General features: G+C 44.2%; 1 protein-coding gene across 2 annotated transcripts; it reads left to right on the top strand.

Annotated features, from left to right (window-relative positions):
* Window positions 1–19816: 19816 nt before the first annotated feature.
* On the top strand, window positions 19817–58373 carry LOC137524113 (sarcoplasmic/endoplasmic reticulum calcium ATPase 1). Of its 2 annotated transcripts, XM_068243625.1 has the most exons (23): window positions 19817–20187; window positions 23918–23935; window positions 24044–24126; window positions 30411–30515; window positions 32632–32770; window positions 35047–35127; window positions 35213–35298; window positions 36623–36920; window positions 37010–37176; window positions 39421–39509; window positions 40037–40139; window positions 42927–43058; window positions 47173–47298; window positions 47380–47598; window positions 48317–48652; window positions 48777–48997; window positions 50585–50787; window positions 50894–50979; window positions 51158–51291; window positions 51378–51495; window positions 52508–52625; window positions 53116–53156; window positions 57791–58373. In XM_068243625.1, the coding sequence occupies exons 1-22, from the start codon at window positions 20070–20072 to the stop codon at window positions 53118–53120; spliced, it is 2985 nt and encodes a 994-aa protein (XP_068099726.1). In that variant the 5' UTR covers window positions 19817–20069; the 3' UTR covers window positions 53121–53156; window positions 57791–58373. The 2 variants fall into 2 exon arrangements, with proteins under 2 accessions (XP_068099726.1, XP_068099725.1); XM_068243624.1 differs by lacking the exon at window positions 53116–53156.
* The last annotated feature ends 13716 nt before the right edge of the window (window positions 58374–72089 follow it).

Here is a 72089-nt window from a genome sequence, read left to right as displayed (position 1 = left end):
AGACACAGCCCAGCAGACAAGCAGTAGAGGTGTTATATATGAGTCTGCCCATCACAGACACAGCCCAGCAGACAAGCAGTAGAGGTGTTATAAATGAGGCTGCACATCACAGACACAGCCCAGCAGACAGGCAGTAGAGGCGTTATATATGAGGCTGTCCATCGTAGACACAGCCCAGCAGACAGGCAGTAGAGGCGTTATATATGAGGCTGTCAGTGTTGCCAACTCATCCCTTTAATTACTGACACATATGAATTATACAGGTTTCGTGGCTAGGTAGATTCAGGTAAGGCACTGATTATGTGTAAGTAGTCCCAGAACCTGTATAACTTAGATGTGTCAGTAATTAAAGGGATGAGTTGGCAACACTGGAGGCTGTCCATCGTAGACACAGCCCAGCAGACTGGGCTGCCCATCACAGACACAGCCCAGCAGACAAGCAGTAGAGGTGTTATATATGAGGCTGCCCATCGTAGACACAGCCCAGCAGACAGGCAGTAGAGGTGTTATACAATAAATGAGGCTGCACATAAAAGGTTTTGGTTGTGGTTTGTTATTGCATTAGCATAGGTATCACACATACATTACTTATTGAGAATTTAACTATTAGAATTTTTTCTTAACCTGGAATTAAATTCTCTAAACTAAAACATAAGTACCTACTAAGTACCTACTCTTAAAGAGACGCTGAAGCGAAAAAAAAAATTATGATATATTGGGCTCGATTCACAAAGTGGTGATAACCCAGTTAAAGACTTTAGGGGCTTGATTCACAAAGCGGTGCAAACAGTTAGCACCGTGGTGAAAAGCCCTTTATCACGCCTAAACTCTGTTTAGGCATGATAAGTTTAGGTGTGATAAGTTTAGGCGTGATAAGTTTAGATAAGTTTAGATCGCAAGGTCCCGCGCGCAAAGCAACGCCATTAAACTCTATGCGACGTTTCGCGCACCAGACTTTGCTAGCGCAAAACTTTTGATCAGCTGTGCACTGCGGTGCTAACCCAGTTGGTGCTATAGTTATCATGCCTAAACTTATCATGCCTAAATTTATCACACCTGGGGCTCGATTCACCAAGCGGTGCAAAGTGTTAGCACCATGGTGAAAAGGCCCTTATCACGCCTAAAGTCACTTTAGGCATGATAAGAAGAAACTCGCGCGAAGCTCCCATTAAGCCCTATGGGACTTTGCGCGCGCTCTCACGCGCGTACGCGCGAACGCGCTTACGCGCGGTAACTTCGCGCGAAGAGCAGGAAAAATCGGTGATAACTCAGTGGTGAAAAGGTCATCACGCCTAAAGTCTTTTAGGCGTGATAACTGGGTTATCACCGCTTTGTGAATCGAGCCCCTAGGGCTCGATTCACAAAGCGGTGCTAACCCAGTTAGAGACTTTAGGCGTGATAACCATTGCACCACGCTGGTGAAAAGCCAAATTAGGCGTGATAAGTTTAGGCATGATAAGTTTAGGTGTGATAAGTTTAGGCATGCTAAGTTTAGATAAGTGTAGATAGCATGCAAAGTCCCGCACGCAAAGCAGCGCCATTAAACTCTATGCAAAGTGCACCAGACTTTGCTAGCGCAAAACTTTTAATCAGCTGTGCACTACGGTGCTAACGCAGTTGTGCTTAAACTTATCATGCCTAAACTTATCACACCTAAACTAATCATGCCTAAACTTATCACACCTAAACTTATCACACCTAAACTTATCATGCCTAAACTGAGTTTAGGCATGATAAAGGGCTTTTCACCAGCGTGCTAACTGTTAGCACCGCTTTGTGAATCAGGCCCCTAGGGCTCGATTCACAAAGCGGTGCTAACCCAGTTAGAGACTTTAGGCATGATAACCTTTGCACCACGCTGGTGAAAAGCCAGTTTAGGTGTGATAAGTTTAGGCGTGATAAGTTTAGGTGTGATAAGTTTAGGCATGATAAGTTTAGATAAGTTTAGATCGCTTGCAAAGTCCCGCACGCAAAGCAGCGCCATTAAATTTTATACGAAGTGCACCAGACTTTGCTAGCGTAAAACTTTTGTTCAGCTGTGCACTGCGGTGCTAACGCAGTTGGCGCTTAAACTTATCATGCCTAAACTTATCACACCTAAACTTATCACGCCAAAACTTATCACACCTAGGGCTCGATTCACAAAGCGGTGCTAACTCAGTTAGAGACTTTAGGCATGATAACCATTGCACCACTCTGGTGAAAAGCCAGTTTAGGGCCTCGATTCACAAAGCGGTGATAACCCAGTTATCACGCCTAAAAGACTTTAGGCGTGATGACCTTTTCACCACTGAGTTATCACCGATTTTTCCTGCTCTTCGCGCGAAGTTATGCGTACGCGCATAAGAGCGCGCGCAAAGTCCCATAGGGCTTAATGGGAGCTTCGCGCGAAGCGGCGGGTGTTGCGCGCGCACTTACGCGCGTACGTGCGTACGCGCGTACGCGCGGCAACTTCGCGCGAGTTTCTTCTTATCATGCCTAAAGTGACTTTAGGCGTGATAAGGGCCTTTTCACCATGGTGCTAACACTTTGCACCGCTTTGTGAATCGAGCCCTAGGTGTGATAAGTTTAGGCATGATAAGTTTAGGTGTGATAAGTTTAGGCATGCTAAGTTTAGATAAGTTTAGATCGCTTGCAAAGTCCCGCACACAAAGCAGCGCCATTAAACTTTATACGAAGTGCACCAGTCTTTGCTAGCGTAAAACTTTTGTGAATCAGGCCCCTAAACTTATCACACCTAAACTTATCATGCCTAAAGTTATCACACCTAAACTTATCACACCTAAACTTATCATGCCTAAACTGAGTTTAGGCATGATAAAGGGCTTTTCACCAGCGTGCTAACTGTTAGCACCGCTTTGTGAATCAGGCCCTAGGTGTGATAAGTTTAGGCATGATAAGTTTAGGTGTGATAAGTTTAGGCATGATAAGTTTAAGCACCAACTGCGTTAGCACCGTAGTGCACAGCTGATCAAAAGTTTTGCGCTAGCAAAGTCTGGTGCACTTCGCATAGAGTTTAATGGCGCTGCTTTGCGTGCGGGACTTTGCACGCTTTCTACACTTATCTAAACTTAGCATGCCTAAACTTATCACACCTAAACCTATCACACCTAAACTTATCACGCCTAAACTGGCTTTTCACCAGCGTGGTGCAATGGTTATCATGCCTAAAGTCTCTAACTGGGTTAGCACCGCTTTGTGAATCGAGCCCTAGGCGTGATAACCATTGCACCACGCTGGTGAAAAGCCAGTTTAGGGGCCTGATTCACAAAGCAGTGCTAACAGTTAGCACCCTGGTGAAAAGCCCTTTATCACGCCTAAACTCAGTTTAGGCATGATAAGTTTAGGTGTGATAGGTTTAGGTGTGATAAGTTTAGGCGTGATAAGTTTAGGCATGCTAAGTTTAGATAAGTGTAGATCGCTTGCAAAGTCCCGCACGCAAAGCAGCGCCATTAAACTTTATGCGAAGTGCACCAGACTTTCCTAGCGCAAAACTTTTGATCAGCTGTGCACTGCGGTGCTAACCCAGTTGGCACTTAAACTTATCACGCCTAAAAACTTATCATGCCTAAACTTATCACACCTAAACTTATCATGCCTAAACTGAGTTTAGGCATGATAAAGGGCTTTTCACCAGCGTGCTAACTGTTAGCACCGCTTTGTGAATCAGGCCCCTAAACTTATCGGGCTTGATTCACAAAGCGGTGCAAAGTGTTTGCACGCTAGTGAAAAGCCCTTTATCACGCCTAAACTCAGTTTAGGCATGATAAGTTTAGGGGCTCGATTCACCAAGCGGTGCAAAGTGTTAGCACCATGGTGAAAAGGCCCTTATCACGCCTAAAGTCACTTTAGGCATGATAAGAAGAAACTCGCGCGAAGTTGCCGCGCGTACGCGCGTAAGTGCGCGCGCAACACCCGACGCTTCGCGCGAAGCTCCTATTAAGCCCTATGGGACTTTGCGCGCGCTCTCACGCGCATACGCGCGAACGCGCTTACGCGCGGTAACTTCACGCGAAGAGCAGGAAAAATCGGTGATAACTCAGTGGTGAAAAGGTCATCACGCCTAAAGTCTTTTAGGCGTGATAACTGGGTTATCACCGCTTTGTGAATCGAGGCCAAGGTGTGATAAGTTTAGGGGCCTGATTCACAAAGCGGTGCTAACAGTTAGCACCCTGGTGAAAAGCCCTTTATCATGCCTAAACTCAGTTTAGGCATGATAAGTTTAGGTGTGATAAGTTTAGGTGTGATAAGTTTAAGCGCCAACTGCGTTAGCACCGCAGTGCACAGCTGATCAAAAGTTTTACGCTAGCAAAGACTGGTGCACTTCGTATAAAGTTTAATGGCGCTGCTTTGCGTGCGGGACTTTGCAAGTGATCTAAACTTATCTAAACTTAGCATGCCTAAACTTATCACACCTAAACTTATCATGCCTAAACTGATCACACCTAAACTGGCTTTTCACCAGAGTGGTGCAATAATTATCATGCCTAAAGTCTCTAACTGGGTTAGCACCGCTTTGTGAATCGAGCCCCAGGTGTGATAAGTTTAGGTGTGATAAGTTTAAGCGCCAACTGCGTTAGCACCGCAGTGCACAGCTGATCAAAAGTTTTACGCTAGCAAAGACTGGTGCACTTCTTATAAGGTTTAATGGCGCTGCTTTGCATGCGGGACTTTGCACGTTATCTACACTTATCTAAACTTAGCATGCCTAAACTTATCACACCTAAACTTATCACACCTAAACTTATCACGCCTAAACTGGCTTTTCACCAGCGTGGTGCAATGGTTATCATGCCTAAAGTCTCTAACTGAGTTAGCACCGCTTTGTGAATCGAGCCCCTAGGGCTCGATTCACAAAGCGGTGATAACCCAGTTAAAGGGCCTGATTCACAAAGCGGTGATAACTCAGTTATCACGCCTAAAAGACTTTAGGCATGATAACCTTTGCACCACACTGGTGAAAAGCCAGTTTAGGCGTGATAAGTTTAGGTGTGATAAGTTTAGGAATGCTAAGTTTAGACAAGTGTAGATAGCGTGCAAAGTCCCGCACGCTAAGCAGCGCCATTAAACTCTATGCGAAATGCACCAGACTTTGCTAGCGCAAAACTTTTGATCAGCTGTGCACTGCGGTGCTAATGCAGTTGGTGCTTAAACTTATAGGGCCTGATTCACAAAGCGGTGCTAACAGTTAGCACCCTGCTGAAAAGCCCTTTATCACGCCTAAACTCAGTTTAGGCATGATAAGTTTAGGTGTGATAAGTTTAGGCATGATAAGTTTAAGCACCAACTGCGTTAGCACCGCAGTGCACAGCTGATCAAAAGTTTTGCGCTAGCAAAGTCTGGTGCACTTCGCATAAAGTTTAATGGCGCTGCTTTGCGTGCGGGACTTTGCACGCTATCTACACTTATCTAAACTTAGCATGCCTAAACTTATCACACCTAAACTTATCACACCTAAACTTATCACGCCTAAACTGGCTTTTCACCAGTGTGGTGCAAAGGTTATCATGCCTAAAGTCTTTTAGGCGTGATAACTGAGTTATCACCGCTTTGTGAATCAGGCCCCTAAACTTATTACGCCAAAACTTATCATGCCTGAGTTTAGGCGTGATAAGGGACTTTTCACCAGCGTGCTAACTGTTTGCACCGCTTTGTGAATCAAGCCCATTGAATTTGTTGTGTAGTACAGCTAAGAAATAAAGCATTAAGAGCAGAGACATAAGTCTAATATTTGTTTCCAGTACAGGAAGAGTACAGGAAGAGTTAAGAAACTCCAGTTGTTATCTATGCAAATAGCCATTGAGCTATTTGGGCTTGATTCCCAAAGCCGTGCTAACTGTTTGCACGGGTGTGCTAAACAGTTAGCACGTGAAGTGCCGTTTGCGCAAAAGTCCGCGAACGGCACTTCACGTGCTAACTGTTTAGCACACCCCGTGCAGACAGTTAGCACGGCTTTGTGAATCAAGCCCTGTGACTTTGAAAGTCTCAGAAAACTCTGACTACTGCTTAGGTTATCTCAGCTGTATTGTGTTTTTCTTTTGCAGAGAACAGTTCAGGACAGGTCAAAAGTTCACTAGCCTGTTCTGTAAAACCTTTTAAGGTGCGTACACACGTCAGATTTGCGCAAACGACCCATCGTTTGGACGTCCAAACGACCGGTCGTTTAGACGTCAAATCAGGCGTGTGCACAGTCCGTCGTTTAGCTAATAACAACGGACGTGAGCGACCCGCCAAGCGGATCGCTCAAGTCCGGTCTTATCAGCTGAACGACGGACTGTACAAATGCCCGATTTGACGTCCGAACGACTGGTCGTTTGGACGGGTCGTTTGCGCAAATCCGCAGTGTGTATGTACCTTTAGGGCCTGTAGAATGCTGAGTAATGTGTAAACTGCAAATATTAGAGAATGATGCAATGTTATTTTAAAAAAAGCTGTATAACTGAAAATAAAAATATGAGAATATTTTTTTTGCTACCAATGTTCTAGTAATTACCCCTACTACACAACCAATTCATGATATCATAATTTTTTTTCGCTTCAGTGTCTCTTTAAGTACATAAAAGAACAATTGAAAGCTTTCCCTGTGTGTAGAAAATGTTTACTTTCAATGCAGAGAGCAGTATAAGTTTTTACTGCTCCGGTAAACTCTGCCAATGGGCAGATGTAATAATTGTCAGCCAGGGTAAGCTCTCTGCCTAGTCTCTTCACTCTGTTCCCCCTCCCTCCTCCAGATGAATAGACACATTGCCGTGGCAATGGCTGAGTCAAGTTAGCAGATGAGGGAGGGGGAGCAGAGTGAAGAGACCAGGCAGAGAGCTTCTAGCTGGTCTATTAGCAGAGCAGTATAAACTTTTACTACTATTTGCATTCAAATTTAAAAAAAAATTCCACACAGAATGCTTTTTAATGTTATTTTATGCACCTAAGAGTAGGTACTTTTAGCTTGGGAAGTTAAATGCCACTTGTAACCAGTCATGTCAAGTTACCCTGTCACATATTACTGTACACCCACAATAATAATTACATTTACAGGTTTATTTTATACAACAGTGACATACTCTACATACTATTTCATTTCCTAGCAGACTGCCTTATTTGTTCAAGGTCATGAAGCCACAACAAGGTCGCAGGCAAATGACATTGAGAAATGAATCTCCACTGAACCCAACGCACAGGTGCAATGTCCTTAGTTACCACCAAGTAAATAAATCAGGACGACAACACAGGGTTTCTCAGCATTATCATTCAATTAACACCAGACAGAGTGGAACTGCAATGTCATGTGGTCACAAGATTCTCAGGGGATGTGAACATTACCAAGAAGTAGCTTCAGAAAATAAAGTGCTGCAAATAAAGCTTCGATTTCAGGAGGAGTCTTCATTTATATCCCTTAAAGAGACACTGAAGCGAGACTAAATCTCGCTTCAGGTCTTATATATAGCAGGGGCACGTGTGCCCCTGCTAAAACGCCGCTATCCCGCGGCTTAACGGGGGTCCCTTCACCCCCAACCCACCCCCCGCAAACCTGGGTCGGAAAAAGGTCGCTGGAGCTGATCTTCCTGGAGGCAGGGCTAACGGCTGCAGCCCTGCCTCCAGTCGCGTCTATCAGACGCGCATCGCCGCCTCTCCCCCGCCCCTCTCAGTGAAGGAAGACTGAGAGGGGCGGGGGAGAGGCGGAGGTACGCGTCTGACAGACGCGCATGGGGCAGGGCTGCGGCGGTTAGCCCTGCCCCAACCAGGAAGCGCTCCCCCGCTGCTCGGAGGGGGTTTGGGGGGACAGGGACCCCCGTTAAGCCGCGCTATAGCGGCGTTTTAGCAGGGGCACGCATGCCCCTGCTAGCTATGAGGTCTGAAGCGAGATCTATTCTGGCTTCAGACTCTCTTTAAGGCTTCTTGCACACCAAGACGTTGTGTTAGGTGCCACGTTAAGGTCGCATAACGTGCACCTAACACAACGTATGGTGCTGCAAAAGCCGACGGTAGAGTGAGCCGCGTTCAGCGGCTCGATTCCTATAATGTCTCCCAGAGTGGCGCTGATTGGCCAGCGGGACCACGTGATGCGGAGCGAGACACTCCGCATCACGTGGTCCCGCCGGCCAATCAGCTGCCGCCAGTGCAGTGAATATTAAGTAGCCATGTGCGTGGCTACTGTAGCTGGCTCTCCCCGCCTCCTCTCCGCCCCCCACTGCGCATGTGCAAACAGTCTAACGCGGCTATAGCCGCTCCAACGCCGTAGCATGCTGCACTTTGCACCGAACGTGCAGCATTACATGTAACGCAACGTGGGCTGTGTGAACAGCCCACTTGTGTTACATTGCTGTGCGTTGGGGGAGCGTTACAGGCGCACTAACGTGCGCCTGTAACGTCTTGGTGTGTAAGCAGCCTAAAGGGAACCTAAATTGAGAAGGATATGGATTTTTCCTTTTAAAATAATACCTGTTGCCTGACTCTCCTGCTGATCCTGTGTCTCTAATACTCTTAGGGTACGTACAGACATACGATAACGATCGTTCGTTCTGAACGACGAACGATGTTAAAGGAGGTATCGGCTGATGATCGTTTGAAGAAAGGCTACTTTGAACATCGTTCGTGTACGAACGATCTTGGAACGAGCGTTGCGTGCGCAACATGATGTATAAACTGATTTCAAACACAAGTGTCAAAAAGAACTGTTTGAGCATGTGCAAAGCTTTGAGAACGAACGATCAACGACCGATCGTTGTACAGACATTACTTTTTGAACGATGGTCGTTGGAAAAGATCTGGCAGAATGGATCGTTCTTTACCAACGACATATCTCGTTGGTCGGTCGTTTTAATGATCGTTTGTGCACTTTTTACGAACGATCGTCGGGCAATGCCGTCGGTAACGATCGTTTCAAACGACTATAGTCGCATGTCTGTACGCACCCTTAGCCACAGCCCCTTAACAAGCATGCAGATCAGGTGCTCTGACTGAAGTCACCTGGATTAGTTGCATGCTTGTTTCCGGTGTGTGATTCAGCCACTACTGCAGCCAAAGAGATCAGCAGGACTGACAAGCAACTGGTATTGTTTAAAAGGAAACATCCATATTTCTCTCAGTTTAGGTTCCCTTTAAAAACAAAACATCTGATATTTGCAAAGCTACAGACTACCCAGCAAACTCATGGCAAACCAAAACTCCCAAGAGTGTGTAAGGGGCTACAATGGACCAAAAAGCCCTCTTGCTAAAATGTTAAAGGGACACTATGGCGAAAAATTGTAAAATGTAAAATATGTGTAAACTCATACAAATAAGAAGTAAATTTTTCCAGAGTAAAATGAGCCATAAATTACTTTTCTCCTATGTTGCTGTCACTTACAGTAGGTAGCAGAAACCTGACAGAAGTGACAGGTTTTGGACTAGTCCGTCTCTTCAGAGGGGATTCTCAGGGATTTATTTATTTTCAAAAGCACTTATGCTACGTACACACATGCGACAATGATCGTCGTTGAGAACGACGAACGAACTTTTAATTGATGAAAGAACGACCTAAGTAAAGTTAGTTTTAAAAGGTGTGTAACGATCTGATCGTTAGAACGAACGTTACATCACGTAAAGCAACTATTGCGCCTGCGCATAAAAATGAGAAGTTCCATGGAGAAATTGTGAAATGCGCATGTCAAGCCTAGTACGAACGACCGTTTCCAACGATGTACTACTTTTGCAAACGATCGTCGTTGGTTAAAATCCGCCGAGACAGAACTTTCTTTTGTAGCGATTTGGCTCGTTCGTCGTTTGCCTTAATAGTCGGTGGTTCATTTTTTGTAACGATCGTCGTTGGTAAAGATCGGGAAACGATTGTTACAAACGACTATAGTCGCATGTGTGTACGCACCTTTAGTGAATGGCAGTTGCTCTGTCCAACTGCCAAAAAAACTGTGCAGCGAGCAGGGAAGCCGGCCAGCATCATTGATTAAATCCTTTATAGGGAATATCTTTATAAAGAATAAAAGCCTTGCAGAGAATCCGCTATGAAGAGATGGACTAGTCCAAAACCTGTCACTTCTGTCAGATTTGTACTACCTACCGTGACACAACATAGGAGAAAAGTAATTTATGGCTCATTTTACTCTGAAAAAAAGTACTTATTTTTGCACATATTTTAAATTTTACAGTTTTTCGCCATAGTGCCCCTTTAAGCAACACACAAGTTTGCCTTCTTAAAACAGAAGGTATTTGTAATAATTCAGGTTGTGATATTCAGCAGTGATGCATTGTAGGAGATCTTATATGCTCACTCCAACCTGAATTACTGCAGATACCTTCTGCTTTAAAAAGGCAATTTTTTGATTTGCATAACATTTTAGTAAGAGGGCGTTTTGGTCCTTCTCAGCCCCTTACGAGGGATGATGACAAATATGCAATTTATTCCGAGTTGATGCAAATTTATGCAAATATATGCAGTTTGAAAATGGACCAATCAATTGAAATCTGGGATTAAATTGATTGGTCTATTTTCAAACTGCATACATTTGCATAAAAATGTGCATAATTTTGGAACAATTTGCGTCTCATTGATCATCTTTACTCCTTACACACTCCTAGGAGTTCTGGTTCACCATGTGCTTGCTGGTTAGTCTGTACCTCTGGGTGCTTCAAGTCCCACCCTATAGAGCCACATTAAAGAGAACCCGAGGTGGGATTTAATCATGTTAGTGGGGCACAGAGGCTGGTTGTGTACACTAACACCAGCCTCTGTTGCCCCATGGTGTGCCTCCAGGACCCCCCTGCGCGCCTCTATACCCCCCGCAGTGCTAGCGACACACAGCGTGTCGCCAGCACAATGTTTACCTATGCCTGTCTGTTAGCGCCGCTCCCCCGCCTCCTCCATATCAGCGCTACCCGCCCGCGTCCCTTCCCTCCAATCTGCGGGAGGGAAGGGACGCAGACGGGTAGCACCGATACGGAGGAGGCGGGGGAGCGGCGCAAACAGACAGGCATAGGTAAACATTGTGCTGGAGATATGCTGCATGTCGCTAGCACTGCGGGAGGTATAGCGGCGCGCAGGGGGGTCCTGGAGGCACACCATGGGGCAACAGAGGCTGGTGTTAGTGTGCACAACCGAGTACATTTGAAAACGGCGCCGGTAGACTTGGGCGCAGGACACAGCGTTATATGGCTGGTCCTGCTTCTGCACAAGTCCGGGCCGATTTAATTACTATTCCCCCTCCAGGCCGCCATGGATAGTGGGGGAATGAAATAATTCGGCTTCCAGCGATTGCTGGAGGCCGAATTATTATGTTTTTTAAGCAACCTCGGGTCCGTCTTCTGACGGAGCCGACGTTACTCACAGAGCGCTGCAATAGGACTGATTCCTATTGAAGTCTATGGAGGAGCCGGCTGCGCCCAAATCTAGCAGCGTTGAAAAGCACTGCTCCGTGCACAACCAGCCTCTGTGCCCCACTAGCATAATTAAATCCCACCTCGGGTTCTCTTTAATCCATGCCATGCACCGATGAGGACCAACCAATCCGAAACAATCTGTATGCATGTTGGAATATTGTGGCTCTGTAATATTAACAAGTTGACACAGCATTGTGGATATGGAGGTGTGTTTAGCTTGCAGCGATAACAAATGATTATTTGCATGTTTCAGCAGTGATACATTGTGAGAGTCACCTCAGAGCTCACTCCAACCTGAATGATCACAAATACCTTCTGTTTTAAGAAGGCAAACTTCTGTTTAACTACTTTTATGAAAGTCTAAAAACATCTGAGATTGCCATTGATTCACAAAAGTCCAATAATGATGTGATACCCTGCACATTATTCAGGAGTGTTTTCTATAAAGTAAAACACTTACAGTAAATGTATTTTACTTTAAGTGAATATAAAATAAAAATATTAAAGGAAAAAAGAAGAAAAAAAACAGCATGCAGATACCCTTCCTGTCCTCTATTAGCTCCTATCAACCAGGCATAGGTAATGCAAAGCAGACATTTGCCTTCTTAAAACAGAAGGTAATTGCAAATATTTAGGTTGAAGTGAGCATATGATATCTCCCACAATGCATCACTGCTGAATATGCAAATTGCCCATGTGTTGTCCATGTAAGCTAAAACACACCTCCAGAACAACTGGAATGCAATGATGTGTCAGCTTGTTATTATGGCTCTGTACAATTAACAAGCTGACATATCATTGCATTCCAGCGGTTCTGCAGGTGTGTTTAGCTGAGGCTGGGGGCACACTTAGCCGTGCAGGAAACGTCGTGTTTTTATGTATATGCGTTTGTATTGCATTTTCCATGCATTTTGTATGCGTTTATGTTTTGCATTTTTTCTTCCCCACATGCTTTTATAGTGTTTTGCGTGCGTTTTAATGCGTTTGCGGTTCGCATATTTTCCATTGCGTTTTATGCAAATCACTAGGAAGTCAACAGGAAGCAGAAATACGTCAGAAAACATAGTTTATTTTACATTGCATCACCATTGACTTTCATTATGTGCGTTTTTGAAAAATATGCAACAAAACCAGTGTTTTTAAAAACACGTATTTTAAAACGCATACAAAATGCATATGCGTGTTTTTATGTGACCCATTGACTAACATACGCATAAACTCTGCGTTTTACGCAACGCTAGCGTTTCTGCCTAGTGTGTTCCCAGCCTGACAGGGACAATAAAGGGACTGTTTGCATATTCAGCAGTGATGCATCGTGGGAGACATCATATGCTCGCTCCAACCTGAATATTCACAAATACCTTCTGTTTTAAGAGGGGAAATTTCTGTTTTCCATAGAGTTGTAAGAGAGCTTTTTGGTCCTTCTCAGCCCCTTACACACTCCCAGGAGTTCTGGTTCACTATGAGCTTGCTGGGAAATCAGTAAGAAGAAACAGAAAGTAGACAGAAAATATGAAGCGAGGATATGGGGCTCCCCATCAGTGGTGTAGCTAAGGAGCAATTGGCCCCGGTGCAAGTTTTACATTGCCCCCCCCCCCCAGCACTCTATACATAAAAATTGATACGGCACACCAAAAACTGCCAAGGACAACCACAGAGTCAGAGGTACAAAAAGGGGATGGGGAGCAGCTTGTTAATGATCACCACAATTCAAAGCATCTGTAGAAGTGATTATCACCATCACAAGACCATTAAAGAACTAATACTGCGGTTGAGGGAGGGCCCCTCTTGCCCAAGGCCCCGATGCAGTGGCTACCTCTGCACCCCCTATTGCTACGCCACTGCTTGCCATCTGTATTTACCAATTTCCTATTGCTATCAGCAATGGAGGTGTGTCTTATGAGTGCTGTGTCTCTGCTGACACAGCACTGTTCCCCCTGCTGATGGGTGCCCCTTGCCCTCTGGGAGTGCCTGTTAATGAAGGGGTTCATGGTGCTATCTAGTTACTTCAATAATTAACCGACTGAACAGCACCCCTGCTGCAGCCAAAAAGTTACAGTTGTTTCTATCAAACCTACTAACTAGTGATCATACTGGAAAAAGGTATTTAACAGACATTGAATATTGTAAAACCTAATTTTCCTTTTTATGTTGATTAAAGATTTTGGGTTTGCTCTGGCAACATAACTATTTTCAGCCAACTTAATTGAAGCCTCTTTTCTTGATTTAAGTGTTTTCCAATATTCATTGAATAATTTTGTCAGCTTGAGTGCAATCAGCACCCTGCAGACTTTTGAACTCTTTTGCTGTCTTCTTCAGGCCCATTCACACGGTATACAAATGTCTCTCAAAACAGGCGATGGAGCACGGTTTGTGCAATATAGATTGTCTGCCGTCAAGCCCTAGAACGAGGGATCAAACCATCTGATCAAGCACAACTTTTGTAGTGCAAACGGTCGTGCAACATTGACTGAAAATATTTGGGTACTTCCCAGAATCTTCTTAGAGTTACAGATTACCCAGCAAGCTCATGGTGAACCTGAACTCATTTGAGTGTGTAAGTGGCTACAATGGACCAAAAAGCCCTCTTACTAAACTGCTATGCAAAACAAAAGTTTGCCTTCTTAAAACAGAAAATATTTGCAATTATTCAGGTTGGAGCGAGTTCTGAGGCGACTCCCATGATGCATCACAGCTGAATATGCAAATCACCCATTGTTGTCCCTGTAAGCTAACCACACCTCCAGATCCGCTGGAATGCAACGCTGTGTAAGCTTGTTAATATTACAGAGCCACAATAATCCAACATACATACAGACTGTTTTGGATTGGTTGATCCTCATCAGTGCATGGCATGGATTAATGTGGCTCTATGGGGTATGACTTGAAACACTCAGAGGTACAGAGTTAGAATTCTAATTCTCAACTGATATAAATAAACAGACAGTAGTTTAGTAAAAAGCTTGAAAAAAATAAGTTTCTGGGAGCCAGATCTTTTCAGTTAACATTGAGAAACGCTGTCAGGAAGTCCAGAAGACCTACGAACGAAGCTCATAAAAGGTAAACAATATGGTACCATCACACCTACATTCATTTCATTTACACTCATCTCTTAGGCTCCTTCCGCACTATGTGGAATCCGTTGCAGTGTGAATGCTCATCAATCGCAACATAAGAGAAAAGCCACGTTGCACCTTGACAGTGTGGGGCCCAATACAGCGGGGCACACAGTACCATGAAAGTATGCTTCACTGCCAATGTAAATATGCATGTGATCATGAAATGCAAGAGTATCCACTGTGTCATTCTGATGGAACCAGTCACATCGACCCATAGGACTAGCATTACATTTGTGTTGCGATGCACTGATTTTTTTTGCTGCGACTCAACGGATTAGGAAAGTTCCCAAGAAGGATAGACCTACATAAATGTTTTCCACCCGATCCTGAGTATACAGTATATGAATGCCACCAATGATGTCAATACATCTACACATAGATTGCCCGTTTAGACAGACTCAACCACAGGGCTATGTGTTCCACTGTTCCACTTGACTAAGTTCCAGACAGAACTCAAGGTGGAACTCAGTACTGGAACCCTTGTGCCATATTGTGTTGTAAACTTAAAGGACAACTGACATGTGAGGGATATAGAGGCTGTCACGTGTATTTCCTTATAAGCAATACCAGTTGCCTGGCTGTCCTGCTGATCCATCTTTTGCTCCAGAGCCCCGGCCTCTTCCCTCCCTACTGGATTCTTATTGTAGCTATTTCCGGGTTGCAATGGTGTACCGCCGGAGTCGGAAGCAGTAGATTTGGGCGCATGAGACAAGTGGACAAAAAGGGCGCCCCATTCACTTTCATTATAAATATCGTTTAATGGGCGCTGAACGGGGAAAATAAGGCGCCGGAGATTTTTAAGGATTTATAACGGCGCCCGGAGATTTTTAAGGATTTATAACTATGTTTGTGATGATTTAAGTTTACAAAATGAGCCCGTGACGAATAACGTTTATGAAGATAATAAATCACTATTTCTAAAACATTTCTAACACATTATTATCCACCCAAAAAAATAATTTACATTTTTTTTCTTTACATTCTTTATTTATTCATGTCTGTAAAACATTATTATCCATAGGGGGTTTTAGGTTTAGGCACCAACAGGGGGGTCTTAGGTTTAGGCACCTACAGGGGGGTCTTAGGTTTAGGCACTAACAGGGGGGTCTTAGGTTTAGGCACCAACAGGGGGGTCTTAGGTTTAGGCACCAACAGGGGGGTCTTAGGGTTAGGCACCTACAGGGGGGTCTTAGGGTTAGGCACCTACAGGGGGGTCTTAGGTTTAGGCACTAACAGGGGGGTCTTAGGTTTAGGCACTAACAGGGGGGTCTTAGGGTTAGGCACCAACAGGGGGGTCTTAGGGTTAGGCACCAACAGGGGGGTCTTAGGTTTAGGCACCAACAGGGGGTCTAGGGGTTAGGGATAGGTACAGGGAGGGTTTTTAATAAACGAAAATATAAGTTTCACTTTACAAACAGGGAAGATTAACGTTTTAAGAATTGCCGATCTCATACACATTATTTAGTGATTTATACATTTTTAAATCACTATTTATAAACGAAATTCTACACAATAATTTCTATAAACGATATTTCCATTTATCGTTTATACCACGCGCCCTTTTTTCCCGACGCCCTTTTCGTACGTACGCGCCGGAGTCACCATGCTCCGTAGGTAAGTAGGCAAGACTAATGCGTTTCAAAGGTCTCAGCTGCCTTCGTTAATCACAGTGTACACCATTACCTTTAACATACTTTATTTAAGGGATTGCATCTCCAAAAGGATTTTCCCATTTTCCACCCTAACTTAAAGAGAATCTGTATTGTTAAAATCAAACAAAAGTAAACATACCAGTGCGTTAGGGGACACCTCCTATTTCCCTCTGTCACAATTTCGCCGCTCCCCGCCGCATTAAAAGTAGCCAAAACCAGTTTTAAGAAGTTTGTTTATAAACAAACAAAATGGCCACCAAAACAGGAAGTAGGTTGATGTACAGTATGTCCACACATAGAAAATACATCCATACACAATCAGGCTGTATACAGCATTCCTTTTGAATCTCAAGAGATCTTTTGTGTGTTTACCTTCTTCCCCCTGCAGCTCTCATCCACTGAAGAGTGACAGGCTGATTGTTTCTTCCTGCAGACAGCTCTGCCCGGTATCTGTAATTCCTCAGCATGTGACAGCCCAGCTAGGTCCTTTCACAGTCTAACAGAGGACGATTTATCCAACTTGTGAAGCTCTCTTCTCTCACTGAGAGAGCAAAGAGGCTGCCTAATCTAAATAACACACACGGGAGTGTGCATAGAGGGGGCCTGGAGGGGGGCGTGCATAACAGATCAACAACACTGAAGAGTTGGCAGCCTTCCAGACACAGGGCGACAAATCCGACAGGGGAAAGATAAGTTGATTTATTACAGAGACGGTGATAGTAGAAAGTGCTGCAGTAAGCCAGAGCACATTTGAATAGGTTTAGAAACATGTAGGATAGTAGAAAAATAGGATGACATTTTTGTTACAGAGTCTCTTTAACTGACCAAAGCTTTAACTCCCTTCACAGATTGTCTACAGGAATGAGGTCTGGAATCTGGATAGGCAACTCCGTGACCCTAAAAGGAACCTGAAGTCAGAGGCAAATAAAAGCCACCACATTTATTTATTTTACACAAAACCATTTGTCTGGTCAGACTTGTGACTGAAGCATGCTTTATTTATTTCTTTATTGTATTTATAAAGCGCCAACATACTACGCAGCACTGGACAGTAGTTAAAGTTACAGACCATATTTAGGGGTGACATACAGCAATACAGGAATATAAGAAAAACAGATCACGCAGCACAGTATGAGGTAATGCTTAGTCAGTCACTGGATTGAGCATGGGGATTAGGCAAGCTGAGTTCACTCAGATGCATAGCATGGGTGCACAGTAATGGAGGTGCATGATCAGGTAGGAGACACAAGGAGGAGGACCCTGCCCAAAGGCTTACAATCTAGAGGGAGAGGTAGGGACACGAAAGGTAGGGGACCAGAGTTCAGCTGAGGGTTGATAGGCCAGAGTGAAAAGGTGAGTTTTGAGGGTGTGTGGTTATTGTCATGCTGGAAGACTTATCCACGATACATCTCCAGTGTTCTAACTGATGGAAGGAAGTTCAAAATTCAAAATATAATGGTACATGGTTCTGTCCATTGCGCCCACAATGTGGTGATGTCATCTTATACCCTTCACAGAAAAAAAGCCCCAAAGAAAAATGTTTCCACCTCTGTGCGTGACTGTGGGGATGGAGTCCTTTGCCGAATCAGGTCATTTCAGCGCCGAAGCTGGGCAAAGCCATTACACTAGTGTTATGCTTTGCGGGGCACGTAAGAGTAAGTAAGGGATCTGGAAATCGCCAGACCCCAAATTACATATCCCTTTGAGTTGCTACGACTCGGAGGGGTATTAGTATTTAACGCCACCGGGGAGTTTAGTGGTAGCAGGGAGCAGTCATTCGACCCTTTTAACACGCTTCTTTGGGTCTTACTCAGAATGTCACTTCTTCCAAACATGACAGTTTGTGTTAATGCCAAAAAATTCGACCACAGCACTTTCTTCGAAGACTACTCTGAATTATTTAGGTGTTCACTTGCAAGCTTAAGATGGGCCTTTACATGTGCGTTTTTGAGCAGGGGGAGTATGCGGACGCTGCAAGATTTTGAACCATTATTACAGTGGTGTTCAACCTCCCCCCCCCCCCCCCCCCCCCTGCAGCTGCCACCCCTTCCTGTACATGCCTAAGTCTACTGTAATGAAACTTAATCACTGACTGGTTGTAATGTGTTACTGCACTTTAAACTAAACCTGAGATGCCTAAATAAAAATATTTTATACTAACCTGGGGCTTTTTGAAGCCCAATGAGAACCGATGCATACCTCACCGTCCTCCCGAGTGCCTCCGTTAGCGTGGTATCGGTCCCGGTAATCTAGCTCAGTCGCTCCCTGACGGGGAATGGAATAAGGGCTCTCACACACGGATCACAATGAAGGTTGGCAAGTCCCGGTGAGGAATGGCATAAGGGCTCTCCGACACCCGATTGGGTTGTACTGCAGGCCTCACTCCTGTCACAGGTGGGTCACGTGCTATCAGGCGAAGCAGGTTGTTTTGGCACACAGCATTCAGAACAGAAACTAGGCGCAGCTATTGCAGCAATGCTATAGCTATAGTGCCTGGGGAGCGTAAGAGTAATTCGGGGTTCCCGCGATCTCTGGACCCCAAGTCGCATCTTCTCCTGAGATGCGTTGACTCGGAGAGGGTATAGTATTTACCGCCGTTGGGGATTTGAGCAGCAGCAGGGTGAGCTGTCACTTGGCTCACCCTGCGCCCAGCTCACCGGTGGCATACGAACGGCGGCAGGTGAGTATATTGCGAAATGCACGCAACAAGCAGCCTAGTGAAAACAAACACTGTCCGTTCTCATAGGCTAGTATTAATTCCGTTGCCCTTTGTCATCACCCGTCGCCTCCAGTCGATTTCGGAAAAAAACGTGCATGACCCATAATGAACGGACTGATGAGAACAGATCCCATTGCTTAATAGTATCCTTTTGCATCCGTTCTGATCCGGTCCGTTGCATTACACTAAGCGGAACGATTTTTATGCCAGTGTGAATGGAGCCTAAAGCCTTGTGGAAATGCCAGCGCTATATAAATGCATAATAAGAATAATAATGAATATAAACAGCAAGAATTTTCACACTACAGTAACATTCATAAACAAACAGTAGATGAGCATGGGTTTATTTTATTACTGACCACATTTGAAGCAGCAAAACTGCTGGACAACGTATGCACAGTGACAGAGAGGCAGCAGATAAAAAGCAGCCGAGTTTAACGCATAAACATTTTTCGTGAAGGGCAGGCCAGCTGGAACAATTAATGGTATTTACAAGAGTGATAAAAGAAAGATAAAAGGAAGGTAATTATGTAAGTGACAAGCAGCTAGTGTGTGGCAGAGGAGACCCTGTCGGAATATATATATATACATATAACAATTATGGACAGGTGACAGAAATAACTTGAATGGACTGAGAGGGAGAGAGACAGCCCAGAGTCTGCCAGGATGGGATCTGGGGGAGGGACGCCCACAGACTCCTCTTACAAGCTAGTCCTGGGCTTTGACTGACAGGCTAGTGTGTGTATGTGTGTGTGCGTATGTGCGTGTGTGCCTCTGTGTCCCGCCTACAAAGCTCATATCAAGTCAGCAAAAACAAAAAACCAAAGAGGGTCTCCTTGCTCTAAAGGACTGGGCTTAGTGTCAATGTATGAGCTGACTCTGACCCTCCCCTTGACCAATTACAACGCACGGCTGGGGTGTGGCTTCCCCAACCCTCTTATAAGCACCTCTCCAGGAAAGGTTTTCTCTGACAGCTTCTGTGTGGGGTCCGGGGTTACAGGTGTACCGACCTCCTGCTAAGGACAGAGAGCAGGAGATGAGCTGTTGAGCCACGGGACGGCTCGTGAGGGAGAATACGCTGCAATATTCAGCTGCAGGGGAAAGGGGATCTGCCCATCAAAGACTCTGTCGACCACAAGAGGTGGGGAGGAGAAGAAACTTCTTGAATATAAGGACACGGTGAGCCCTTTTCGGCAGGGCTGAAGAGCAAGGATGGAGAACGCACACACCAAAACCACAGAGGAATGCTTGGCCTATTTTGGGGTCAATGAAAATACGGGTCTGGCTCTTGATCAGGTCAAGAAGAACTTTGATAAGTTTGGACCCAATGGTATGTTGCAATCTCATCTGATGGCCTTTTGCATGCCTACTCTGTCAATGGAAAACTAAAACAGTGGGGAAGATTCATCAAAAAGCAATGCAAAGAAAATTTGGGGCAAAACTGGTGCAAAAGTCGGGCAGGTAGTGAAATCAAGGCTTCCGATGGGTCAGTCTAAAGAAAAAACAACTCCACTTTTGTACCAATTTTATCCCCAGTTCTTTGAATTGATAAATCTGTCCCTGTGTACCTCTATAAAGCAAAAGAGAAAAATTGTGTCGGCTTCAATGTTTGTAATTGGTTTTACATTGTAGAATAATGCTGATATAACTAATTTGCAAACGTCGCCTTAAAGTATTTTACTTAGTACCGTTAGCTCATAATGCTAGACTGGTTGTACGAACATTGCCAAATACTGCATTCGCTTTAATATTTGTGAAAGCAGTCATTTGTAGGCATAAAACAGGTATTATGGGTGGTGGGAAAGCTATACTTGCTTAAAAACCTTCATCCCCGGCCCCAGTAGACGTATGCACCTCATGAGATAAGCAACGAGTCAATCGGGCACTAATAAAGTGACTAGCATTTTTAAAATCTATTGTTTTCCTTTTAAGGAACTTTTGCTAGAATACCATCAGGTTTCTGTGTTTTGTCCAAGTTATTTGAAAGATGGGCTAGCAGTTTATCCTTTGTAATCACTATGTGAACAACCCCGATTATACTCAGGTTAATGCTGAGATAAAATGATTTAGCCACAAACTATAAATCACACCGATTTGACAGTAATTAAAGTTAACCCTGCTTGAGAATTTCCTGCTCATAATGCAAAAATTTGAACGCAGGAGAATTCATAGTATCTAGCAGAGAGAATGACTGTGCAATATAGTGAAAACTGTAACACGAAAAATAACCTCAGCTGGTGAGGCTAAAAGAGTTTTGAAACATGGAAAATGTCTCAGAAAATCCAAAGCTTGACTCACAGAATGTATGCCGGTAGTTAGCAGGAGATAAATAATGGCTGTAGTAATGGCAGTACTGGAACTCTTGGATCTGACAAAGCCAGACCCCTCTATCTAGTCCCTCTGCATGTTTGGCCATGTAAGTGATGCACTTTGCACTGAAGGGCTGGCGGAGTGCAAGACATCTGCACAGTGCCACTTGTCACCCTGCTGTTAGTGATTATAGTGCTGTCTGTAAAGGGATGAGCTCTGCTGTGTCTGTCCTGACAAGAGGGAGACCTTGATATCTCGTGATGGAGTTGTTGTCCTGCAGTGCTCTTAGAGGCGTATTTTGTTGGGTTTGTGCTGTAAAGTTGTCCATACTTCATACAGGCGTAGGACGGATATATTTCTCAGCGGCATAACTTAGGAGTTCCCTGGCTATAGCTGTTACTGGAGTTGCTATCATTGTCTTTTTACTAGTCCCGAGGGGAGAAGACAGGATCTCTGTAAATGTCACATTCCTGAAGCAGAAGCCACACATCTAGGAGCTGGCAGAGCAGACTGCAGCATGGGGGTCTAGGTTTGTTGGCCTATAGAGGCTGGGATAAACTAATTGATATATGGATGGATGCATTCGTGTGAAATATGTACTTGTTTAGTGATTATCTGCAAAAGAAAGTCTTTCTTGTCTAGTATTTTTTAATACATCTGAATAATAAGAGCATATAGGATACAAGATAGTGATATGAAAATGTATAGGTGCCATAGAGGGGGTGCGTATTGGTCATGGCCAGAGTTATGTATAGATTTGCTCTGTGTGCATCCTGTACATATCAGGGCACTTCTACATGAGCTATATGTGCCGCCTGGTCAAAGATCTGCAGGAGGCCGCGCAGGTATTGAAATACAGCCGCCCCTATACGTTGGAGCCTAGCTGGCTCCTCACATGGCAGTGAGAGGTATTTTAGTGTTGGGGGTATTAGATCCAGCCCATGATGTCACTCGCCTTATACAGCCATCTCCGCTGTGTCCTTCAAGAGAGTCCCAGTCTGCAAAGTGCTGAGAGAAGTGATCCTTGCTATGGTCTTCCCAAAGGCTCAATGTCAGCCAGTGTTCCCCAAAATACATTCATAATAAGCATTCATCTCTATATATAGACATATCGATTCCCAGGCTTACTGCCGCGGAAGGGCTAAATTTAGCAGATCTACAATTTACACCGTTAAGCTCAATTTGAAGGGTAGAAGACCAACCAATCACTCGGATGCAATTAAAGAAAACAAGGACTAACGTTATCAGTGATTACTAAGGCTTGCTAGTAAAGGGCCTAGTTTTTAAATTCTACGGTTTTTACAAGCCTGAAATAATTTCCAGTGTAAGACACCACAACTAATGCAATCGTTTCCCATCGGCAGAAAGAACCGTGTAATACAGGCAACAATCTGCATAATTAACCACAAGACAACTAAAGCATGACATCTACGTGTTTTAGATGTAAAAATGCACGTCATTAGCCTAATTCTTTTTTCCTAATTAAAAAACACGGCTGCTCCACAGACTTATTAGTAGCTTTCAAGTAACTCGCTGCTAGCAAAGAATCTCCATTAATGTATTAGTACGCTTACCTAAGCTATATATAAGGGTAATAAGTAAAAAAGGTTAAAGGGCAAAAGAGGGCTTCATTTGGCCAGTACAACGCAGTGTGGTGTAAGATCCAGAAATTCATGTCTGGGAGCATTCTGTTCCCTTAGCATGAGGCACATACATAGTATCTGCGTGACATAAACTGACAGCAGGATTTACAGAGCTGTCACATAACCCTCCAGGCCAGCTTCTCACATACACACCACCAGCGTGGTCACTCAATTACACATTCAGTGCCATCAGTGGTTCCCCTTTTTATAGTCCAATGCCCCTGCAGTTGTTATTATAATTCATAGTATGATTAACTATTTTCTTACTTTATTCAGGAAAACATTAAAAAAAAAAAAAAACCTTGCAGTGACAAAAGACACAGATAGGCAGAGAAAACGATATCAACATCCAATCAGGCTCCAGCATTCATTCATTGGGAAAATGAAAGGAGGACTCTAGTTGGTTCTAAAACCACTGGCACCATTTTTCACTCATGTTTTCACAAAGTGGTATCTGTAGCAAATTCATTGTATCCATGATAAAGAATAGGGTTTAGTTCAGGCATGGGCAAACTTGGCCCTCCAGCTGTTAAGGAACTACAAATAATCCCACAATGCATTTGCCTTTATGAGTCATGACTGTGGCTGTCAGACTCCTGCAATGCATTGTGGGACTTGTAGTTCCTCAACAGCTAGAGGGACAAGCTTGCCCAGGCCTGGTTTAGATAGCAACCAGGGAGTTAAGGCAATACAAAAGACTCATTTGTTGACAAATACAAGATTGTATGACTAAACGTGAGTGTCATTGCAACCGCACTCTGATTACTTAACCCCTTGTTGCAGGAAACAAGACGCAAAATGAATGCCTTAAGTTAAATATTCTATAGCAGAGACGTGCACAGTAAAAATGGCTTTCATAACAAAGATTTGAATAATAATGCCGACCAGTGTTAGCCAGATTTATCTAAACTACCACTGACAGCAGAGGGCCTTCAAACTGCTCAGGCCTCATACTGTTGCCTTGTGGAACAAGGCTTCAAATACCATCACAACACCCAAACACAAAACCACATTCCATCGTACAAGATAGTTTATTTTATGCTTCTGTTAAGACTATAAACTGACTTATTTTTTTGTTCTTTTATTCCCCTCTCCTCATCTGAACAGAGCTCCCAGCAGAGGAGGGTAAGTGTCACCTTTTCAGATTACTTTACTTTAATAGACATTCTAGGTGTTTACTAATCAGACAGTGGCTTTTCACAGACAACTGATAGCCTCTTGTACTCTCCACAGGAAAGTCATTGTGGGAACTGGTCGCTGAACAGTTTGAGGATTTGCTTGTCCGAATTCTGCTTCTGGCTGCCATCATTTCATTCGTAAGTACTTCACAGGCAACTCACATCACACAGTTGTGGTAACCTATTAATGAGGTGGCACCTCATACCAACCAATCACATGACATCTTTCAAACCTAGACCCAATCATGGACTGGTTGCTATGAGTTTCTGTACATCAGCTGTACGTAAACCTCTGTTGGCCCCAAACATTGAAAGCAGCTGGTTTTGGCGCACGGCACCATTATAGCATTAATGCCATAGTATGCGGGGCGCATAAGGGCAATTCGGGGTTCCAGCAAATTACTTCTCCCTCCAAGTGGCTACATCTCGCAGGGGGAATAGTATTTAACGTCACTGGGGATTTGAGCGGCAGCAGGGAAAGCCATCATTCACCTCTACCTGCACCCAGTTTACCAGCGGTGTACTAATACCTACGCCCAAAAAATCATAATACTGTAACGAGACAGAGATGATTAAGCAACAGGTCCTCTTATATTAACCTGTGATTGTGATATTGTGAATTCAATATTTTATGTACCTATTTCTGAGACCCTTTTTTAGGAATATATAGGAAAATGGCACCAATGTTAAATAAACAGTTTGAGACGGACATGAGAGTTTGAACGTTATCCCACAAAGATGTCCTCGCTATACAGAATCCTATCAGTTTTAAAGAATGCCAGTGGGCATTTGTAGAACTTTAGAACTTGATTGACAATCCTGCCATAATATTTTGTCAGGTTTTTTTTGCAACGCCATCAAGTGCCATGTCACACTCTTCTGAAAGTGCCCATCATTGACACATCCTTGATTGAACACTTTTACAGAAGAATATACTTTGATTGTATATAATAGTCCTCGTGCTACATGAGTTGTAAGATTATACAATTAAGATTGTGTCACTGAAGGGCACCTTTGGACATGATGAAAAATCAAGGTTGAAAACTGAGCAGTACTGAACCCACTAAATGAAACATGGAAGACAGAATACTGAGGGGTCATTAAGAATACTGACAGGTTGTTAATAAGAACAATTTTCAAGTTGTTAATTTTCACGCTGAAGCTATAAAAGGAACAGAAATACCTAACTAGCGGACGGGAACTTGTTGCTATGTAATTCTTCTCGAAAAAAGCAGCGTTGGTGCATTCAGCATTAGCAGACAGCAGCACCTATTAGTCTCCACAACCTTCAAACAAATGTGGGGTCCATGTCCATCAAACACACGCTTGTTGAAGCCTGTCAAACTCAAAGCTATAACTTTCCATTGTTAGTTATGAGGCAGTCTCCCGCCGTGTTTGTGTCCTTGCTTTGCGTTGTGTCACATCAACTATGTTGGATGCAAATTGATGCAACCCAATGCAAAGCTATGTAAACATTGAACTGGTTATGGACAAAGCATGTCCAGGATGCAGTAAAAGCCTTTAGCTCACGTCTCATCATTATTTATATAGTGCCACCATCTTCCAAAGGGTCTGATGTCAGGAGAGACATGTTGTTTTCCCTTCAAATACTGAATTATATTAAAATGTTTAATAGAAGAGAAAAGAAATAAAGTGGAACGTATTTTCTATGCAGCCTCAAAGTCAAAATAAGGTATTTTTTACGTTAAAGTGAACCTCCAGACTATAAATCTACTCAGCAGCACTAAAAAGGCTTGGTGTTTCTTTAACAGTTTCACAGCATCAGAACTTTGTTTTTCTTACATAAGCCTTGTTTTTAGCTGCACAAAAGCTCAAGCTCCGCCCCATCAAAGAAAACTGCGGCTTTTTTCCCTGATGCTGTGCAAAGCATGATGGGATTTCCTATGTTGTTATTCACGTTGCCTAGCAACTGGGAGGGGTAATCGGCACACAGGACAGTTGGAACTGTGTCTCATGCTCCCTGTCACCTCCTTTCAACCAAAAAGGTGGCTGCCCTCATGAAATCAAACATTTGCCTGTTCTTTTAAAACAGGGTGGGTAAGAGATTATATTACTTATCTATTCTAATTAACATAACTAATGTAACTTAATGACAGTATGTTTGTGTAGACTGAAGTTCCTCTTTAAATGTAAAAAATATATATATAAATACTTGCATGAATGTGATTGGGTATTTGTAGCATTAACGGATTTCGGCTAGGAGAGGTGGAGGGAAGCGCCCCTAAACAATTGCAAACAGCTGGGAAGCTCTATGAGATAGACACTCTTACCTTGGTAGAGGAAGGCGGCCAATAATAATACAATTTCCCGAGCAATTGACTGTTCCGATCCAATCATTGGGATCAATCGGAAACAATTGTTGGGAAAATAATAAGCAATCAAATCACACTGAAAGAATCATTTCAAATTCAGATCGACAAAACGATTGTTCGTCAATCAGTACCACTGTACCCAATCCAATAGATCGTAGGGTTATTTAGGAGATTGTACCATTAATGGGCAGCTTTAGAATTATTCAATTTACTGGACACTAAAGGACCACTTGTTTCGTAGGCCTTACCCACTTCTTCATGTCACAAAATACAGGCCCTTGGCCAGTTCACTTTTGATCTTGACTTTTCTCCTAGGAAATACTTTTCAGCTTATCTAAATCAAAAGGACACTGAAAAGTAATAGCAAACTTATCTTGAGTATTTTCATGCATGGTGGGAGCTTTTAAGGTATGTTATTGGTAAGGTTTAAAAATATCTCCTTGGAGAAAATTCAGGAGAAAAGTTAATAAGACATGGGCCACAGTGTCTGTAACTTGAGCAACTCAGAATTGGAGCGCTTAAAATAGATTTAGACTAGGTTTACACTACGATGGGTTGATGCCATTGGATCCATTGTCACTGTCCATGACATGACCACATTATTTACAGTGTCTCTGCATTAGACATGTCATATATAGCATTGTTATTATGACATGTCCGACTTCTGTCCACTGTCTGAAAAAATCATGCAGGTCAGGGCTCGAAGTCTCACTGGAGGACAGTAACCTCACCACAGGATATATCCCTTCTGTATATGGCAACCCTGTGGACAGGACACACACATCCTACCCAAATGTGTCACTGGAATAAGTCCCCAGACTTGTGACACTGTCAGATGACACCACTGGCTACTGGCAGGCTTTTCTTTACCATACACAAAACATAAACACGCCTATCTTGGCTGTGTGCGAACCACATTATTGCATGAATGACAGGCGGTCAGCACCCAATAAAGTACCAACAGGCCCATCAAAATTAAGTAGACTCTTCTCAGCGATATTTACAGTCAGCATTTTTTTTTTCATCAAACTTATACAAAATATTCCTGCTTTTTTTGTTTAGATGTACGGACAGGTCTCCATTTTTTTTTTAATGCAATACTGAAGTAAGCTGCAAAAAATAAGTTAGATAATCGCCTAGGAAGGCTCTGGATCGCGTCAAGCCTTCCCGGTCCTCTCTTCCTGTCCTTGTTCCACTGCTGTCACCCATTGGGCCTTTGGGACTTCGCGGCAGGCTTCACGCCACCAAGTGCTTCCAAAGACAGGTGTACCCACGCTGCGCATACTCAAGCCCGGACTCATGCGGGTGCAGTACTCATGCATTTGTCTTCGGAAGTACTTGGGGACCAAAGACTGCTGGAGGAGGGCTGAAGAGGTATTTGACCAAGCTGTTCAAAGAACTTCACCAGGGCCCAGTGGTGGAACGAGGACACAGAGGGAGCACGGGAAGGCTCTATGGCTCCAAAGCCTTCTCTCTCCATAGGATAATATCTAATGTTTTCCATATTGCTTTAGTATTTAACAACTTTAACATACAAAAGTTTTTATTTGTCTATTTGCACTTAGCATACATATCTCCAAGGTTTCTCTGAAATGCGTCCACGTAGCTATTTATACAAAATCTGAGATGCTGTCATGTTTCTAACATTTTAATTTAACTTAAAAAGCCCTAAGTAAAAAGGACACAGAACTGCAGCATATTGGTGATGACTGGTCGCTATTTGCTATAGGGTAGTTCCACCATGTGCCCTTGTTTGGCTGGGAGTCTGCATTATCTTTCCATGAGATGCAGTTTCTGCAAGGCCACACACTGCAAGAGCGGAACGCTGTGCTCACACACACGTGATGCTAAAAGTGTGAAAGAGTTAACTCGGTTCTAACCCTGACCTTTTCTTTTCCCAATGAGCTGCACATTCTGCAGGTTAAATTTGTCTTGAAGATAACCTGATAGGGCCAGTGGCCAGCTCAAGTATCAGACAGCTGCTGGGAGACTGCAAGAGGAGGCCCAGTGAGAGAGAGGGAGAGGGGAGGTCAGGGAGACAGTGGGTGTTCCTTGCCGATTGTGAGTGACAGCCCCGCATGGCTGTGTGTTTTCTGAGGGCAACAGCTGCACGAAGCATGAGAGGCCCCCATAAAATAGCTGTAAATCTACTCCACTGTAACCCAAGAGCCTGTTTATAATGACAGGGGTTCTGCGGTGACACTGTGCCGTGCAGGACCCCAGGATAGCGGCCTAAGCAACTCAGATTTTACAGTAAAACGCCCCAGAGCGCAACCAATAGAATTTATTCTACGGAATCCTAACTAGCTCTTTATGATCTCTCTGTCAGCAGATCGCTGGAGCCACATCACTATCAGCAATGCTTACCAGCAACGTTAACAGATAGGCTCAGTGTTAATCTGCAGCCGTGGCCATTAACATTTCTAAATCAGGCACACGGCCCTGGGTTTCACAGCAAAAACATAGCAATTGACTTCTGATTTTAAAGGGGTTTCCAAGTTTAAAGGCAGAAAAAGTGTATACACATAGCTGGAGGGCTCTGCTTAAAGTACAACTGAAGCAAGAGGGATATGGAGGCTGCCATATTTATTTTCTTTTAAACAATACCAGTTGCCTGGCAGTCCTGCTAATCCTTTGCCTCTAATACTTTTAGCCACAGCCACTGAACAAGCATGCAGCAGATCAGGTGTTTCTGATATTATTGTCGGATCTGACAAGATTAGCAGCATGCTTGTTTCTGGTGTGATTCAAACACTGCTGTAGCCAAATAGATCAGCAGGGCTGCCAGGCAACTGGTATTGCTTAAAAGGAAATATAAATGACAGCCTCTATATCACACTCACTTCAGTTCTCCTTTAAAGAGGAGCTGTCAGCCATACTATCTCAGAAAAAACACACATATATCAGTAGATAAATACTTGCTCTACTTACATAACATATGTATTGCACTGTCCATGTTTTGATTTTAGGGATTTTTCTACAGTAAAAAAAGAGAAAATCCTTCTTAGCAGTTCCTATTCTAACTGTAGTTATCTTGCAGCCAATCCTGGTGTCATTTCCTCCCTTACTCTCCTCTGCCTAATTGTGTATATATTGCCCGCCATTCACTATAGAAAGTCACTGTCTGCTTGAGAAATATTGGCCAATCAGAGAGGAGCTGTAGGAGGGGAAAACAGGAGGAAAGAGGCTTCAGCCAATAAGACTGCATTAGTTAAATCTGAGGGGAAGTAGAGAAGCAAAAAAGGACAACCCAGCATGCCCTGCAACTTCCTTTTTGTTTACCAAAGTTTGTGTGTACTAAATAAGAGTCAGGTAAACTGGGGAATGATAATTTATCAACAAGAAACGTAATAGTGATTTTAACTTTTGGATTGCCTGATTAGCATCCCTATTAGTTGTTTACCAGATAAAAATAAATAATTGCTTTTTTTATTTTATGCCCGACAGTTACACTTAAAAGAAAATAAATATGGCGCCTTCATATCCCTCCCACTTCAGATGCCCTTGAAGCTATTTGATATCATTTCCAGCTGCGGGACAAAATATCAGATTCACAACTAATTACGCAATGAATGAGCAAATAAAGGAGAGAAAGTTAAAGGACAACTGAAGCAAGAGAGATATGGAGGCTGCCATATTTATTTACTTTTAAGCAATACCAGTTGCCTGGCTGTCCTGCTGATCTTCTACCTCAAGTCCTTTAGCCATAGACCCTGAACAAGCATATGCAGATCAGATGTTTCTGACACTATTGTCAGATCTGACTGCATGCTTCTTTCAGGTGTGTGATTCAGGCAATACTGCAGGCAAATAGATCAGCAGGATAGCCAGGCAACTGATATAGTCTAAAAGGAATAAATATGGCACCGCACCATATCTCTCTCACATCTGTTGTCCTTTAATGCTTAGTTTAGACCATAGATAACAATTGAGTATAATACCACTTTGTGATGTTAACCTGTTTTCAGCAGTTCTCCCCCTACTGACCAAATTCTGTACATGAGAGGCTTGTGAATTGTGGCATGCTGTATGTCAGTGTAGACCTCAATGTTATGTGTGACGTTTCTGATGACTGCTGTTGCTTTGCAGGTGTTGGCCTGGTTTGAGGAAGGTGAGGAGACCATCACAGCCTTTGTGGAACCCTTTGTCATCCTCCTGATCCTGATCGCTAATGCAGTCGTAGGAGTCTGGCAAGTAAGTACAGCGCTTCTATTGCTAGAGTCATTATAGATTGGATGACAGGTGCTTCTTCAGCCCAAATAGAACTGTCAATTTCTACTACCGCTCCTGCTAAAATCCAGGCAGAACAAAACTCATTCATTCTATCCATCTATCCATTTCGAGCACGTGATAAAATAATTGGCAAAACGATCGATTCCTCTCTGAAAGGGATCGATTCCTACCACAAACTGCACAAATAGATTCCAGCAGGGGATGTATTGAAAACAGATCGCACTACATAATTGCACCGCTCAATTCAGTGCAACACTATAGCCTGTCGATCTATTGCCAATCCTGCCCTGCCCCCGATCAAAGTAGATTTTCCGTCCTGTCCAATCTATACTGTCCATTGATTTTTTGTCAAAATCAACCGCAATCCTTGCTAATGGCTCCATCTTTCCTCCCCGATTCTGGCAGCAAAATGAAATGTTTACCCAATGCCCACAAACCATATATATTTTCTTTGTGAATTCAGTTTTTTTTGCAGAAATATTGCTTATTTATCAAAAATTTACCGAAAAATAATACCTCTGTAATTCTTAATGAAATTCAAATGACATTTTCTGCATTCATAATATTGCTGATCGTTAATAAGACGATTGGTAATGCTTAGTGGATTGAAGCTCTTGGCTGGTTTGCTGGGTGGGGTGTATTGTTCAGTAACACACCCAAAAGATAGGCGGCACAACTTATACATCATCCTCAGTGAGCATGTGTATATCCCGGGTGCAATAACGATCTGAAAACAAGGGGCTGAGATAAGCAACTTCTGGCCAAACGAAACAGTCTCGCTAGAATTCATGCGGCAACACGCTACTATGCACACATGCTTTGTATAGTATGAATGAACCCTCTCCCCACCTTTTCTATGTACATCTGTAACATAAGGAACGTAACAGCACAAAGCAGAATGTAATAAACTATTCAGGAAACCCACGCTTACGCTAATTATATTGGTGTATATTGGTATGTAGGCCCACCCTCCCAGTGATGTGTAGCCTAGGCTATGCTGCCTGTCACACAGCCCTCTTTCCCAGTGCCCTCCGGGAAACCAAGTATTGTTTCTGCTAAATTCGGGAACAAACAACAAACATTCCGCAGTAATGCACCTGCCAACAGTAAAGATGGCGCACCTGTGATAAATTTAAGAATGTAAATCATGGTGAGGAAAGATTTTACAATGGTCAAACACTGAATAAATGTACACATGAATATTGAAAAAATTTAAGCAATTTTATTCATAAGCTCATATTAGTTTGTCTTTAACTTCCTATTTTGGGGTCAGCTGTTACAGGAAATCTCCAAAACAAAGATGGTGACAGAACTAAATATCTAAAAGAGTTTACGTCCCCCATCTCTTTATTCACAACTTTATTCACAAGAATACTATCCTAAAGGGGTCCATACACTGAGCCGATTAGCGGCCATCGCAAATCGATTGAAAGATCGATCGCTTTGCAGCCGATGGATTTCAATCGATCCGGCAGGCTGAAAAATCTAGGTCGATCTGAGGAGATTGCTTATCATTTTGCATTGGACCTAATGGAAATCTGATGGCAAAAAAATGCCATCAGATCGATTTTCAATAGATTTCATACTGAAATCTATTGGAAATCTGTTCCTAGTAAAAGATGTTCCTAGACACATCAGATAGATCAGAAATCTATCTGATGATCTATCTGCTGCTAATCTAACGAGTGTATGGCCACCTTTAGTGTTACTCACAATATTAGAAGCACGGAGTCCAGTCAAGTACTCTGATACTTTGAGTGGGGCTGCTGTTGCTGCCTTGATTGCATCATCCCCACTGTACAGACTGCAAGGGGGCTGGCACAGACCGAACCTGTATGAAAAGATTGCCGTAAATACCCACAGTCTGTCTCTGGGCTCCTAACCAGGTATTTTACAAGGGATTTATCTGACATCAGTCTGTCACAGACTGCCGTGCTGATCTAGGAAAACATTTTTGCATGGTGTGGGGCTTTAGAAGATTCTACTTGTAAAATGACTGAAGACAAAAGGAGAAAAAAACGTCCTGTAAAACCTGATGAAAACATTTGTGTCTAAAAAGTCCCCTCTTGTAACTTAGGAAAGAAATGCTGAAGATGCCATTGAAGCGCTTAAGGAATATGAGCCCGAGATGGGAAAAGTCTACCGTAGTGACAGAAAATCGGTACAAAGAATCAAGGCCAGAGAGATCGTGCCAGGAGATATTGTGGAAGTGGCAGGTGAGATGGAAAATGTATTAATCAGCAGTCTTCCCATTCCTCCTAGACTCACAGTTATCAGACAATGAGTGCGTTCATTAATATGACTTTATAAAGTGCTATGTTTGTAAACACAATTAGAGGGAGGTCACAACAAATGCATATTTTTCTTTCAGATTTACATCACCTAAACTATAGCTGGAGGCTTTTCTTTAAGTGTCCTATGTTCTAAGACTAGTATGTGAGTCTATGGCAGATGCTGCAGGGATAAAGCCTTAGCCACACCAGCAGCTTGGCAGCAGCAGTTTGTAGCTGGCCACCAGTCTAGACAGATAGCACTTTCCGCTAGAGCGGGGGTGTCAAACTCAAATACAAAGTGGGCCGAAACACTGGAACCAAGTTGCGGGCCAACATCACTGTCTAGTGGCCACCTCCCACCCTTATAAAGTTCCCTGGTGTTTAATGACCCCCCCCCCCACCTTTCCTATACAATTTCCTGGTGTCTAGTGCCCCCCTCCCTCTGCTACAGAGTTCCCTGGTGTTTAATGACCCCCCCCCCCCTTTCCTATACAATTTCCTGGTGTCTAGTGCCCCCCCTCCCTCTGCTACAGAGTTCCCTGGTGTTTAGTGGACCCCTCCCATTACAGTTCCCTGGCATTTAGTGGTTCCCCTCCCACTCATAAATAGTTCCCTGGTGATCTAGAGCAGCACCCCCAATATAGATTCCCTGGTGGTCTAGAATGCAAAGTTGGTAAAGCACTTGCCAGCTAAATTTGATGGCTCTGGAGGCCAGATTTGACCCAAGAGCCTGGGTTTGACATGTGTGCACTAGGGCGATGTAGTTAACAGCAACTCCAGCTTACCAGCTAATTGTATTTTATTCAAGACTCTGTTGTAGATATTTGTGTATTTAAATAAACATAGTGCACAGCATGGGGATCACCATGTGGGATAAGGAATACCCCACTATGCAAAGTGGAGAGGAACACAGTCATAAAGATTAGGGAAAGAAACACAAAACAACAGGAACGCCAGGAGGCCAATATTGTGCAGTATGTTAGTGAAATTGTTGGACTAGTGTAGTTCAATTGGTGGATACTCACAAATCCAGGTTGCTTAAGCCAGCAACCACCAATACAGCATGTAAGGAAGTACCGTCCCCACTCAGCCTTGATGTTGAGGTTATATGCCAAAAACATAAAAATCAACCATCTAATAGGAATGGCTAAACGTAAAATAAACAACAAACGGAGGCAGCAAAAAATAAATAAAATTATTATCTCGTAGGGTCGAGTTAATTTTATTTCCTCAGTCAAAGAACGGCACAAAGTACCCGTCCTTTGTTTTATGGGGTACGAGTGTAAGAACTTTGAATTGAAAGCCTTATAAAGAAGTTGTGAAGCTAAAACGTAACTTTTATTAGCCATTAAACATTAAAAACGTTGTATTCTAAACTTGGGTAACTATTTTTACATAGCCGAGACTAGGGACACATTTGTAAGCAGGATGGTTCTTGTATTGAATCTCACACCCATCCCAACTATTGGCTAGTAGGCTGTGATATCCAGCTCCTGCCTACAGACAGCTAGCATAAATTACCTACATGTTCCACCCCCTCACCTGGGGGCTTCGTCAAGGGTACAAAGTATAAACAATGCTTAGAGTGTAAGTTACATTGCAAATAAACATACATTTCATTCACAAGCCTTTCAGATCTATAGTAGTCAGATATGTATGCAATGTAAGAACCAACAGTCAGAGGAGCAAGAAGATGGGTGGATACATAGAGCTGCAGTTGGGTCCAGGATGGAGTGGCACCAAACATGTCTCTGGTAAACCCCAGAGGAGATCGATAAAGTGACCTGGGTGGACAGGAAAGAGTACACATTTTAGTGACTATATCTGTATATCTTCATTGGTCATAACAATGGCATTCCCTGTGATACATACTTTATAAGACAGAAAAGACGTGAGGGGCAGGGAATACATAAGGTGGTAAGAATACCAAACCACCATGGTAGGCTTGGCAAATCAGGGAATCTTGTCTTACTGCTTTAGTCTTCACTAGACTAAAATGTGAAGTGATAACTGCCCAACATATTTCTGTAGTAACTGAAATTACATTTGTGTGTGGAAAAAGCTTTCTTCTTGCCCAAGTTTATAGAGACTGAAAAGTAAAATGCTTTTCTTGTTTTTGCTTACATCAAAAAGTAAGGGCACATTTGGAGTACAAAAAGGATATTTTGGTGGAGTTACAACTCCTTGGTTTTCACAAACAATCTGTCTTTCCTTTCTAGTTGGTGACAAAGTCCCCGCTGACATTAGGCTAATTAGCATCAAATCCACAACACTGCGTATTGACCAGTCCATCCTGACAGGTAAGGCCACGCTTTCCATCTAAAAGCCTATAAGCGTATAGCAAATCCGCTACGTTTGTATCTCATCTTGTTTTTCCTTCTGCAGGAGAGTCTGTCTCTGTCATCAAACACACAGATGCCGTACCCGACCCCAGAGCTGTCAACCAGGACAAAAAGAACATGCTGTTCTCCGTAAGTGCTCTTCTATTTACCTGCCGTTCTACAGGACTTTCTTTGAGGTTGAGGCTAAGATAGCACCACGCTTGTGCAGTGCCTTAGCATGTCCATTGGATATCTCATAACAGCAACGCTGTTATGACATGTCCGTCTTCCACCCATAAAATCGATACATGCTTTGGAATGAAGCCAATCGATACGTTTGAAATGGACCTGCGTCAATGGGCTTAATTAATAACACTGAATGCGTTCAACGTGACTGTTTGCCCACTGGCCTCCTGTCCGGAAAACAGTATGCTTTTCTTTATGTGTGAACGTAGCCTGATGACATAAAACATATTATTATTCATGTTCCCTTGTAGGGAGCTAATATGATATACGAAAGTTTAACAAGTCGGCACAGCTTTCACTTATAAAGAAGCAGATATATCCAGGGCTGTGGAGTTGAAGAGAAGGAGCAATTTTGAGTACCTGGAGTCAGAGTTGGTGGTTTCATAAACTGAGGAGTCGGATGATTTTTGTACCAACTCCATAGGCCTAGAAATTTCACTGCTGGCAAGCACGTTAAAAGAAAGATTATGGCAGAGTTTTCCTTAGTTTCCTGATTTGAAAGAATGCAAGATACCATATATAAACCGCATGTTAATTCCATATACTGTATGTTAATTCCAACCATAACCAAAGAATAAAGATGATCATCAAGATCCTAATTTTCCAAGTTGATGCACATTTTATGTATGAAGCTTGGAATTGCTGCCAATTTTGACTAAGTTCTGCACAGGCTGCACACAAATTGACACTACATTTGCACTTTATTGGTAACCCATCTAAGAAAAAAAAATAATGGTTAAGATCCTTTGAGGTGTAAGATCTACATACATACCAGCAGTTGGGCTCTCTGCCAGACAACCTGTTCTGCTCTGAAAAGAGGGGGTAGGAATGAGCTGCAGTAAGAAATGACATTGGTTGTAGGCCATTGTCTTGCCGCACATCTGATTGGCAACAGCTAGTCTGGGGATGTCAGGAGACACCTGTACACAATCGCGTGTCCACAGTTGGGACAAGTCAGTTTTGGATGATGTAAGTTGCAGGGGTGTGCAAGCCAGTTCACCATATCACAGATCAGTTAATGAAGATACTGTTTTATAATGGATTTTCCTTAACTTTGGAATATGTGTGAGAACTTGTTTTTCCCAACAAATTCCAACACATTTGTGATGCAAATTGTCTTTGTGCTCAAAGTAAAGTCAGTTATTTAAAATGTATGAACGTTGAAGTAAAGAAAAACGTGGGTGTTTTTTGTACAAAATTTGGTAATCTTCTTCTCCCCCTTCTTTAGGGTACCAATGTAGGAGCTGGCAAGGCTATTGGTGTTGTCATTGCCACTGGCCCCAACACTGAGATTGGTAAGATCCGTGATGAGATGGCAGCCACTGAACAGGAGAAGACCCCACTGCAGCAGAAACTTGATGAGTTCGGAGAGCAGCTGTCCAAAGTCATTTCCCTCATCTGTGTTGCTGTATGGCTCATCAACATTGGACACTTCAATGACCCCATCCATGGTGGCTCTTGGATCAAAGGAGCTATCTACTATTTCAAGATTGCCGTGGCTCTGGCTGTAGCTGCCATCCCTGAAGGTGAGTCCACTGCTATATCTAACGAATTCTGTAGCGTATGTCTATTTTCCCCAGAGCAATACATGACTTTACTCCGTCTTTACATACAGGTCTCCCTGCTGTAATCACCACTTGTCTGGCCCTGGGTACAAGACGTATGGCCAAGAAGAACGCCATTGTGAGGAGCTTGCCCTCTGTGGAAACTCTCGGTTGCACCTCAGTCATCTGCTCCGATAAGACCGGTACTCTGACCACCAACCAGATGTCTGTCTGCAGGGTATGCATTTCTTACTCACACCTATCACATAGCTGGTGACTGTTTTGAAATCAATTTTTTTTTTTACGGTTTCACTATTTTCTCTATAACAATTCCAAAAGACATGATACAGAGATAGCACTTATCACAGTAGTAAGGATAAAGGTCATTGTCGCTCATTTTACCTTGCAGTAAGACATTGGATATAGACAACAGCTTGTTAAAATATCACAACACTTGTCATCCTCTCTACCTGTCATCCTCTGGGAATTAAGAAACAGATTTTGCTAACAAACCCAAGAATCCTTCCCCCTTCCTCTATCTCTCTGTGCTGCTGTTCATCCCTGTTGGCCCACCATGACTATCCGAAGTTAACTAGTCCTCAAGTTAAGTCCACCTAACAGGATATTCCTTAAGACCCTTCAGGAAAGCCCCATATAAGATAATGGCTACATTGCATCATGATGGTAGCTCTAAAGCTCCCAAGGTCCCCTCTAACTGCTCCATGATGTTCCATGTAGTGAATTTAAAATACCCCATTAATAGAGTTATTTCTGTAGCAGACAGCTGGCTGGACACCTACATTCCCCAGACTTTCAAGAAGGACTTGGCTCTTTCCCCTTTGCTTGCATGGTATTAAGTTTCTCTAATATAAATAATTTGTGAAGCTCATGTTTTACCATGGCGAGATTGGGAAGGTTATGTACCGACCTCCTCATAAATATTGTTCTTCTCGCTACTATGAATATTCTGTGGAACAATGTGGACTTTGATAAAAACCCATAGATTCTGGCACAGCGCCTCAAGTTAAGACATTTAAATAAGTTATAAGGAAGGTGCTAAAGGGGGTGTGGTCAACAAAACAGCAAAGTCAGTTAAGCCTTTGCACTGTCACATGCAAATGCTTTCACAGGAATCAGTTATCCAGGAAACACTGCTAACCCTACAGTTAAAGAGAAACTCTGACCAAGAATTGAACTTTATCCCAATCAGTAGCTGATACCCCCTTTTACATGGGAAATCTATTCCTTTTCACAAACAGACCATCAGGGGGCGCTGTATGGCTGATATTGCGGTGAAACCCCTCCCACAAGAAACTCTGAGGACCGTGGTACTCTTGGCAGTTTCCTGTCTGTGAACCTTGTTGCATTGTGGGAAATAGCTGTTTACAGCTGTTTCCAACAGCCAAAAAAGCATGCAGCAGCTACATCACCTGCCAGCGTAAAAATGTCACCATGTGATAAATGTCAGAATGTAAATCAGGGCAAACACTGACTAAATCATTTATACTGCATCTAAGCCCAATTTTTGGCATGTGATTTTAATTACGTGTCTGAATAAAGAGCTATTACTTCAAGAGTGGTGCTGCTGATCATGGTTTCTTAAATCATTTATACATAATTATTGTAAAAATGAAGCACTTTTTTTATTACATTATTTTCACTGGAGTTCCTCTTTAAGTTAAAAGCCGGGGTCTTCATTCGACACAACACATTCTCTTGCTTAGTCACCGACACCCCGCAGAGGTACCCCAGTATACGTATGTGTCCTAACTCTGGCCCTGTAACATGCATAGTGCAAACATGCAAACATTAATTGCATCAAACCTACCTAACGATTAGGAGCACATCGTCTCCTGGGACAGACAGTGCATCGGACTAATCCCACAAGAGAGCTAACAAAATACATCCGTGTGCACCATGCACACACCGCTGCACCGCCGCATAAGCTGTGTGCATGCTGACAATGGTCAGACAGGGGAAGAAGGAAGAGCACCGGATTAAACCCTGGCCACAAGGGTAAGGGCTCATTTCCACTACCCGCCGCACGGCTGAGAGACACGCGACGGCACTTCCTTGTTCAGCAAGTATGCAGCCAAATCCCGGAAGCCACGCCGTGCGCGGCTATGGGATTCGCTGCCCCCCGCAGGGAAAAATGCTGCAATGTCGGCCAAATCTCTATGGCAAGCAATTCGGAGCATTATCCCCTATGGCAGAGTTTCCCAGCGCGACTTGCCTGCGGGGAAACTCTGCGGATTCGGCCCGCTTTCCGCTGTAGTGGAAACGGGCCCTTAGTTACAAGAAAAGCACACAGATCACATCGCCTCAAGTTAGGACATTTAAGTTATATGGCAGGTGCTAAAGGGGGTGTGGCTCACAAAATAGCGAAGTCATTTAACCCTTCGCACACTCGCATGCAAATGTTGATGCGCATGTTTTCACAGAATATAGTACAAACTGAAAGTCTATCCTTTTGCTTCTGCAGATGTTTGTGCTTGACAAAGTTGATGGTGACGTCGCCACCCTGAATGAATTCACCATTACTGGATCCACCTATGCCCCCGAAGGAGAAGTGTAAGTTTTATTCTTTTAAAGTCGTTGTTACTGAGCAGCGCAATCCACCCCTCTACCCAAAAGGGTTTTTGCTGCACTTCAACAGGATAAAGAACACATGAATTTTTGCAATGCACTAATTAAGCTAATGGACAGCATAGAACCTACACACTTACTCATTGGTTATGATTCTGACCTCACTTTCACTCTCCACCAATCATTATTCCATCCACCCTTGTCTCCTTTCAAACCTCCTCATATCGCCTTTTACTCAGTAAATCATTATGCTGTATCTCTATTTTTATCTCCCTCCCGCCCCCCTTTGTACCATCTCTTTCCATTCCCGTCTTCCATCTCATTTATTTCACTGTGCGATGACATCTGTTACTTTATTCCTTTCATCCATTGCCATTTTCTCTCCCTATTTCTGCATGTCTGGATGCCTCTCCGGCCTTCCCCAAATCTGTCTTCCCACTTTACCCCCCGTCTCTGCTTTCCTGTCACCCCCTTTCCCGGCTCCCCTCTGTTTCTTTGTGATGTCCTCCCAGTCAGAAGAATGATAAGACTGTGAAGGCCGGCCAATATGATGGGCTGGTGGAGCTGGCCACAATCTGTGCACTTTGCAATGACTCTTCTCTCGACTTTAACGAGGTAAAAACTCAAACAATCAACACCACCCCATTTCCACCCCAACCCTGTTTGAACTGTTCATCTAACACGGCATGCACTAATGGTTTTGTGAGCTATGTTCTAAATCAGAGTACTAAAAACTTAGCGTAACCTGCCACGACTATTAACGTGAGGCCATCACAGTTAGAATATTGGTTCCAGATAGGGGTCAATTAGCTGAGACATCCCCCGAGATCTCCAAGCATCTCCAGTGAGGACTTCAACCGTGATCCATCAACACCTGAGAACCTTTTCTTGTAAAGGATACCCGAAGTGACATGTGACATGATGAGCTAGACATGTGTATGTACAGTGCCTAGCTCACTAATAACTATGCTGTGTTCCTTGTTTTCTTTCTCTGCCTGAAAGAGTTAAATATCAGGTATGTAGGTGGCTGACTCAGTCCTGACTCAGACAGGAAGTGACTACAGTGTGAAGCTCACTGATAAGAAATTCCAACTATAAAACACTTTCCTCGCTGAAAATGGCTTCTGAGAGCAAGAAATAGATAAAAAGGGGAATTTCTGATCAGTGAGGGTCACACTGTAGTCACTTCCTGTTTGAGTCAGGACTGAGTCAGCCACTTTCATACCTGATATTTAACTCTTTCAGGCAGAGAAAGAAAATAAAAGGAACACAGCATAGTTATTTGTGTGCTAGGCACTGTACATTCACATGTCTATCTCATCATGTCACTTCGGGTATCCTTTAACTTTCAATGTATGTGATAAAATATTGCAGTCATTTCCTGGGGCAAAATGAAACACCATAAGGGTTGCTAAATGTTCAGTAATTTAAAGAGGCCCTTTAGTGACAGTAAATTATTCAGGATACTCACTTTTACAGTAATGATCCCAATTTCAGCATCAAAAACACTTCCTATAGCTATATATTGCCGTATAAATTGGTATGTAACACCACCCTCCCAGTGATGCTTAGCCTAGGCTAATGTGGAATTATCCCTCTGAGCATTCTGAGAGAGCAGTTATATTTTCTACTGGCTTCAGAACTCTCATTATACAAGCATTCCACAGAGCTGTACCTGCCAGGACTAAAGATGTCCCCACCAGTGATACATTTCAGAATGTAAATCTGGGAGAGGGAAGATTTTACAATGGGCAAACACTGACTAAATCATTTATACAGGAGTATTGTAAAATAAAACAAATAGGCAATTTAATTCATGACGGTATTTTCACTAAAGTTCCTCTTTAAATGTTGTGTGACTGAAGTCTCATACAGGCACATCGCTAAGTCTGCCGGATCACTTATGATAGCCTCTCTGAAGGTGTGTTAGGATCTCTGAAGGATACTTTATTAAATTAGTCCAGGGGTATTTTTAAAATCCATCTACAGTAAAAGAAACAAAAATGAAATGTACAGGATGTGAGGCTTAAAGTGTACCAGAGCTCAGGGAAGTAAAAATATTTATGCATACCTAGGGCTTCCTCCAGCCCCATACGCTCCGATCGCTCCCACGCCGCCGTCCACAGCCTTCTCCTGCTCCGGTACCGGGTCCCGTAACTTCAGCCTGTCGCGACCAGTCTGACGCAAGAGAAGTGCGCTCTTTATGTATCATTCCAGCAGCAGCTGGAGAGATACGCAAAGAGCGCACTTCTCCTGCGTAGACTGGAGCCAACTGACGGAAGTGCGGTACCAGTACTTCTACAGCGCCGGTACCGGGTCCCCGCACTTCAGTTGGCTCCAGTCTACGCAGGAGAAGTGCGCTCTTTGCGTATCTCCCCAGCAGCTGCTGGAGAGATATGTAGAGGGCGCGGTTCTCTTACGTCAGACTGGCTATGACTGACGGAAGTGCGGGGACCCAGTATCGGAGCTGCAGAAGACTGATGACGGGAGCGTATGGGGCTGGAGGAAGCCCCAGGTATGTATCTTTTTATTTAAACGAGCTTTGAGTCCCTTTAAGCCTACACCATAATGTACTTATGCTACTAGCTTGCAGTAGTTAGTTAAATATCAACTACATTCCCCCTTATTCTCCCTTTTCCCCCCTTGTCCCAATGATCAGGGACTTTTTGGACAGCACTGAAATGTCTTAATATCCTAGCAAAAAAACAAAAACAAAAAACAGTAGGTTAAAAATCTAATTATGCTTGAAGAAAAAAAACAGTTGCTGAGTGGTATGAGCACATAAACATAAAATGTGGATGTAAGATATAATTTTTCTCTTGGTGATAATTTCACATTGTATCGATAAAATGCCTTTTAGGCCTCTTGCACACTACATGCAAATCCGATTTTTTTTTTATACAATCCGATTTTTGATTCCGATTTTAAAAAAAAGTACTGCATGCTGCTACGTTTTTAACGGAATTAAAAATCAGATCTTACAAAAAATCGGGGTCACAGGTAGTGTGCAAGAGGCCTTACAGGAACCCTGAGCAGTGGACGAAAATCAAAATCGGGACTTACCTGGGGCTTTCTCCAGGCCCCATGTAGCCCACGAGGCCCTCCGCCATCTTCCTGGCCCCAGGTAAGTTTTGATTTTCTTCCACTGCTCAAGGTCCCTTTAAATGTCCCAATAATGTCAGTGGCCTGGGTACTTGGGTGCCCCTCAGAAACAACTTACTGAAATCTGCTGCATTACAGTGTACTACAGAAAGCATGAAAAGTTTTTGCAGTCATTAACCTGTAAGTAATTTCATACAGAGGGTCAGTGAGGGGCGCACTAATGTGTTTTGTGTGGCTGTGTGATACGGGTTCACTATGGCTCAGTCAGAACTTACTCTCTGAATCTTTTTTATCCACCAGTCTAAGGGCGTGTTTGAGAAGGTCGGTGAGGCCACTGAGACTGCACTGACAACTCTGGTTGAGAAGATGAATGTATTTAATACCGAGGTCAAGAGTCTGTCTAAAGTGGAGCGTGCCAACGCCTGCAACTCTGTGAGTACCAGCAAATTACAGCTTCATTCTTTATTACTGGCCAAGCTTAAACAATTTATCCACCACTACAGTATATCTATGTCCTCTGTGACTTCAGCTAAGCCATGAGGATATATATATTACCATATACACTCGCATATAAGCCGACCCGCATATAAGCCGAGGTACCCACTTTTCTCTCAGAAACCAGGAAAATGTGATTGACTCGCATATAAGCCCCCTCCCCAATACAGTCCCCTCCATGGTAGCCAGATGTGTCCCCAGTATATGTCAGCCCCCCTCCCCATAGCCAGATGTGCCCCAAGGATGATACAGCTGTGTCTCAAGATGCCACTAGATGGTGTCATAGATATGAGACACAGAGATTTCCACAAAGGAAGAATCCACAATCATTGCACCGCTGACACGTTGCTGGCACACTCTGATCCACAAGCCAGGGGACACTGGTAGTCTTGAGCAGCGCACTCTGCACACCATGTTGCAGAGGATGGAGGGCACGGACACAGCAAGGAACCAGCTGGCAAGAGCAGGATCATTTGTGTACTCCTCTGCCAGTAACAAAACCTGCTCCACCATCTGTTCTGCTCCACTGACTCGCATGTAAGCCGAGGGGGTAACTTTTCAGCACATTTTTAGCGCTGAAAAATTAGGCTTATACGCGAGTATATAAGGTATATATACACACGTCTTGTAGCTGAAGCACAGCTGTGCACGGTTAGGCATCTCTCCTGTGCAAACCTCCAGCTACAAACTACTGCAACACTAACTAGTGAAAGGGAACATATGTTCACTGAGCCATTAAGATTGATTTTCACCCTTAAAAATACTTTAATTTTCTCAGTTTATAGTGAAAAATACACACTGCAGCATTATTTCATAGCCAAATATCTTCACCATGAATTGTGACAGGAACATAATCCAAATTGTGTGATAAACAGTAGAAATAGCCAAACAAATTCTGTGGTATTTATATACAGTAGTATTTTTAAACTGGGCTTAAAGAGACACTGAAGCGAAAAAAAAATATGATATAGTGAATTGGTTGTGTACTATGAATAATTATTAGCACATTAGCAGCAAAGAAAATATTCTCATACTTTTATTTTAAGGTATATAGTGTTTTTTCTAACATTGCATCATTCTATAATATGTGCAGATTACACAACACTCAGCATTCAAAATGAGTCTTTCAGAGCAGTCTGTGAAGTAATGACCTCTCCTCTAGCAGAGAAAAAGTAAACAGTTCACTTACAGTTGAGATAATAAAAGTCAGATAACAGCCCTCTCCACAACTAACTTAGTCGGAGAGCTTAATGGCTTGTTTGCATAGAGATAACAACTGGAGTTTCTCAACTCTTCCTGTACTGGAAACAATTAGACTGATGTATCTGATCTTAATGTTTTATTTCTTAGCTGTACTACACATACAAAGCATAATATCATAATTTTTTTTTCGCTTCAGTGTCTCTTTAAAGCCTCGTTTGTTTTGAAAAAAAACTCTATGTATTTATATATATTTAATGTAGGTGTCATAAGTAGGGATAAAGTTATGGGTAAAACCGGAGACATATTGAAAAAAAACACCACATTTCTCTGTTTTACCAATTCCAGTTTAAGTTGGGATAAAGTTATTGCTGATTAAATAGGGACATCAGTAAAGGCAGCTTACACAGGAAGCATAGCAGCTTACACAGAAAGCATAGGTCTCACCGGCTGGTGCTTTTAAGGTAATCTACGCAGGTCAAGTAGTGCGCAGATTGTGAGCAGGCTACAAGTGGCTGCCAGCCCACCCACTCACCATGGCTAACAGGTCTCCGACCGATGCATGCTCCCACCCACTTCCCACTGTAGCTTGATACAGAAAACCGCAGGGGCCAAAAAGAAGGTTTACTATAAGTTGTATTATATTGTTTACTGTATCAGGCTTTACTCCCATATGCTTATAATGGTGCTCTACTGGGACCTGGACATTCAGTTTACTATAACTGAAGTTTTTTCTATATCAGAGTTTACTATAATGAGTTTATACTTTAATTGAGCTATGACATCATCTGCATAACAGAACTCATTTTTATAACTATTGCTCTTTATTTACAAAGCACCAACCCTTGATCAATGTCATTTTTATTTTGTTGGGCCCCCATGCAAATTGCAAAGGATAGCCTCAGTTGGAAAAGTTTTTAAGGCTCTGAACAAGAGCCTTACAAATCAGCTGATTGAATGCTTCTCCGAGGCTTTAGGTACGCACTGCCGCAATCAGAAGAGTGGGCCAACCAATGCTGGAGCAGATAGAATTGTTAGCATGATGTAGCACACAAAGAAAGCTTAATTGGTTTGCGAAAAAAAGGTATAGATTGTTTTGTTGTGACAAGTAGTGATAAAGTTATTGGCGAATAAAAGGGAGGAGCCCTGACAGGTGAAAACGGCTCGGAGGGGGGTGAAGTGGTTAAAGGGAGGAAATCTCAAATAGTCGTAATTCAGAAATATGACCAGCAGCTCCAATGCCGGAATTTCCCCGAGTAATGTTTTAGTGTTCATATACAGGAGGAAGGCCCATTACCAATAGTAGCTGTTTTCATATGGAGACGTGGGTGCAGGAAACTTCCCACAGTGAGCGGACAGGGAAAGCCTACTATTCCTCTAAGCAGGGTTGGTCTTCCTGGCCATGTAGTGTTCACAAAGTAATATGAATTGCTGCTAGATCTGAGTGTGACAATCCACAAATGTCCAACTGAAGCTTGAGTCTAAAGGCCCGTACTCACGGGCTGCAAATGTTGCCTGTCGCCAGCACACGTGAGCGTGTGGGCGACAGGCCGGCGACAGCTTCTCGCCAGGTCCCTCCGCGTACACACGCGGAAGAGGGACCAGCGGCGAGGCGGAAGCTGTCGCCGACGTTCCTCCTCCCCCCGCCGGAAGCTCCATTTGATACAATGGAGGTTGCTGTCGCTAGTCCGCGTACTCACGCGGACTAGCGACAGTTGCGGGGGAGGTGCGGCGGCGACTGTCGCCATGCGATTGAAACTTTCAATCGCATGGCGACATGAGCGGCGGGCGACAGTTCGGGCAGGTGTCAGCTATAGAAAGGTTTTGGAATCAGTGCAGCCGGCTTGTCGTGTGTTACACGCTGTAATTAATCTCTCTGTAATTGTAGTAAGCGGGGTAGTCTGTTACATGATGACCGGTGATTCTTATGGCCCATACTCACGGGCGACCTGTCGCCGCAACACGCGCGCGCCGCGTGTTGAGGCGACAAAAGTCCCTCGTGAGTATGGGCCATAAGAATCACCGGTCATCATGTAACAGACTACCCCGCTTACTACAATTACAGAGAGATTAATTACAGCGTGTAACACACGACAAGCCGGCTGCACTGATTCCAAAACCTTTCTATAGCTGACACCTGCCCTGTACTTGTCATGCACGAGAAATGTATCCCTCCCCATCCAGCAATCTGCTCCTTAACCATCCCGAGTAATACGTTACTCCAAACACCTGTTATTGTGGTATTATAAGCACAACGTATCCCTGAAGACCGAGGAAATGCTGTGAAGAATATAAAATACACACAATGCACAGCAGTAAACAAGGGTGGCAATGTACATAGATTGGAAATCCAAGGGCCATTTTATAAAAGTACGATGGTGCACTGAGACGATGCACACAGTCCTACAAAAGGTGGCATCCATGCTTGTGACCATATTTTAAAGGCACTTGCATTGACCTGAAGAAGTGGGCTGAGCCCCGTGAAACGTGTTGTCCTTTAAATCATGCTGAATAAATAATTTAACCTTTTTACATTTACTCTGTGGTTTGGGTTCTTACATCTGGAGTGGTAAAGACACCGCCCTCCCCCCTTATTATTATTTGTCTCACTGCATTACCTATTTTGGGGCACCCCCACCCCCAAGTACTATACAAAACTTTTACAGTTCCAAATCTCTTGTTCAAACTAAAAAAAGACACCAAACTTCTTGACTAGTTACCGCAAACCTTATCAGCTTCCAACATGTCAGCTAAAAAAAGCAAACAAAACTAAAAAAACTTTATAAAAACAACAACCAGTGTTATCCACAAGAACTCCAGGAAAGTAATGTTATATTTCCCCGTCACTCAGGTTATCAAGCAGCTGATGAAGAAGGAATTTACTCTTGAGTTCTCCCGTGACAGGAAGTCCATGTCTGTCTACTGCACCCCCGCCAAAGCTTCCCGCGCTGCCGTTGGCAATAAGATGTTTGTGAAGGTAAGACCACCGATGGAGCCTTAAATGACAATTAAAAATATGGAGTTTTTGTTTCGTTAAGTTAGTTTTTCCGTTTTGCAGGGTGCCCCTGAGGGTGTGATTGACCGCTGCAACTACGTGCGTGTTGGAACTACCCGTGTACCCATGACTAATGCCATCAAGGAGAAGATTCTGACTGTGATGAAGGAGTGGGGCACAGGCAGAGATACCCTGCGTTGCTTGGCTCTTGCCACAAGAGACACTCCACCAAAGAGAGAAGAGATGGTGCTTGAAGACGCCACCAAGTTTGTTGATTATGAGGTAATAAAAGGATATAAAAACACAACAAAAAACGAATACATCACACATTCTAAAACTTCACGTTTGAAAAAAATAGGTCTGTTGAGGAATTTCTAAAGAAAAGGTTTTTGTCTCGTGCTCACTAAAGCATTCAACTAGAGTTGGTGTAAGGAGTCCAGGAGTTGAAAAAAGGGGTGACACCCCTCGTTGAACATCAAAAAGTATAAACAAGCTAGCACATCCATAAACTTTCTTTATTGTTTCTTTCAATGTAGAAGCCTAATTGCAAAAAACAATAAAGACATTTTATGGATGTGCTAGCTTGTTTATACTTTGACGTTGAACGATGGGTGTCAATGTCATCCCCTTTTTTTAACTACATCACTCCTTACACCAACTCAAGTTGAATCCTTTAGTGAGTGCAAGACAAAAAACCTTTCCTTTAGGCAACATGGCTTCTGTATTGCAAGGAACAATAAAGCAAGTTTATGGATGGATTTTGTTTATACTTTGATGTGAAGGAATTTTAGCTCACTGCAACACACAAATATAATACACAGAACGCATTAATTAAACATAACAAAACCATGTTCACAAAAGTCAAACAAATATTATGTTTATAGAAGTATAGCAAATGCACAATTAAACAACTATCTAAGAAAAAAATATGCTTATTTCAAATGCAGTTATTTGAATGTGCATCCCAATTCTGCTTCTAACAGAATTCTTCTATCCGTAGACTGATCTGACCTTCGTTGGTTGTGTGGGTATGCTGGACCCCCCACGTAAAGAAGTCATGGGCTCAATCCAGCTCTGCCGTGAAGCCGGTATCCGTGTTATCATGATTACTGGTGACAACAAGGGCACAGCTATTGCCATCTGCCGTCGTATTGGCATCTTTGGTGAGGATGACGATGTGACAAACCGTGCCTTCACTGGTCGTGAGTTTGATGACCTGCCACCTGCAGAACAGAGAGAGGCCTGCAAACGCGCTTCCTGCTTCGCCAGAGTCGAGCCAACTCACAAATCCAAGATTGTAGAGTTCCTGCAGTCCTTTGATGAGATTACTGCCATGGTACGTCAATAAGTTACAGTGATCCTTTTCTACCCACAGCCCGTGTCAGAATATAGAACCATGCATTTATCTGCTGATCTTCTGAGTTCCACTTGTAACACCATGCATTGCTTTCTTCTACCAGACTGGTGATGGTGTAAATGATGCCCCAGCTCTGAAGAAGGCTGAGATTGGTATTGCTATGGGCTCCGGTACCGCTGTGGCTAAGACAGCCTCTGAGATGGTGTTGGCCGATGATAACTTCTCCACCATTGTGTCTGCAGTAGAAGAGGGTCGTGCCATCTACAACAACATGAAGCAATTTATCCGCTACCTCATTTCCTCCAACGTAGGAGAGGTCGTCTGGTGAGTTTTTAGTTAATATTGAAGTTATACAGAATGTCCACCTAGTGTATTTAGAGGTTAAGATCAGAGATGGTAAGGTAGTTTAAACTGAAGTAATACTTTCTGATTACATATGGAAATAAAATTCTATTTGGTTTAACTACTTCACCCCAAAGGGTTTTTTATCCTAACGGACAAGAACGTTTTTACCTTTTAGTTCTCATCCATTTCATTTGCCAACAGCTTAAAGAGACTCTGAAGTCTCCGAACGTTCAGGTTTTAATTGAAAAAAACTCTTAAGTATGTTCGCCCTAACTAAAACGCTACATCCCCGTGGCTGTAATCTAACTAAATCCCCCCCAAACTCCCCGGGGGGCAATCCGGGCAGCGCTTCCGTGAGAGGCAGAGCTTTCAGCCAGGGCTGTGGAGTCGGTACAAAATTCTTCCGACTCCTCAATTTATGAAACCACGACTCCGACTCCAACTCCGACTCCGGGTAGCCAAAATGGTTCCGACTCCTTTACTCCGACTCCTTAGTCTAATACTTAACAGGGCTGTGGATTTTGTACAAAAATCATCCGACTCCTCAGTTTATGAAACCACGACTCAGACTCCAACTCCGGGTGCCCAAAATTGCCCCGACTCCTGGACTCCGACTCCACAGCCCTGCTTTCAGCTGGAGCTCTGCCTCTCCACGCATCTATCAGCCCGGATCACCCCCTCTCCCCTGCCCCTCTCAGTCTTCCTTCACTGAGATGGGCGGGGGAGAGGCGGAGATACGCGCTGACAGACGCGTGTAGAGGCGGAGCTGCAGCTGAAAGCTCTGCCTCTCACGGAAGCGCACAGGGCAGCAAAATTCACGACCAAGAAAATTGTGGATTTTGCGAGGGGAGTTACGGGGGCATTTAGTTAGATTACAGCCGTGGGGATGCAGCGTTTTAGCAAACATACTTAAGAGGTTTTTGCAATACAAACCTGAATTTAAGGAGGCTTCAGTGTCTCTTTAATCACTACTAGCCACAATGAAATGGTCTATATCTTGTTTTTTTCACCATCAATTGGGCTTTTTGGGGATGATATTTGTTTTCAGTAATTACTTTATTTTCTATGCATTTTAAAGGGAAAAACAAGGAAAAAAATTAAAAAATACACAATATCTCCAATTTCATCCTCTATAGTTTTAATATAAACACTGCTACTATGCATAAAACCCACACATTTTATCTGCCTATTTTTTCTGGTTATCACAAGATTTTAATTATGTCCATAGTAAATAGTATGGTGACAATATAGTATTTGGAAATAAAGGTGTATTTTTTCTATGGTGGTATGTTTTTTCACTATTCTCATGTGCACGTGCATGGGAATGCACACGTGCAGACGTGCACGCGCACAGCGACAGCAGCTCTGTCTGACTTATAAAAACGTCCTGGAGCCATTAAGAGGCTCTAGCAGGATGTTTTTATAAGTCAGGTTGTCATTAAGTGGTTAATGGAAAACATTACTTAGATCACTTACTACTGTATATCACTTTTTTCAAACTTTTGTGGTCCATGCATTCTGTTGGAAACTTGACGAGTGATTTCACATTACTGTTTTTTCTTACAGTATCTTCCTGACCGCTGCTCTGGGTCTGCCTGAGGCTCTGATCCCCGTACAACTGCTGTGGGTGAACCTGGTCACAGATGGTCTGCCAGCTACAGCCCTGGGCTTCAACCCCCCTGATCTGGACATCATGGACAGACCACCACGTAGCCCCAAGGAACCCCTCATTAGTGGATGGCTCTTCTTCCGTTACATGGCCATTGGAGGTAGGATTGGCAGACGTTGCATGGCAAGTGCGCCTCTGTCATGTTTGAACTGGGTGGAAGTGTCAGCCACCTTGTCCATAACTATGGTCACCTTCCTTTCATGCAGGGTATGTCGGTGCAGCCACTGTTGGAGCAGCTGCCTGGTGGTTTATGTGCGCTGAGGATGGACCCGGTGTGTCCTTCTACCAACTGGTAAGCACGTGTTTTTGCTTCCTTTCAAATACCCTAAAAAATTGAGCATTGCATATATGACACTAAAGTTTTCTTACCATGGAGGGCATTACAGTACAGTTATAGGGAAATATTTCAGAAGCGCTCGCATAAAAAGCTGTATAGGAAATATCATTATTTGTTTCCTTTCTCTCTCCAGAGCCACTTCATGCAGTGCACAGAAGACAACCCCGACTTTGAGGGTCATGAATGTGAAATCTTTGAGTCTCCAGTACCAATGACCATGGCTCTGTCCGTGTTGGTCACAATTGAGATGTGCAACGCTCTCAACAGGTAAGCAAACTGATAGACCCTTATCTTCTTCTGTATGTGTTCTAATAATCGTAAGACACCTGGTGACATATTATTTCCTCCTACAGTCTTTCAGAGAACCAGTCTCTGGTCAGGATGCCCCCATGGTCTAACCTGTGGCTGCTGGGCTCCATCTGCCTGTCCATGTCCCTCCACTTCCTTATCCTCTATGTTGATCCTCTGCCCGTAAGTGGACACCTTTAATCTGCACATTATGCAAGAGACACTACACTAAAGACTTTCACTGAAGCTGACACAAAAGTAAAAGACCTCATCAATAATATTAGAAGTTTGACTCCCGAGATTTCAGACCAACTAAATCCAAAATTGAAGCTGATCAATTCAAGACACACATGTCATTTTGTGTAAATTACATTTATTACTTTAGGCTACTTGTGCTGGACAACTAACCGTATAGATACAAGACCCCATACTGGATGCTTTCCTTTTCAGAAAGTGGGGTCTGAATTTTCACTTCCTGTGAACTAAAAGTCTACTGGAGACTGTGGTAACAAAGTCCCTTCTGATCTCATGCCCATTAAACTGAATATGGGTGGCAAGGATGATGAACTGTGTAACATGAGTAGACCATTTCTATTCTCCACCCTTGTTTCTACCTCTGTCAGATCTTTGCTACCACCTCCATCACTTTCTGTACTATAAAGCTAGGGATATGTAGTCTGGCCCCTGCCCCTCGAGGCATTAGGGAACGATCTGCCTGGAAGATCAACTCAACCAACTGCTAGCCCACTCCACTGGTCCTTCTACTCCTCCCCTGTAGCAACAGAAAGTGCCACTAGCCTGGAGGCTACCAACACCTCTGTGCAGGGTCGGCATTGTACTCTTGCCATAGGGATCGTGTTCCGATCTCTGCCAGGAGTCTTGCATTGCACATGTGTATGAGGCTTAGAACTTCAATAAGATATAAAAAATATCTACACATTAAGTATGGTGAACCTCTCTCCTCCTGGGGTGGTCGGAGTGCTGCCTTTTGGGTGGAGGAGATGTGACCACATTTCTTCTTACCACCCCTTATTATCAAGCTAGCAGAGGGGAACGTGGGCCAGATGTCAAACAAATCAGGTGGAAGAAAAAAAACACAAGAATCAGCTGCAACTTGGTTGTATTTATTTCAGATCCCTGCCTCATACTGTACAATTTTAACCATTTCAATGTATGCTTTCTATCCAACCCTCAGATGATCTTCAAGTTGACTCCTCTGGATGTCACTAAGTGGTTGGTCGTACTGAAGATTTCCTTCCCCGTCATTCTATTGGATGAGCTGTTGAAATTTGTTGCCCGTAACTACCTTGAAGGTAAGAACCATCATTTTTGGTGGCAATGATCGCTTCAATAGCCATTCATCATTCAATTGCTATTTATAGTATAATAAAACACTACACAGTACATAGTCTGACTCGCTTAAAATGAGGGATTGTCACTAAGATGCTAAAAATTCTGAATGATCACTGAATTATTAGTATCTCATTGACTATGCCTACTAGGTCATTGTTCTGCAAATACTAGAACCTTTTCTAATCACAACCGAATAACAACCATTTCCTTGAAGAACTTATCCAGAAGTGAAATAACCAGTGTTAAGATAATGTATGTATTAGTGTGCTGATGAATTTAATGCTGCTCTTTACAATACATATGTAGAGATGCCATTCGGCACACATCTCTGTTACCAATCTAAGAAAAGAAAGTCAATCGCTATCTGGCTAAGTTACAGACCTCCCTAATTATCATTTCCATTTATCATGCCTCCATATTAAACCATTGTTTTTCTATCATTTCCCATAGGATAAACCCTTCCTTACCACTTCCCTGTTGTTGTCTAACAGGTATCCCATCATACTGCATGCATTGACCAACTTCCTTCTTTGTCTGCATGTGATTCCTCTGGTTCATATCCATGTGTTGCTCCATGGACTATGCCTGTTCATTTTTAATGCCTGCCAATGTCTGTTACTAAGTACAACTCATGAGTCTTACCATCCAATCACTGCTATCATCTCACTATAGAATCAGTGCTATTATCTTACCATCCAATCACTGCTATCATCTCACTATCCAATCACTGCTATTATCTCACCATCCAATCACCGCTATCATTCCACTGTCCAATCATTGCAATTACTTTATCATGACATCTATGCATACACGTCATCAGTCTCACCACCAAATATTACCATTCATCAAATCTATGCATACATTAGGCCCAGATTTGTGGAAAGGCCACATAGGCCCGGGCCTAGGGCGGCAGGAAAGAAGGGGCGGCTGGCACTCAACACCTCATAGATCTAATCATCCAGTATCACCATTCATATTACATCTATGTATACACGTCATCAATCTCATCATCCAATATCACCATTCATTAGAACTATGCACACATCAGGCCCAAATTTGTGGCAAGGCCCCATAGGCCCGGGCCTAGGGCGCAAGGACAGAAGGAGGCTGGCACTAAACACCTCATCGCTGTATTCAACCATTATTTCATCTATGCATACACGTCATCAGTCTCATCAAAACAGTATGCAATCCCTTTAACAAAGACAAGTCCATTCTCCTCCCCCCATTCCTACTGATCTTCCCCTTATCCACATTAATGCTAAGGGCAGCCATACATGAGTCAGTCCCAGCAATTTTGATCACTGTTTCGTTGCCTAATGGGACTAATTAGTGTTTGATTAATTGTGGAGCAGCGGACCAATCGATTTTTGATAATTTCAGCACAAATCTGTTGACATCAAATGTTGAATTGATTGGCTCTCAACCAAAGAAAATGCATTGTTTCTATAACCACATTAGAGCTGACCCATGTGTGGCTGCCTCAGGAAAGTTTTTAATCATTTTTCCTCAACCTCTCACATCTAGTCCCTTCTCCTTAACTGCACATTTGGAGAGTACTATTCTACAATGTATGATGTCTGCACACAACATACGGCAGCACCACACTCCCTCGCAGGTAGTTACGTGTTGTAAAGTAAGCATTGTGTCAACAATCATATGATATGAACGATGTATCATATGTCATTGCGGCTGGCTAAATGTTTGGAAGAAAGGTAACTGCAAAAGAGCCATGTTACTGGGTTCTGTCCATAAACCCTGCAGGTATCAAACTTTTTTCCTTAAGTGTAATTTTGTTTTCTGTTGAATTGTTATGAGGTGGAGTTGGGGTTGGGGGGGCTGCATGAAAAAGTTGCGTTGTAATATAGCTACATACTTGTTGAGTTTGTCTGCACATGAATATCGTGCATGATTGGAGAGATCAGTTCAGGCTCAAGTTTGGCCACAGTTCGGCGGTAAGTGCAAAGGGTAAGAACTTATTAAAAACATTCTTAGAAAACTATTCATCCTTCCCATTTTTTTGTCATTCTGTATTCAGCAATAGAAATAGCACAGGTGGAAACCTCACTGAATATTACAGAGCTGAAGCAGCAGGGTGCCGTTATAACAGTAATGCTATAGTGCGCAGGAAGCGTAAGGGTAAATCAGGGTTCCAGCGATCGCTGGACCATTAATTACATCTCTCTCTAAGTTGCTACGACTCGGAGGGGGAATAGTATTTAACACCATCGGGAATTCGAGCGGTAGCAGGGGGAGCCGTCATTTGGCTCACCCTAGGCTTCCTTGATGGCACCTGTGCAAATATTTGTCTATTCTACTAAATAAGTTGTTTTAGGAAATCTATTTCCATCCAGTTAAAGTGTACCTGACATGAAAGCCATCTCTCAGGATCTATACTTACCTGGGGCTTCACTAAGCCCCCTTGAGGCCGCTTGTCCCTCCATGTCTCCCTGGGCGGCTCCTGTCCCTCGCAGTATGGCCTGGTAGAGTTGCGCTTTGTCGCGCATGCGGGGCACGTTCCCACGTTGTGCTCCTGTCAATGGGAGCGTTCTGCGTCTGCGCAGTAGTACTGTGCAAGCGCAGAATGCTCCCGGCCACAGGAGCACAACAGGGTAGCGTGTCTGGCTGGGCTGCACGAAGAAGCGCACCTCGGCCAGGCTACCGGGCCATACTGCTGGGGACAGGAGCCACCCGGGAAGACAGCGAGGGACTGAGCGGCCTCAAGGGGGCTTAATCAAGCCCCAGGTAAGTATAGGACCTGAGATGGATTTCATGTCAGGTACACTTTAAAGGGTGAAAGTCTGATACATGGATTATTCCAGTGTTTCTCAATATTATTTGGTACGCTCCCCATGGAAGCCTGTGCTTACCAAGTACACCCCGTTATTTGTAAAATTATTTTAAGTACCTCTTAGAGGGAACCTAAACTGAGAAGGATGTGGATTTTTCCATTTAAAGTAATACCAGTTTCCTGGCAGTCCTGCTGATCCTGTGTCTCTAATGCTTTTAGCCACAGCCCCTCAACAAGCATGCAGATCAGGTGCTCTGACTGAAGTCAGACTGGATTAGCTGCATGCTTGTTTCAGGTGTGTGATTCAGCCACTACTGCAGCCAATGAGATCAGCAGGACTGACAAGCAACTGGTATTGTTTAAAAGGAAACATCCATATTCCTCTCAGTTGAGGTTCCCTTTAAGTACCCTTGACAAAACAATTTCCAAATTTCTATTGCTTTTAAACATCTGAATTTTATATTCAAATTTGTTTATATGTATTTTAGCATTTTCTAAAACAGCCAATGTTTGGTATGTGTGTTTAAGAAGTTTATCAAGTCCAAGTACCCATTTGAGGTACCCCCTGGGGTGCACGTACCCTGTTAAAAAGACTAGGCATTCGATTTGAAAGACCAAATCAAGAGAAAATCTCTTGAAAACGAAGCTCGCTCTCAATACCTCTGCACTTCAGTATAAAGAGCATAATGCTCTATACATTACTTGTTTTCCTATGTCACTGTCACTGTCACCTAATTTACTGACCTGACAGTTCTGACAGGTTTTGGCTAGACCATCTCCTAATGGAGGATTCTCAAAGTTTGGTTTATTCTCTTCAAAAGCACTCCTTGGAAAAAACGTATTAGGTTCCCTGCACACTGCAAATCCGATTTGCGATTCCGATTTTCCCTGGATGCTATCAAAAGAAAAAACGCAGAAAAAAACGCAGCATGCAGTACCGATTAAAAATCGGAAATCGGAATCCCATGTGAAAATAGATTAAAAATCCAAATCGGAATCGCATGTAGTGTGCAGGAAGCCTTAAAAGGATAATATCCAACCTGCCTATTCTCTTGCACTTTATTCTGGCTACTGAACAGCGCCAATACCTTCCAGAAGTGCTTTTGAAAATAAATATTGAGAGACCCCATGGAGGAGATGAATTAGTCTAGAACCTGCCACAGCTGACAAGCGACACAGGAAAGAAAAATAATTTATACAGCCTTTTACTCTGGGACCAATGCACATCTTATAGATCTGCATTTTACCCGATTGAAATCTACAGCCTGTAGCTTGTACTGGGGTGTAGACTTCAATCACTCACACCGTGCGATTGCATTACTCCCTCCGTTCGCACCACTCTATGGTTACTGCAGCCCACTCACTCTCCTGTCATTATGACAGCAAAGCTCCGTGGGCCAGGCAGGAGACAAATTAATTTCATTGGCTCCTGACCATGTGATTACTGCGAGCCAATCACAGTGACAACTATTTAATCCATTAACCTCTTGACGACCAGCTAACGCCGATTGGCGTAAACTGGTCGTCTGCGGGTTACCATGGAAACGGTCGCTCGATCGAGCGGCCTTTCCATGTCAGTTCACGGAGGGTGTCTCCGTGAACAGCCGGAGAGCCGCCGATCGCAGCTCTCCGGCAAAATGTAAACAGGCGGGGAAGAAATCCCCGCTGTTTACATCATACGGCGCTGCTGCGCAGCAGCGCCGTAAGGCAGATCGGCGATCCCCGGCCTCTGATTGGCCGGGGATCGCCGGCATATGATAGGCTGAAGCCTATCCTTCAATGCGCAGGACGGAACTCCGTCGTGCGCATTACGGAGAGAGGGAGGGAGGGAGGTAAGGAGGAAGAGGGCGGAAATGGCTGCGGAGGGGGGCTTTGAGAAGCCCCCCCCGCAAAACGCAGATGGCCGGCGGCGATCAGACCCCCCCAGCAGGACATCCCCCTAGTGGGGAAAAAAGGGGGGTAGTCTGATCGCCCTGCTGCACTCCTGGTCGGTGCTGCGGGCTGTAGAGCCCTCGCAGCACCGATCAGTGAAAAATCCCCTGGTCGGCAAGTGGTTAACAGCTTCAAACAAATTTTTTTTTGTTTGAAAGCTGCTGTGCATTCTGAATCTCTGCTGGCAAATCTTGTTTGGCTCAGGATCCAGGAGACTGTGTCAGTGTTACAGCGACATCTGGTGGTAAAAGAGGGGAGATGGAAGGGACATGGTTCAACGAATTTTTGCAATAGTGGCAGTTTAAACCGAATAGGAAATAAAACCTCATACAAATGCCAATACTGATGCAAAACTGACCTTGCAGGTTTGTTAACTATGTGTCTCTATCTTTCTCTTAACAGAAAAAGCACAGTAAAAGGATTCAGCTTTTTACTGAAAAATACGTCAGATATCAGCCCAAAACCTCCTTTAAGACTTTCTGTTTCACTGTCCCTTTCTGACATCTCATCTTGATATTCTGCAAGATATCACTGCCAAACCTGCATCCGTCTTCCGAGCGCCCTCCACCGCCTGGCGTCCGCCAGGGTCACAAGGCAGGGGCTGTGTTATTGATGGGCTGTTTTTCTGTTTTTTTTTTCCAAGTGCCTTCAAAGGTGTGCTTCCAATTCTGCCCCCCTTTTTATAGCGCTCCCCCCCTTCTTGATCAACGCCTCAACTATTCCGCATACACATGAAGGAACTGATCCACCCGGCTGGAAAAGTATGCCAGGACTGAGAACAGATCCCCCCCATGACCCCCCACCCCTCCTGTGTCTTCTCCATCAGTGAAAGTTACCGAGTCAGTGTTTTGTAAATCCCAGCGTCAAGATATCCTAGCCACGACCATATGTGGGAGTTGCAGCTTGTAGAAAAGAGAAAAACGGAAGCGAGAAAACCAAATAAACACTGTTCTAGCTATTTATTAAAATTAAACAATAAGTTAAACTCATGGCTGCCGTCTGTTTTATTACTGGAGTTTTGGGGCGGTGGAGAGTTTGTTATTTGGGTCAAATACTGTATATACTCGAGTATAAGTCTGATTCACTTCATAAAAGTATAGGGGTCAGCTTATACACGAGTCACGGGCAGTACTGAGCACACTGAGTAATATGTGTGCTAATAGTGACATTCCCATTTGCAGCAATTTACCCAGTGGTAAGTGGCACTTTAAAGTGGATCCGAGATTAATTTTTATTCATTGCTTAATTGTGTTCCTTTCCTATTGTTTATAGGGCATTCCTCAAGCAAAATACTTTTTTGTTTTTGATTTAATACTCTAACTCCCTATAAACTAAACAAGCCTCGCCCACAGATTTTTCAGAGAGCCTTGGCACTGTAGCAAGGGCTCATGTGAGCTCAGTCTGGGCAGGAGGAGGGGGAGGTATTACTAGCCAGAGATTTCAAAGGCAGAGGGGGGGAGGAAGGAGGAGGGGGGATTAGGCTGAGTGCTCAAGATGCAGATATGCTTGCCTGTGTGTAATGTTTACAAACAACATGGCCACTCTCATTGTATCACAGGAAGAAATAATCATATTCTATTGAAGCTGTTTGCAGCTAAATTTGCTGTGTAAACTATCTAAACTTTAGATAAGATAAGTTACTTTTTATAGTTAGTTTTTCATCTGGGATCCGCTTTAAAGGACAACTGAAGTGAGAGATACATGGAGGCTGCCAAATTTATTTTCTTTTATACAATACCAGTTGCCTGGCAGCCCTGCTGATCTATATGGCTGCAATGGTGTCTGAATAATGACAGAAACAAGCATGAAGCTAATCCTGTCAGATCTGACAATAATGTCAGAAACACCTGATCTGCTGCATGCTTGTTCAAGATTTATGGCTAAAAGTATTAGAGGCAGAGGATCAGCAAGATGGCCAGGCAACTGGTATTGCTTAAAGAGAACCCGAGGTGGGTTTGAAGAATATTATCTGCATACAGAGGCTGGATCTGCCTATACAGCCCAGCCTCTGTTGCTATCCCAAACCCCCCTAAGGTCCCCCTGCACTCTGCAATCCCTCATAAATCACAGCCACGCTGCTGACAAACAGCTTGTCAGAGCTGGCTGTGTTTATCTCTATAGTGTCAGTCTGCTGCTCTCCCCGACTCCTGCAGAACTCCAGTCCCCGCCTGCATCCCTTCCCTCCCTGCTGATTGGAGGGAAGGGACAGGGGCAGGGACCGGAGCTATGCAGGAGGCGGGGGAGCAGCTGAGACTGACACTACAGATATAAACACAGCCTCACAGCACGGCTGTGATTTATGAGGGATTGCAGAGTGCAGGGGGACCTTAGTGGGGTTTGGGATAGCAACAGAGGCTGGGCTGTATAGGCAGATCCAGCCTCTGTATGCAGATAACATTCTTTAAACGCACCTCGGGTTCTCTTTAAAAGGACATAAATATGGCAGCCTCCATATCACTCTTGCTTCCGTTGCCCTTTAAAGAGACTCCGTAACAAAAATTTTATCCTGTTTTTTATCATCCTACAAGTTCCAAAAGCAATTCTAATGTGTTCTGGCTTACTGCAGCACTTTGTACTATCACGGTCTCTGTAATAAATCAACTTATCTCTCTCTTGTCAGACTTGTCAGGCCTGTGTTTGGAAGGCTGCCAAGTTCTTCAGTGTTGTGGTTCTGCTATGAACTCCCCCTTCCAGGCCCCTCTATGCACACTGCCTGTGTGTTATTTAGATTAGAGCAGCTTCTCTCTTCTCTCTTATCTTTTACAAGCTGGATAAATCGTCCTTTGAGCTGGCTGGGCTTTCACATAGTGAGGAATTACAGACAAGGGCAAAGCTGTTTGCAGGAAGAAAAGAGCAGCCTGAAACTTCAGTGCATGAGAGATGCAGGGTGAAAGAAACACACAAATGATCTCTTGAGATTCAAAAGGAAGGCTGTATACAGCCTGCTTGTGTATGGATGTATTTTCTATGTGTGGACATACTGTACATCAACCTACTTCCTGTTTTGGTGGCCATTTTGTTTGTTTATAAACAAACTTTTTAAAACTGTTTTTAACCACTTTTAATGTGGCGGGGAGCGGCGAAATTGTGACAGAGGGTAATAGGAGATGTCCCCTAACGCACTGGTATGTTTACTTTTGTGTGATTTTAACAATACAGATTCTCTTTAAGGAAAGTAAATGCCAAGAGAAAACACAGGGCTGAAAGTCCTGGCCACAACAATTAACAAGGAAAGGGGCGGGGAAATACTGGGCTGCATAAAAGGGAGTGAATAATTGCAGCACTTAGGGACCTGGAGGAGGTATTGGCTGCACTTTAGGGACAGGAGGGATTAATGGCAGCAATACTGTATGCAGTGCGGTCATTAGCCCCTCCTGAGCCCCAAGTGCAGCCATTAACTTTGCTGGGTAGACTTATACTTAAGTCAATAAAAAATTCTAGCTTAAGGTTAAATTTGGAGTCGACTTATACACAAGGTCGGCCTGTATTCGAGTGTACACGGTATGTTTGAGAATTCCATGTAAACGTGTTTATGCCAGGTATATCCGCAGCTACAGACGCTTAAAGGGAATCTGAAGTGAAAATAAACTAATGATATAATTAATTGTATGTGTAGTACAGCTAAGAACTAGAGCATAAGTAGCACAGATATGAGTCTCATATTGTTTCCAGTACAGAAAGATTTAAAGTGGAACTGAAGAGAGGTATATGGAGGCTGCCATGTTTATTTCCTTTTAAGCAATACCAGTTGCCTGGCAGCCCTGCTGATCCTCTGCCTCTAATACTAGTAGCCATAGCCCCTGAACAAGCATGCAGCAGATCAGGTGTTTCAGACTTTAAAGTCAGATCTGACAAGACTAGCTGCATGCTTCGTTTTCGTGTTATTCAGATACTACTGCAGAGAAATAGACCAGCAGGGCTGCCAGGCAACTGGTATTGATTAAAAGGAAATAAATATGGCAGCCTCCGTATACCTCTTACTTCTGTTCCCCTTTAAGAAACTCCATTTGTTATTTATGCAAAAGAGCCTCTCTGAGCTCCCCGACCCAACTGGAGCGAGCTACAGTGCTGTTTTCTAAAGCACTTATCTCAACCTGTCTCCCACTCTTTCTTGTTTGTTAAAGATTTTTACTGTAGAGAAGTTCAAAGGGTCATTAGCTCTGCTCTGTTTCATAGTTTAAAATACAGAGTGTGGTTTGTAAACTGCAAATATTAGAGGATGTGTAATGAAAAAAAAAAAAAAGCTATATAACTGACAATAAACATATGAGACTCTTTTCTTTGCTACTAATGTTCTATCAATTATTCAAACTACACATACAACTAATTGTATACGTTTTTTCGCTTCATGGCACTTTAATGAGAGGCTTAACATGGCCATATATCTAGTGATTTGGTGGCCCGATCAACCAACCAATTTGATAATGTTAGCGAATTGAGAATCGAGTGTATTCCAGTATGAGAGATCGACAACCAAAATCTGGGTGAATCGAGTTGATTTGTCGATCAGTCAGGTTGGAAGCTATCGTAGAGGAACCAGCTACTGTTTTCAATTGCCAAAGAGTCCATTTTAGGATTCAGAGCAAGGAGGCAAATCATGGTTCAGATCGATGAGTGAGGCTGGATCGTAAAGGATCTCACTTGTAGTGTGTGGGCCACTAGTCAATCGCCTTTCGATCAACCACACTGCAGTTGATCCCCTAATAAAGACAATCTCTTAGTCGATCGAAACAACATCGCTAGAAGTACTGTATGTCTACCTTTAGGCTTGCAGTTTTCCTGCACCTGTCATGCCAGTTTCATGCAGCTTGAGGGCTCAAACCTACTAGCAGCCTTTTCTTAAAGAGAATCTGTACTCTAAAATTCTTACAGTAAAAATCATACCATTCTATTCATTATGCTCTCCTGGGCCCCTCTGTGCTGTTTCTGCCACTCCCTGCTGCAATCCTGGCTTGTAATTGCCAGTTTTAGGCAGTGTTTACAAACAAAAGACATAGCAAGTGATACAAGCTCAGTGTGTGAGTCATACAGAGTCTGCAGGTGGCCTGGAGAGGGTGTGTATAGCTTCTGCCAATGACAAGCAGTGCAGCACATTCCACACATTCCAGCCTCAGCCGACAGAGCCGAAAAAAAAGAGAAGATTAGATCATATAACAGAGATAATACAGCCACTGTGCAAATAGGAAATGCTGCAGTAATCCAGAGCACATTAGAACAGGTATAGGAACTTATAGGATAGCAGATATAGGGATGAAAATGTTGTTACGGAGTCTCTTTAAAGCTGGTGACTTGAAAATCAGCTCTTGCTTATGCAATGCTATGGGGGATTTTTTTTTTTTAAATCACATCGCTCAAGTGGGATCACACCCACAGCATTACATTAGCAAGAGCTATTCACATCACAAAGCGCTCAGAAAAGCGCTCCTAGTGGGTTCTAGGCCTGAAATTGGGCCAATCATGTTCACTTCTGCCAATTCCAGGCTGTATACAATCTGCATGAAATGTGCATGTAAACTGGAACGTTTAATATCGCCTTGGCCATCTTTTCGCTACAACTAAGCGGCAGCGTAACGAAAAGTGAGTGTGATGATACCATTTATTGGCTCTATTGGCTTCTAAGTTAGCCAATAAATGGTATCATCCTGATTCAAAACTTCTTGCTTTTACTGATGGCTAACACGGTACAATACCCTACTGCTTCTTACAGTATTATTTTGTTATAATAAATTTGGGTATAGTAAATATTGGGGTATAGTAAACTACCTCTCAGGGCACCGCCAATCTCCATTATAAGTCTATGGGAGGAGCCCCTGGTAAAGTAAACCCGCATATAATAAAACTTCTGTTATAGTAAACATGTTTTCTACGTGACGCTGACTCTGCACATAGTAGAATGCATGTGTCATATGTCAGTGTGAAACCCATAGTCGGCTGTTCTCTTCAAGCAGGTGCTGTAAGTCCCGCCTGCGGAGGTATTGGAGCCACTCACAGGAAGCGAGTGGTTGCCTCAATTTAATGACAGCTGCAATTTTTAAGGAGCCCTGGTTACTGTACCAGTGATTTGTCCAGCCTGGCTATGTAGCCCTATGGTATACTTAACCTTGTAGTCCACCAGATGTGCCAGCGCTTGTACTGTACCTCCAATGGGAGGACAGGGCTGCTCCTGTGCAGCAGAGAATGTACCAGGGCATGCTGGGATATTTCTAGGACAAGTGCTTGTACTGTATCTCCAATGGGAGGACAGAGCTGCTCCTGTGCAGCAGAGAATGTACCAGGGCATGCTGGGATATTTCTAGGACAAGTGCTTGTACTGTACCTCCAATGGGAGGACAGAGCTGCTCCTGTGCAGCAGAGAATGTACCAGGGCATGCTGGGATATTTCTAGGACAAGTGCTTGTACTGTACCTCCAAAGGGAGGGAAGAGCTGCTCCTGTGCAGCACATAATGTACCAGGGCATCCTGGGCCATTTCTAAAACAAGTGCTTGTACTGTACCTCCAATGGAAGGACAGAGCTGCTCCTGTACAGCAGAAAATGTACCAGGGCATGCTGGGATATTTCTAGGACAAGTGCTTGTACTGTACCTCCAATGGGAAGACAGAGCTGGTCCTGTGCAGCAGAGAATGTACCAGGGCATGCTGGGGTATTTGTAGGACAAGTGCTTGTACTGTACCTCCAATGGGAAGACAGAGCTGGTCCTGTGCAGCAGAGAATGTACCAGGGCATGCTGGGGTATTTGTAGGACAAGTGCTTGTACTGTACCTCCAATGGGAGGACAGAGCTGCTCCTGTGCAGCAGGGAATGTACCAGGGCATGTTGGGCCATTTCTATGACAAGTGCTTGTACTGTACCTCCAATGGAAGGACACAGCTGGCCATGTGCCACAGAGAATGCACCAGGGCATGCTGGGCCATTTCTAGGACAAGTGCTTGTACTGTACCTCCAATGGGAGGACAGAGCTGGTCCTGTGCAGCAGAGAATGTACCAGGGCATGCTGGGCCATTTCTAGGACAAGTGCTTGTACTGTACCTCCAATGGAAGGACAGAGCTGCTCCTGTACAGCAGAAAATGTACCAGGGCATGCTGGGGTATTTCTAGGACAAGTGCTTGTACTGTACCTCCAATGGGAGGACAGAGCTGCTCCTGTGCAGCAGAGAATGCACCAGGGCATGCTGGGCCATTTCTATGACAAGTGCTTGTACTGTACCTCCAATGGGAGGACAGAGCTGCTCCTGTACAGCAGAGAATGTACCAGGGCATGCTGGGGTATTTGTAGGACAAGTGCTTGTACTGTACCTCCAATGGGAAGACAGAGCTGGTCCTGTGCAGCAGAGAATGTACCAGGGCATGCTGGGGTATTTGTAGGACAAGTGCTTGTACTGTACCTCCAATGGGAGGACAGAGCTGCTCCTGTGCAGCAGGGAATGTACCAGGGCATGTTGGGCCATTTCTATGACAAGTGCTTGTACTGTACCTCCAATGGGAGGACACAGCTGGCCATGTGCCACAGAGAATGCACCAGGGCATGCTGGGCCATTTCTAGGACAAGTGCTTGTACTGTACCTCCAATGGGAGGACAGAGCTGGTCCTGTGCAGCAGAGAATGTACCAGGGCATGCTGGGCCATTTCTAGGACAAGTGCTTGTACTGTCCCTCCAATGGGAGGACAGAGCTGCTCCTGTGCAGCAGAGAATGTACCAGGGCATGCTGGGCCATTTCTAGGACAAGTGCTTGTACTGTACCTCCAATGGAAGGACAGAGCTGCTCCTGTACAGCAGAAAATGTACCAGGGCATGCTGGGGTATTTCTAGGACAAGTGCTTGTACTGTACCTCCAATGGGAGGACAGAGCTGCTCCTGTGCAGCAGAGAATGCACCAGGGCATGCTGGGCCATTTCTATGACAAGTGCTTGTACTGTACCTCCAATGGGAGGACAGAGCTGCTCCTGTACAGCAGAGAATGTACCAGGGCATGCTGGGCCATTTCTAGGACAAGTGCTTGTACTGTACCTCCAATGTGAGGAAAGAGCTGCTCCTGTGCAGCAGAGAATGTACCAGGGCATGCTGGGGTATTTCTAGGACAAGTGCTTGTACTGTACCTCCAATGGGAGGGCAGAGCTGCTCCTGTGCAGCAGAGAATGCACCAGGGCATGCTGGGATATTTCTAGGACAAGTGCTTGTACTGTACCTCCAATGGGAGGACAGAGCTGGCCCTGTGCAGCAGAGAATGTACCAGGGCATGCTGGGCCATTTCTAGGACAAGTGCTTGTACTGTACCTCCAATGGGGGGGAGGGGCACAGCTGTCCTGTGCAGCAGAGAATGTACCAGGGCATGCTGGGCCATTTCTAGGACAAGTGCTTGTACTGTACCTCCAATGGGAGGACAGAGCTGGTCCTGTGCAGCAGAGAATGTACCAGGGCATGCTGGGCCATTTCTAGGACAAGTGCTTGTACTGTACCACCAATGGGAGGACAGAGCTGGCCCTGTGCAGCAGAGAATGTACCAGGGCATGCTGGGCCATTTCTGGGACAAGTGCGTGTACGTACTGTACCTCCAATGGGAGGGGGGGGGGGGCAGAGCTGTCCTGTGCAGCAGAGAATCATTGAATCGATCCTCTGCTCCTCCATCCTGGTCTGGTACACGGGCACCACCGCCAGCGACAGGCTCACACTTCAGAGGGTCATCAGGGCAGCGGAGAGGGTCATTGGAAGACCTCTTCCCCCACTTGACCTCCTACACAAGAGAAGGCTGGGATCGAGGGCGCTGAGGATCGCTAACGATCCTGCCCACCCGGGTCACCACTACTTCTGTCAGATCCCACTGGGATGGAGGCTTCGGGCCATCTCCACAAGGACGGCCAGACATAGTAACTCTTTCTTTCCCTCGGCCGTCAGCCTCCTAAATTCCCTCCACATACTCCCATCAGCACACAATAACTAATTAAGAACAAGCCATTCCATGACTCCGAACTGTTACGGGACAGTATAACTGTTGCTCTGGCATGGAATGCAAGTGTTAGTGCAATATAATGCGAATGCAATTGCTTGTCCTCTGTATATAAGTTGAGTGTAACTTCTGTTCTGCTGTTCTATGCTATCGTTGTCTCTTGAGCTATATGTACTGTGCCAAACCCAATTCCGGGCATGACCCAGTCATGCTTGGCGAAATAAAGAATTCCTGATTCCAGAGAATGTACCAGGGCATGCTGGGCCATTTCTAGGACAAGTGCTTGTACTGTACCTCCAATGGGAGGGCAGAGCTGGTCCTGTGCAGCAGAGAATGTACCAGGGCATGCTGGGATATATCTAGGACAAGTGCTTGTACTGTACCTCCAATGGGAGGACAGAGCTGCTCCTGTGCAGCAGAGAATGTACCAGGGCATGCTGGGCCATTTCTAGGACAAGTGCTTGTACTGTACCTCCAATGGGAGGACAGAGCTGCTCCTGTGCAGCAGAGAATGTACCAGGGTATGCTGGGCCATTTCTAGGACAAGTGCTTGTACTGTACCTCCAATGGGAGGACAGAGCTGCTCCTGTGCAGCAGAGAATGTACCAGGGCATGCTGGGCCATTTCTAGGACAAGTGCTTGTACTGTACCTCCAGTGGGAGGACAGAGCTGCTCCTGTGCAGCAGAGAATGTACCAGGGCATGCTGGGCCATTTCTAGGACAGGTGCTTGTACTGTATCTCCAATGGGAGGACAGAGCTGCTCCTCTGCAGCAGAGAATGTACCAGGGCATGCTGGGATATTTCTAGGACAAGTGCTTGTACTGTACCTCCAATGGGAGGACACAGCCGCTCCTGTGCAGCAGAGAATGCACCAGGGCATGCTGGGCCATTTCTAGGACGAGTGCTTGTACTGTACCTCCAATGGGAGAACAGAGCTGCTCCTGTGCAGCAGAGAATGTACCAGGGCATGCTGGGCCATTTCTAGGACAAGTGCTTGTACTGTCCCTCCAATGGGAGGACAGAGCTGCTCCTGTGCAGCAGAGAATGCACCAGGGCATGCTGGGCCATTTCTAGGACAAGTGCTTGTACTGTACCTCCAATGGGAGGGCAGAGCTGGTCCTGTGCAGCAGAGAACGTACCAGGGCATGCTGGGCCATTTCTAGGACAAGTGCTTGTACTGTCCCTCCAATGGGAGGACAGAGCTGCTCCTGTGCAGCAGAGAATGTACCAGGGCATGCTGGGCCATTTCTAGGACAAGTGCTTGTACTGTATCTCCAATGGGAGGACAGAGCTGCTCCTGTGCAGCAGAGAATGTACCAGGGCATGCTGGGCCATTTCTAGGACAAGTGCTTGTACTGTACCTCCAATGGGAGGACAGAGCTGCTCCTGTGCAGCAGAGAATGTACCAGGGCATGCTGGGCCATTTCTAGGGCAAGTGCTTGTACTGTACCTCCAATGGGAGGGCAGAGCTGGTCCTGTGCAGCAGAGAATGTACCAGGGCATGCTGGGCCATTTCTAGGACAAGTGCTTGTACTGTCCCTCCAATGGGAGGACAGAGCTGCTCCTGTGCAGCAGAGAATGCACCAGGGCATGCTGGGCCATTTCTAGGACAAGTGCTTGTACTGTATCTCCAATGGGAGGACAGAGCTGCTCCTGTGCAGCAGAGAATGTACCAGGGCATGCTGGGCCATTTCTAGGACAAGTGCTTGTACTGTACCTCCAATGGGAGGACAGAGCTGCTCCTGTGCAGCAGAGAATGTACCAGGGCATGCTGGGATATTTCTATGACAAGTGCTTGTACTGTACCTCCAATGCGAGGACAGAGCTGCTCCTGTGCAGCAGAGAATGTACCAGGGCATGCTGGGCCATTTCTAGGACAAGTGCTTGTGCTGTAGTACCTCCAATGGGAGGACAGAGCTGCTCCTGTGCAGCAGAGAATGTACCAGGGCATGCTGGGCCATTTCTAGGACAAGTGCTTGTACTGTACCTCCAATGGGAGGGCAGAGCTGGTCCTGTGCAGCAGAGAATGTACCAGGGCATGCTGGGCCATTTCTAGGACAAGTGCTTGTACTGTCCCTCCAATGGGAGGACAGAGCTGCTCCTGTGCAGCAGAGAATGTACCAGGGCATGCTGGGCCATTTCTAGGACAAGTTCTGATACAGTAAACTTCTGATATAGTAAACCGCATATCCTGGTCCCTTGGAGTTTACTATAACAAGATTATACTGCATTAGTTATAATGGAAACTTCCTGTACCGATATAACCAATAAATTTGTACTGTCAGGTTAGAAAACAAGACGCCATAAACACACTTAGCTAAAGCTTACCTTTTGAGGCTTGCAACTCAGACTTAAAGTGACTCTGTAACAAAAATTACAACATTTTTTTCTACCATCCTACAAGTTCCTAAACCTATTCTAATGTGTTCTGGCTCACTGCAGCACTTTGTACTATCACTGTCTCTGTAATAAATCAATGTATCTTTCCCCTGTCAGACTTGTCAGCCTGTGTCTGGAAGCCTGCCAACTCTTCTGTGCTGGTCTGTTCCTCTATGCACATTCCAGTGTGTGTTTTATTTACATAAGCCAGCAGCTTCTCTGCTATCTTATCAGTGATAGAAGAGAGCTGGATAAAAATCCTCCTCTGTTAGGCTGTGAAAGTAGCTGGCTGACACATACTGAGGAATTACAAACACAGGCACAGGCAGAGCTGTCTACAGGAAGCCTGTAATGTTCAGTGCATGAGAGAAGAAGGGGACAGAAGGTAAACACACAAATGATCTTTTGAGATTCAAAAGGAAAGCTGTATACAGCCTGCTTGTGTATGGATGTATTTTCTATGTGTGGACATACTGTACATCAATCTACTTCCTGTTTTGGTGGCCATTTTGTTTGTTTATAAACAAACTTTTTAAAACTGTTTTTGACTACTTTTAATGCGGTGGGGAGCGGTGAAATTGTGACAGAGGGTAATAGGAGATGTCCCCCAACACACTGGTATGTTTACTTCTGTGCGATTTTAACAATACAGATTCTCTGTAAAGAACCTGGAAAAAGTAAACAGTTATCTGTGTGTTAAAATCAAAAAAGCATCAAAGTGTGCTTAAAGTGGGATTAAAAACTCGTGAAATTAAAATTGAAGTACCCACTCTTATGTACATAAAAGAACATTTGAATGCAGAGAGCAGTACAAATTTATACTGCTCTGCTAATTGAAAAAATTAATCATTGCCAGCCAGGAAAAGCTCTCTGCCTGATCTCTTCACTCTGCTCCCCCTCTCTCCTCTGCTGAATAGCCACATCACCGTGGCAACGGTTAAGTCACTTCAGCAAAGGAGAGAGGGGGAGCAGAGTGAAGAAACCAGGCAGAGAGCTTTTCCTGGCCGGAAATGATTACATTTACTGGTTAGCAGAGCAGCTTAAACTCTGACTTCTCTCTGCACTGAAAGTAAACATAAAAGTTCTGTAACGTACCTAAAGGTGGCCATACATCTAGTGACTTGGCTGTACAATCGACCAACCGATTTAATCATTTTATTGATTTGAGAGATATTTGAGTGTGTTCGAGTATGCCCAATCGATGAAAAGTGGCTGATATCATGGTGAACGGACCAGCTTGGTCAATCAAGCTGGATGGAAGATATTTGTGAATCCCACAGGAATTGGCTACTGTTCGCAAATCATTCCATTGAGGCAAAACATCAGATACTAGGTCTCTGTGAGGTTCTATTTCTCAGCTCTATTTGCTTTGTGATGATTTACTGCCAGTCTATAGGCAGGAAGTGGGAACGGGACCTCATGGAGACAAAATAAAGGAGAACCTTAAAGGAATCATCAAGCAATCTCTGCGATCCCCCCCCCCCCCGATCTACTTACTTGGGGCTTCCTCCAGCCCCTTGCAGTTGACATGTCCCACGTCGCAGCTCTGCTCTCCGTCGCTGGCCTGGGGTTTCCCGCCGGTGCGGAGGCCGACCTCTAGGTCGTCCAGTGCTTTCTCCAACCTCTTTTAGCCGGGTGCTCCACCCGACTAGTTTTAATGAGCACCTGGTTGTTATCGGCTCACCTCCTCCTATGCTGTAAGCAGAGTTGCGCACATGCATTCTCTCAAATCTCCCCACTCGGCTACTTTTTCATGCAACCCGGCTAATTTTTTCATGCCACCCGGCTACTATTTCATGCGACCACACTAAAGAAAAATTCTGGGGAGAACACTGTCGTCCTCTACTGCCCCTGCGCGAGTGCCACTGTCAATGAAGCCCACGTTGTCCGGGCTGTACTGGTCTTGATTGACAGCGGCGCTCGCGCAGGCGCAGTAGAGGACGGCCTGGCGAGACACCGTTGGGGACCCCGGGCCAACTGATGAGAGCGGAAGTTGCGGTGTGGGACATGTCGGCTGCGAGGGGCTGAAGGAAGCCCCAGGTAAGTAGATCGGGCTGTAGCAGATTGCTTGATGATTCCTTTAACTAAAAAAAACAACATTTAGAGTGCAAACACACCATAAACAAACATAACATTACATAAATATTTCCAACAGGCCTAAACATTGAGTTTTCTACCCATGTGCAAGCTTTTTGCAAGAAATCTGCAGTATGGCTGGGTCCACACTAGGTCCGGAAACGTATCCGTGGCTGCGTTTTTCAAACCTGATGAAAAACGGAGTCCCGGATACTAATGTTTAAAATAGCAGCCAGCCTCACCCAAGTAAAAAACGGATCCGTCTGCGTTTGCGGGGATCCGTTTTCAAAACCTAAACGGAAGGTCCGGACCTGCTGCATTTTCACGCAACGGATCAGGACCACGGATACACGCAGGGGTAGTGAAAGCAATGAGAAAACGCATCTCCAGCTCCACAGGCAAAAAACGGATGTGAAAACGGATAGCCTGAGCTTTATGATTGGCCCAAAAAATCCTCCCACTCCTTCCTAATGATAGAGACGTTTTAAAACCTGAACGGAAACTGATACAAAACTGATGCAAAACTGATGCACTTTCATCAGTTTGCAGTACGGTGGGTACTTCCCCTGATCCGGACTGCAGTGTCCGTCCTTCAACCGAGTCTAGTGTGGACCCAGCCTATGTCTAATTCCTGCTTTCACGGAAGCAAACATAGCGTTAACATCCTGTGTTTACAAATTAGCTGCTCTGCCTAGGCAGCCAGCTGACACAGCTGAGACATCAAATTACACTTAGTCACAGATGAGGCTGAATTAGACAGGCTAAACTCTCTAAGTACATACAGGGTGCATTTCTCTGTTTTCCTTCTGCCCTGTGCAAGAGTTCAGGCCCAATTTAAAGGAAACCTGTGAGGAAAAAAAGAAAACAGTGCACCAAATGGATCCTCCAGTGGCTTCCTCCCGTCCTCCTCCCCTGGGCCATATGGTGGAAAAACTGTCGACAAGGGCTTGTTGAGGGTTCATGCATGTGCAGTAGCACAGACCCAATCGGGCTTCGGTGGAAAAAGCTGAGCCTGATAGGGTCCATGCACAGTAGCATGGATTTGACTGGGCTCGCTTGTTTCCAATTACTGCCCAGGGGCTCTCAGCACTGGAACGCCTGGCGGAGGAGGGCGGGGAAACATCTGCTGGTATTAGTACTGCTAACATTTCCCTACACGTGACCGGTGTAGTGAAATTTTTTGCAACTTTATCAGATTTTGAAACCGGTTGCAGCTATCAAAAAGTGCAACCTAACCATTGACTTCAACCTATCTATATCAGAAAATGCAACCCAACCAAACCCTATTCTCACACAGAACC

The sequence above is a fragment of the Hyperolius riggenbachi genome, chromosome 7, assembly GCF_040937935.1.
Source record: "Hyperolius riggenbachi isolate aHypRig1 chromosome 7, aHypRig1.pri, whole genome shotgun sequence".
NCBI lineage: Eukaryota > Metazoa > Chordata > Amphibia > Anura > Hyperoliidae > Hyperolius > Hyperolius riggenbachi.
Note: the sequence above shows the minus strand (reverse complement) of the source record. Positions and strands in the feature narration are given on the sequence as shown.

What these genes read in the sequence shown, in the direction of transcription:
- LOC137524113 (XM_068243624.1), top strand. Translation starts at nt 20,070, where the DNA reads ATGGAGAACGCACACACCAAAACCACAGAGGAATGCTTGGCCTATTTT. An exon ending in GTGCCAACGCCTGCAACTCT is followed by an intron (nt 43,059 to 47,172) that starts GTGAGTACCAGC and finishes CCCGTCACTCAG; the next exon opens with GTTATCAAGCAGCTGATGAA. An exon ending in TCTATGTTGATCCTCTGCCC is followed by an intron (nt 51,496 to 52,507) that starts GTAAGTGGACAC and finishes TCCAACCCTCAG; the next exon opens with ATGATCTTCAAGTTGACTCC.